Source organism: Equus przewalskii, chromosome 3 (assembly GCF_037783145.1).
Source record: "Equus przewalskii isolate Varuska chromosome 3, EquPr2, whole genome shotgun sequence".
NCBI classification, from domain to species: Eukaryota; Metazoa; Chordata; class Mammalia; order Perissodactyla; family Equidae; genus Equus; species Equus przewalskii.
Genome location: NC_091833.1, coordinates 25,774,587 through 25,846,675, shown reverse-complemented (window position 1 = coordinate 25,846,675; position 72,089 = coordinate 25,774,587). Strand labels below are relative to the sequence as shown.

General features: G+C 42.7%; 1 long non-coding RNA gene across 2 annotated transcripts; it reads right to left on the bottom strand.

Moving 5' to 3' along the window:
- Positions 1-32,165: 32,165 nt before the first annotated feature.
- LOC139082215 (uncharacterized) lies at positions 32,166-36,121 on the bottom strand. 2 transcript variants are annotated; one of them, XR_011537994.1, is made up of 5 exons: positions 35,839-36,121; positions 35,475-35,586; positions 35,279-35,375; positions 33,242-33,398; positions 32,166-32,503 (listed from the first exon to the last, which is right to left on the bottom strand). It is a non-coding gene; the product is annotated as an uncharacterized lncRNA (long non-coding RNA). The 2 variants fall into 2 exon arrangements; XR_011537993.1 differs by lacking the exon at positions 32,166-32,503 and having other exon boundaries at positions 32,859-33,398.
- Positions 36,122-72,089: the final 35,968 nt, after the last annotated feature.

Here is a 72,089-nt window from a genome sequence, read left to right as displayed (position 1 = left end):
CTCCCCAGGACTCACTCATCGGCTTGTACACTCTCTGTAGCATCAGGCCCAGGTCACTATCCTTCCTTCCCGAACTTCTGTTCTCACTCAGATTTCCAGGCAGCATAAGGAGCATTGTTAATGATTAAGAGCTAACAGACTAGAAATCAGAGATGTGGAAGGATATAATATAATAAGGATATAATAATTTTATCTAAGTGGCATAAATATGAGTGGGTTAGCAAAATGTTGACTCTTTCTCACAAATTGGTTAGTCTTAGATGATATACACAACTCTAAGGTTGTTATTAAGAGGACAGCTAGCTTTCCAAATATCAGTGTATATTATTGGGAGGTATCTCGAAAGAATTCTTTAAATTACCAAAACTAAATGGAAAGCAATTATCATAAGAAAAAGTGGGTGAATAGCTGTGTAAAGTGTGATATATACACACCATAGAACATTGTATTATTAAATCAATGAAAATTATTAAATCACATTGCATTTTTAATAACATGGATGCATCAGTTGGCTTTTTGCTAGGTAATACAGCTTTTCCATCATTGTAGAATGGTGCATTTGATGGTGCTGATCTAGAAAATTATTTAAAAGAAATCTGGAAGAAAACAATTCTTTTTCACAAAAATTATGCCATGTATTCTTCCCCATTTATATGTGACATCAGTAAGGAAAATAACAAATCTGCACCATGCCCATGTTCAGTACTCAGAAGCTTGGACTATATAGAGACACTGGCTATTTCTTTTATCGCTCTGCTATTTCTGGAACAGTTATCGTCGATGAAAGTATTCTTACACTGTGCTAAATGCCTTTGGCAGGTGTGGCTCGTCTCAAGTGCATACACGGTATCACAAAACTAACAGTTTAAATTTTCCCATAGAATGGATAATGGCAATTCTTCACCCAACATACCCCATCACCCTAGACCTAGAGGTGTCCAATGCAGCAGGACTTTTGAGGCCCATGGCAGAAGAAAACAAGCATTTTATTTTCATTGCTGACTGAAGTTTCCAGTGAAAATTAGAGATTAGTGATGCAAATATGTAAAAGTCAATAAGAAGAAAAGGGTCCAGGACTCTCAAACATTTGTAAACAGTATCAAATGACTTTTTACTGATCAAATGACTGCAGACAGGGAAAGCTAATACCAGTGCAATAAAAACTGAGGGCTAACCTTTCCTTGTGTGTCTGAGGCTGAGCTTCCAGCATTTGATGAATGACTACCTTGTGCCAGTAGGTCACTGGGGAGGAGGGCCTGGGTCTTTCATGTGGTTGGGACAGCTGTGGGCAATCTGTGCATGTGGATTACCCTGCCGAGAGAAACATCCACGTGTGAAGGCAGCAGAGTGTACTTAGGAGGAGTCAGAAAAGAGATGACTATCAAGAGCCAGTTGACATCCTGGATGGAATCTTTGTGGAATTTTCATCTCAACAGAATCAACTTCTTGGCTTTGATGTCTCTTTGAAATGAGATCGTCTTGTCTCGGATTTGATATTTACATGATGATAGTTAGGTTTCGCTGTACATCATTCCTGTCTTCCTCATAAGTCATATGAGATGGGTACACTGCTTTTGCTGCCTCATCCCTTTACAGACAGGCTCAGAGAAGCTCAGTAACTTGTCCAAGGTGGCAGAGCTGGTAAGTGGCTGGGCTGGGACTTGAACCCAGGTCATTCTGATTCCAAAGCTTGTCTTATCATGCAGTGGAAAGCGAACCATGGCTTTTGATGAATGTAAAACTTCTTGCTTTTGTACATTAAGAGCTATGACTTTATTAGGGAGGCTGTGGGGGAAGAGTAGGGTGTCTCTTGACTCTGAAATCCAAAAAGGACCTCAAAATTAACCTCTATTTCCCTTCTACTTTTGGCTTAATATCCCCACTTGGATCAGAAATCAATGGAATGAGCTTCCCTTCATTGTTTTTGAGAAGGAAATGCCTGCTGAACTCTGACAACAGCGTTAACAAATGCCAGAGACCCTCCATGTATTCTTCTTCTCTCAGGAGTCCTTTATGAGTTTCCTTTGAAAACTGTCTCCTCATCAATGTTAGTAATGCCTTGATGTTGTACCCACTTGTGTTGGTCAAAATATCTTCATGTACATACGAGCTCATTTCACCCTTACATTATTCTTGGAAGCCTTCTACGTGTTAAGCACTGTGTTAAGTGTAGAGGGTATCAAAAGTCTTACAGCACAATTCCTTCCTCAAGAGTTCAGTCTCTTTTCCTAACCTGGTCTTAGGAAGTAGGCCAGATACTGTCACAATTTTATACCAGTTAGTAGCCTCAGTGTAACCTTCTCTCCTCACCTTCCATGACTTCCTTGTCATCCTTTCTCCTCTATCCATGTTCTCATTTTCATATTCTCTTAAACATTCCTTGCTCATTTTCATCTCCAAACTTCTGCTCATGCTTTATTTCTTCTTCATCTGCTTGTCTGCCACTTTTCTATGTGTCCAAATTAGACCCACCGCTTCAAATCCAAGGTAAAGTCTCCGTTCCTCCATGACAGCTATTCAAGAATTGGGTGACCCCTCCCTCCTCCAAACTTTTATTGTACTTATTGTCAACATCTTATATTTCTTACTTGGGGTATAATGCTATTTGATAGAAAGACATTTTTCCCTTCTCTATGTAGTTGGTTTCATGGCATATCTATATAAATATGGAAAGGAAAAGACCATTGATAGGTATTCTAAATAAACATATTAAAATATTGTTCAACATGCACGATAGTTGCTGAAAAGAATACTTGGAGTAACACAGAGTTTATAAACTGGAGACCTGTGCCAGATTTAACACCTAAATATGTATTGGGGGTGGCCAGCAAAATGTTGGTATACATACGTAAAATTTTTTTAAAAATTTGATTGCCAATATTTAAATATTGGGAGATTTGACGTAGCAATGCAGATTTCTGGCTTTACTTGAAAAATCAAAAGTTCTGGCAACAATTGACCTACTTTTTGCCCAGTGGCCATCAGCTGAGGTTGAGAAGAAATTGCCCCTTAGACAAGCGTCTTATGTACCCCATTTCCCCACAGGCCCCAACAGGGCCCATTGCATCTTCAACACAGAGTTGATGAGAGCCAGTTTGCCATACATCTTCATGGCCATTTTGATTATTTTTTACAACAATGATAAAAAGAAAGCAAAGTATTTCTTAACTCTGACTCTGTCTAAAGGGGGAAAAATAGCCTGAAAGAGCTGTGTGCTTGGAGAAAAATGAGAGGGAGCATTTTTATTGTTATTATTATCTTGGCAGGAATGGAAAATATAACTATTCAATAGTTTATAGTCAAAGTTTGATAGTCGAAGTTTGTCCACGTAAACACAAAAACAAACATAGTCGCTCTTATGGTATAAACCTGGCCCACTACACTCCTTGCCAGCTGGCCCTTGTACGTGTTTGGGTTTGTAACTGACCCCTGGTGTAGAGGAAGGAGGAAAGATCTGAAAGGGAGACAGGCCCAAGTCCTGGCCCTGGCCACGTCACTGGTGTGTGCCCTTGAGTAGGTTATGTCTAATCTCACTCTTCTTCTCCATAAAAGTGGAATAATCTGCAGAGTGGTGCTATATTGACTTGCAATGAGATGCATGAAGACAAGATTTTTGTCTGTTCAATGTAACCCTAGTGCCTAGAACAGTGTCTTGTATATGCTCGGGGCTCAGTAAATACTTATTGAACGGATGAATGCCATTTATGAAGCACCTAGCATAGAGCTTGGTTCATAGGAGGCCATTAGCAAATTTTAACATGTTTCTAAGGAGTTAATCATACTTGTTTTTAAGGGCAGAGACTGGTCTTTTTCTTTGTAGCACCTAGGTCTGACACAGCAGCTGATTAATAGTCATTTGTGGGATGAATAGATAATGTCTAACAATCCATCATTCAGCCATCCTTCCTAAAGAGTGAGGCATCAGTTACGTTAGGCTGCCATTTTGGTTTAGCTTTTTTCCTCCTGGGGTGAAAGGATTGCTCCGATGTGCAATGTGATACAGGTCTAATTTTTTTTTCTTTCTCTTTTATGGTTCTGGGAGATAGCTAGTGGAGGGTGTTATCTTCTTAAGAATGTTTGTTTCACTTTCTGAAGGTCTTTTTCGTTTTCCCAGCTGCCCTTCACTTCCTCCTGCACCGTTGGAACCACTTACCAGCAGGCAGAGGTAATACAGCTCATGGTGCAGCTGTCACGGGCATCTTTAATAATGAGGGCTCAGAGTGGGCAGGTTAACCCACAGAGCTGCGGGTTTCTTATTACATCCAAGCTCCACTCTCGTTTTACTGGAGAGCCAGACTTGAGCAACGCAGTCAGGCCAGCCATTATTTTGCAATCTTGGCTATTCACTGGGCATCTTTTCTTACTTAACATTAACGAGTGATCTTTAAAATAAGGGTTTTATTACTATATTTGTGAAAGGGAAAAACAAACAAGTCAATATCTGTCTCAACACCTCGTGCTTAATACTCAGCATGTATTAACTCATGTCATTCTCAGACAGTTTGTAGTTACCTTTCCAACTCTCTCGAGTTTATTTTGGGCTTTGACTTTGATCTTCAGAGTTTGGGGCTCCGTGGCGGCTAGTGGAATGAGGCATGGTGAATGCTAGGCTTTATGTTGAAACTTTCGTAAATGCTGACTTGTTGGTTCACAGAAGTTGCTGGCCTCGTAATGGCTCATGATAACGTATTCAAAACAACTTTGGGTTCTTTCCTGCACTGTGGTTACGAGTCAATTTTATTATCTCCCAGGAAAATGCATTCCAGCCTCTCAGGGATTGTGGTGATGGGCTCATTGGAACATTTAATCTCTCAAAGATGAGTAGTTATTCTATTGTTTTTATACATCATTCTCAAAGTAGGTGGTAACTGCGGGGGTGGTGGTTTTCACAGTTTGGGTGGTCAGGAATATTCGTGAGGCATTAATTGAATATTGGCTGTGAATTTTGTACCATGCGAGACCTCCTAGGGTGAAGGGAAATGGTAATCTGGACACATAGTAGGTAGTCAATAAACATTTGTTAAAGACGACATTAGTTTCCATTCTTTGACTTAGTGATACATATTTTTAAATAATGTGATTTTAAAAAGTTCTAAGAGCAATGTATGTTCCTTGTGGATCATCTGGTGTATATAAAACAGAACCATTTATTCAATCAACAACTTTTTTCTTCTTTTGAGGAAGATTAGCCCTGAGCTAACATCTGCTGCCAATCCTCCTCTTTTTGCTGAGGAAGACTGGTCCTGAGCAACATTGTGCCCATCTTCCTCTGCCAAGCAGTGCCATGTCTGCACCTGGGATCTGAATTGGAGAACCCCAGGCTGCCAAAGCGGAATGTGCGCACTTAACCACTGCACCACTGGGCCGGCCCCTCAATCAACAACTATTAATTGAACACTAACTACATTCTAGGCTGTGTTCTGGGCACCAGGGATACGATAGTGAACAGCAAACAGTCTCTTGTGGAGTTTACATTCTTAGAGGGAGAAACAAAATAATTCTAAGCTACAATTTTATCTGTCTTTTTTTTCCTCTCCTCTTTGTCTAAGTGCCATGAAAGAAAAACAAAACAAAAACAAGCGGTTGAGATTGAGACAAGGAGGTGACCCCACACTCCTCAAATAACTACTGCTAATGTTTTGGTGCATTTCCATTTGGTGATTTGTCTCTGGCTTTTATGGGAGTGAATATGTACTAACATCTGGTTTCCATTTTGTTTCATTTTATTTCAATTAATGACCCATGTTAGGTTGTCGTACAAGGTAGATGTGTGAACGCCAGCTCGTGTTTTCATGCTTTTCTAGATCAGAGGAGGCAACGTTTCCAGCGGGGCGCCTTTTCCCCTCTCGACTTCCCCTTTTGCCTCAAACCCACTATCCCAGAAGAAAGGCTGGCCCGGGCCCAGTGCACCTGGGACAGACAACCTGGGGCACGGGAGGCTGAGCCCGCCTGCACAAACACACCCTCCCCCACCTCCCCGATCTCCAGATTGTGGTCCTGCCATGGCTGTTTTCAGCTGAAATAGCATGAAAAATGAGTTCTTGTGGTGTTTTCAATATAAATAGTAGAGAGGCCACAGGAATTCGAGCGCTCAAGGGATGTGCTTTCTTGCAGGGCTTTCTACGTCCTGAGAAGACCCTTGAGTTCTGTCTCACCACCAGCTCTGCCCCATCAGAGGAGGGAGTGGCTGGCAGTGCCCAAGGGCTGGGAAGTTGCCCCCAGGCAGAGGGCTCCCTCCGGTGCTGCCAGCCCAGAACTCGCTGGGCCACCCAAGCCGAGAGAGTGAGCTCTGCAGCTGCAGCCGGCAGACTTTTTCTATAAAGGGCCAGGTAGCAAATACTTTAGGCTTTGCAGACTATATGGTCACTGTCATACTACTCAACTCTGCTGTCTAGCGTGGAAGCAGCCACAGACAACACGCAAGGGAATGGGTATGTCTGTGTTCCAATAAAACTTTATTTATAAAAACGGGTGACATGCCAGAGCCAAACAGGTCACCTGCTCTGAGCCAAAGGGCCTGGGATCCACCTGGGCTTCACTGCCTACCTGCTGGGATTGCAGGTGGGTGTTCCAGCTTTCTCATCTGTTAAATGGGTTTAATAAAAGCACCTACCTTGTGTTTTTTGTGAGTCCTAGTGGGACAGTATAACAAGGGCTCCGGATAGTCACGCCTGTGATTGGTACCTGAACTATCCTTGCTGTATCCCATTTCTGTCTTCCCAGGTGCCTCTGCCCTCTGGATAAACTACTCCTTCCAGGCGGAGAAGGCATCTTTCCAGAGCCTGGACTAATTCTGCTCTTCCAGGATGCACGTCTTCTCATACCCACACGTCTGAATCTGGTTAATATGAAAGGCCGGCCCGTCACTAGATTTTTCCTGATTTCTCTCCTACAGGTCATATTTGACTTGCTTCTGTACCTTCCTTTTCCCAGCACGTGAGCTGCACTTTTGAATGGAACTTGTTTCTTTTTTAGACTAATGCATTCATTCAGCGTCATTCATTCGTCCAACGTTTGCCGGACGTGGCGTGGGCTATCCATTCTCCACCTAGCTCAATGCTGCTCTCAGCACGCATCTTAATTAGCACTTTCATTTATAAAGTAGCACATTTAGACAGTAGGCCCTTTGAGGTCAGGGATCCTCTTTTATCTTTCCTGGTGTCTCAGGCCTCGCACTCGGCTTAGCATAAAACAGATGCTTGATAAGCGTTTTCTAATTGACAAAAGGAATCTGAATCCTGTTTCTTACTCAACTTCCAGTCCTCACTATTCTTAGCATGGGGCCTTGCCTACAGCAGGCGTCAAGTCAACACACGTTGCTTGAGTTTTGCCTCCCTGTCATTCACTCAGCCCGTAATAGTGTTTCTTTGCTGGAGGAACTTGGTTGCCATGTGATGTCTCTACCTGTCACTGTTTTCCTGATGAAAGGGCTGGACTTCTGGTTGAGAAGTCACCTCTGAACCCTGGAAGGGCGAGAATCTGAGAGGAGACAGGTTGTGGGGAGTGGGGTGTGTACAGGGTGTGGGTGGAGGGAGGGGGTTCGGAGTTCCGCCTGGGTGGCCTGTGAAACCAGACAGGCAGATGGTCCCTTCTGCTCCGCGCTTTAAATTATTTACATTTCCCAGGCGAGACACCAGACTCTTACGAGTGGGCTTGACCGCTCTGTGTCCCCTAGCTCAGCGGATACGTTTGATGGAATTCGGGAAAGCACGCCCCGCTTGGCATTAGGGAGCCTTGCGTTTGAATCCCAGCTCTGTGACTTTTTAATAAAAGATCTCTTTATCCAGAAGGATCTATTTCCCCTTCTGTAGTGTGGGAGTAATAAAAGTACCCATCTTCTAGAGATCTGTTGTAAAAAACAAACAATAAAAAACCCCAAACACATAGGAAATGAGTTAACACATGTAAAGGGCAGCGGCCTGCAGACAGTAGGAGATCAATAAACGCATGCCGTTTTCCTTTCTCTCCCTTGTTTACAAGGGTTTGAATTCTTCCTTATCGTGCCTCTTGGGGAACTACTTTGGGAGACGCTGACTTTGTAAGAGAAGAAATAAAAGTTGGATGAGCCTCTAATCTGGGGCTTCTCAACCTTGGCACTGTTGACCTTTAAGTCCAGAGAATTCTTTGTTGTGGGAACTGTTGTATATATTGTAGGATGTTCAGCAGCATCCCTGGCCTGACCCAGTAGATGGCAGTAGCACCTACCTCCCACTTGTCACAACCCAAAATGTCAGCAGACGTCACCAGAGGTCCCCTGGGGGTACACTCATCCCCCTTGAGAACTACTGGACTAATTAACCAAATGTCCCAAGCCTGGCGTGGGGGGCAGGGGAGCCTGTGAGGGGAGTGGCTGCTGGAAGTGACCTCTTTCCTCCTTCTCGAGGGAAATGTGGTCAATAGGAGCCAAGTGCTGAAGGGGACAGAGGCTGCCCTGCAGTCAGTTGGCCTGGAGAAGGCAGAGAGAAACAAGATCTTCAGACTCGGGGTCTGTCACGGCCACAGGTGCTCTGTTTCAGGTCCCCATGAGGGCGATTGCCACAAAGGTGACCAGGAGCCCAGGAGCAATGACTGGGCTGAGCCCAGCATTACTGCCCCATGGCAGCCTCCCTCCTCTGAGATACTTCACTGGTCTCTCCTGCTTCTACTCTGTCCCCTGCAATCCATTCTCCACACAGTGGCCAGAGTGGTTATTTTAGGAGGGAGGTCTGGTCTTATTTCTCTCCTATTCACAAGCTTCCAATGGTTGCACCACTCCACTTGGAATAAAATTCAAACTCCTGACCAGGGCCCCTGGGGCCTTGTGTGATCCCTGCCCTCTCTCCAACCTTGCCTCACATCCCTCTGCCCTGGCTTTCCACAGCTGGCTCACAGGGCTTCCCTCTCTCCCGTGATCCCTCCTTCCTGCCTCAGGGCCTTTGCACTCACTGTTCCCTCTGCCTTTTCATGCACCTGAGCCCTTTCTACCTTCAGTTCTCAGCTTAAATGTCCATTCTTCAGAAAGAACATTCTATCCCACACTGCATGACCCCCAACAGTTCTGTCACAGCACCCTGATTTTTTCTCTCATAGCACTTATCATATGCTGGAATTATTTGATTTACTTGTTTGTCTGTTTCCCCAACAAGATAGACAAGTTCTGGGGCTGATTTCTGAATCCCTCACACTTATCCCAGTGCCTCACACAAAATAGATAAGCAACATGTTTGCTGAATGACTGAATGACTGAATTTCACTTTCCCCAATCTTTCATGTTATCAAAATAATCTCCCTAAAACCCGGAGACTCTTTGATTTAACAATTTTTATGGTCAAAATTATAGACTCAGCAAATGTGTTTTAACTCACCACGTTTATTAAAATATACACTTGCTCGGTCCATGGAGTTTTAGTAAGTTTACTCTCTGTCACCATTTGGAGTGAGCAGAATCAGATATGTTCTTTTTCCGTGTGTGTGGCTGTGTGTGCGTGTCTGTGTGTGTGCGCATATGCACGTACATGATTGTTTTTTTTCTTAATCTCTGAACAAGCTGTGCTGAACTTTCATCTTAATTATAAAAGTAAAAATTAATAGCAATATGGATACTACTACCACTTGTAATAATAATTCTACCTAATAACGCAAATAGTGTTCTACACTGAGAGAATTATGGGGTACTCTCCACAGATCACTTACATTAGAACCTGGGGCCCACCCTGGAGCTACTGGATCAGAACCTGGGATGAGGCCCTGGAATGTCCACTTTGAACAAGAGATTCTCCTAAGAGATTCTGATGCCCGCCAAAGATTTAAGATTCCTGGCCCAGAGGACCGGGCCTGAGCTGTGGGTTTACAGCTGAGTTTCAGGCCCCAACCAACCACAACCCTTCTGGATGTGTGATCTTGAAAAAATTACACTGAGCTACCTCCACAAAAGAGACTCGACAATATTTGCCTCCCTCAATAATCATAAGGACAATTTACCATTTTGGGGCGCACCCACGGAGTGCCAGGCACCGTGGGAAGCACTTTGCATAGGCGATTTCAGCGTGCATTCTTGTGAACTCCCAAAGGAAGGGAATAATTTTACGTTTCATCAGGGGATTCTGCTGTGGGCAATATTATGCCCATTTTATAGATTAAGAAACAGAGGCTTATTAAGGCAAGTCACTCGTTCAAGGGTCACACAGACCCGTAGCTGCCAGTTTTAGGTGCACCGCAGGGTTTTTGGCTGTGCCCTGAGGACTTTTTACCACCGATCTTCCCTGGGAGACTGCTGTGCTGGCCTCCCAGCCCTTATTCGGTATGAATGTCCAGGATTCTGTTCAAGGATAACACAGAAAAGAACCTAATCAGATTTCAACAAGAGGATCTCAGCTGTGAAACCGGTGCCAACTTTCCAACACGGCAAGCAGGAAATGAGTCTGCTGGAATCTTTCACCAACTCGGGAAACAAGGAAAGACACTTAGAATGATCAGTAAGTGAAGGGATCTTGGTGTGTGTCCTGTTCTGGGGATGGGGTGCAGTCCCATGATGATAAGCATCCTGATACCCCTGGCCCCCAAACCCAATTCACTTTTACCTAATGCCAGTGTGAGGGCTTTTGCCACGCACATAAATATCCTTCCAGCTCCCCTTTCGAAGCAGGAAATAACTGCTAGGGAGGGTGAAGGCGAAAGTGAGCCCACGTCACATGAACTCCACTCAAGGACCTCTTTTTGTCCTGGGCCAATTAGCTGAGAGGGTTTGCAGGTTTCCCCAAGTGGAGCTGGTCACAATCGCTAATTGGGATCTTTCAGGAAGCAGAGACAGAAATGAATTGATGGAAGTGGGCAGCGCTTTCCTTACATTATTGGCTTTGCTTGAAAATTCTGTTCAGGAAATTTGTGGGCATTATTTAATAAGTGCTTCTTTGACCCCAGACTTCCATGGACTCATTGTGAAAACACCCGATTGGTGAAATGGCGTGATTATCTGAGTAACGCGGGGCAACGTGACATGTAAGCACAAATGAAATCCAAACACTTGCACAAAGGCATGGTGTGGTTTACTCTTGAACATCAAGACTCTATCCCATATCATCGTGGCGGCGGTAGACTTGGGAACCGGAACCGGAAGTGGCCGTGTGGTGGTTACATGGAGGAAGGTTTATCACCTCACTTCATAGATGAGGAAATAAAGCCTTAGAAAGGCCGAATACTTTGTCCAAGATTACACAGTTGGGATTTGTACCCAGAGTCATCCGGCTTTTAAAGGGATGCTGTTTCCATTTTATCATAGATTCATTGAACGGGAGCCTAGGATTCCCCTCGTGTGCCGCCATTTAGAATTTCCTTTCTGCTCTATCAATATATCCACCGTCAGGAGAATCAGCTGTATGTTGCAAGTGTGTTTCCTTGAAAGTGACTTTATATCTTAGATCTCAGAATGCTCAGAGGTGTTCATTTTTCCAAGCAGCAGAGTCCAGATATTTCTATAGGGATTCCTGCTGACCAAGCCAACTATTAATGCTCTGAGAGCAACTCAGTATGGCCTTTGTCTTTTCCTTGTCACTGGCTTAGCTTAGGGTTACTTTTGTAGATGGTCAGTGTGCTCTGAAGTTTGAGAATTTCACCCGTAATTTGTAGGGCCAGTAAATGGGACAAGATGGAGTCTCCAAGCAAAGGATTAGAAGCAAGAAAATGCATTGATCTTTTTAGATCGTGAAGAAGTTGTTATTTTCCTTCTAAAGCACCCTTGCTGCTTCTTTGGAAACTCGTTGTTACTTATGAAGGCTCCCAGGAGCTGTAAATGGAAGCAGATAAAATTGTCAGATTTAAATGGCCCCAGGAACACACCAGTTCCAGAGGTGTGCTGTTTTGATCATTGTCCACAAGGTGGCGACCTCTCCAAGGAAACAGACCAAAATCCAGTTCTTGAGCAACTATTATTTAAATGTTTATTGAGCAACGCCAGCGGGCTTGGCGCTGTACTGAATACTTAAAAGATTTAGCTGCTGCCTTCGAGGAGCTTACCAAATACCTGACGTTAAAAGTCCCTTGAATTAGACCCTTTCTCAGCCTCTTAACTCAGTTAGTCCTATATTCCTTAGGTCTGAGTCCTCAAAAGAAAGACAAGAAGGTCTAGGACAAACAGGAAATGAACGTCACCGAGATCTACTATGTGCCAGGCACTGAGTGAGGCACTTTATATATATAATTCTCCTGCACACCTGTCAGGGGAGGTGTGGCTGACCCCTTTTACAGAAAGGGAAACTGGGCAAACAGTTAATATTGGGAACTCCAATGCCACAGAACTAGTAAGTGGTAGAGGCAGCATCTAGACCCACGTTCCTCTGTTGCCACAGTCTTCCCACTCCTCACTCTGTGTCACTGCAGGAAAGTCAGGGGACACGTTGCTCCCAAGAGGTCCCCATATAGAAATAGCCACAAAAGCCTTTCGGTATTTTCACGGGTGTCACGACCCTAGGAGTTGGTTACAATGGAAGACTCCGATGTTTTGAGCCATGCCCCGACCCTTTCAGGGTGATGCCAAGGGAGCAACACTGTTCTCCCACAAACTTTCCTTTGAGAGAAGGAATCATAAGATATTCTTTTTATGCTTCTGCAATAGATTGGCTGCAAGTTTAGCATTTAGGCATTTAATTCTCCCTGGTTAATTTTATCTATCTATATCCTACACTGTATATACATACATATAAGGACAGATTATGTGATGTATATAAATATAGATATAGATAGCATCCCCATTGGACTGTAAGCCAACTGAGGGTAGGATCTTGAATGTGTTTAATATACCACACAGTCTATTTTGGGCCTTTAAATGTCAGTGGTAATTCTTTGAATTGTGTCTTATGCCAATATGTCTATGCTTGCTTTCTTTTTTCAAATTGTATAGTGGTAAGAACACAACACGAGATAGATGCTCTTAACAAAGTTTAAGTGTCCAGTACGTTATTGTTGACTATAGGTAGAGTTCCTACAAGAAAACACAAGGGAAAAGCTTCACGACATTGGTCTTGGCAATGATTTGACAGATATGACACCAAAAGGCCAGGTAACAAAAATAAAAATAGACAAGTGGGACTACATCAAACTAAAAGGCTTCTGCACAGCCAAGGAAACAATCAACAGAGTGGAAAGGCAACCTATGGAACGGGAGAAAATATTTTCAAAGCGTGTATCTGATCAGGGGTTAATCTCCAAAATACGTCTAGTCTTTCTCGCCTTCACGTCTGAAAATGCTTCCGCGGGGTGAGTGGAATATCAGTGTTGATGAAGCTGAGATGACCTCAGAGCAGATCCCCGGATGAGGACTCAGGTACAAGGCAAGGCTCCCAGGGGAGAGCGTAAGCGGGTGGGGGAAGCAGGACAGGGCAGAGGAAGATGCTAAAGAAGATAGCAAGTTCGGGCAAAGTCCCACAGAGGGGAGCTTCAGCCTGATTTTATCAGGGAAAGTTCGGAAGGCAAGCTGTGCCTTAGAGCCTTAGAATCTGGGGCGAGGGAGACGGGGATTTCCTGCCACTGCTCCTGTCAGTCATTCGTTAAGAGCCTCCCCCAGGAGGAGGGGCAGGAGGTGGGCATAAACGCCATGAAACTGTGGCTTTCTATGCCTGTGAGCAAAGCCAAAGCCGGCTCCATGAGCCAAGGCCACCCTCCGCAGGAGCTCCCGTGGTGGCTGCTGTTGTGAGTACACAGAAGCCAGAGGTGTACCTGTAGTGCAAAGACGTCACTGCGCTCCAGGTTGAGGATCAGTATTGTCTCCGTACTTACTAGGCTCTTGGCATTGAGATTTTTACATCAATGCTTTCAAATCGTCATGAAAGCCAGTGATCTGTGGTATTCTACAGCTAGACCCTAGCTGCTAGCGGGAGTCACTTAGCGAGGCGCTAACTCTCTCCTGAAATTACTGAATTCAAACCCATTTCTTTTCTGACATGCTGTCGATTTGCTAAAGATTCAAAAACCTGAGAGGCACTATTCAGTATGCTGAGGTTAGCACACTTTCTCCCTCCCTGGCTGTGTCCGGATTGTGAGAGGAGACATCCCGCAGCTGCCCGACTACGACTGGGGTGATCTGGATTTGCCGTCAGACCATGCCTGGCACGGTGTGAGGACCATCACACCCAAAAGGAAGGGTGTGCTTGGGGAGCAGCCAGTAATGGCAAACACCCTAAAGTTCACAGTTATGAAGCACGTGAGAATCTTTGACTCCCCTTGAGCCACGGCCAGACCCCATTGTGCGCTGGTGTGTAGGCCAGAGGGTTTTGTTTAAGATGTTGTAGTTGGAGGTCAACTTTCCAAGTCATTGATGACCTCTAGGATTTAAAGCTTCTGGTCTCCACGTCTCAGGAATCCCTTTGGGTGCTTTCCGTTTTGGCCATCGTTGAGGCTGGGCATCACGTGGCTGGGGAGCTAGGCCAGAATCATAATGCTGAAAACCGCATACCTCTGCTGTTCTGAAGATCACTGGCATCACCACAGGGGGTGGGGGGCGGCAGGGGGAGTGGTGGCTGTAAATGATTTTTTTTTTAAAGATTTTATTTTATTTTTTAAAAAAGCTTTTACTTTTCTTTCTTCTCCCCAAAGCCCCCCAGTACATAGTTGTATATTTTAGTTGAGTCCTTCTAGTTGTGGCATGTGGGACACTGCCTCAGCATGGCTTGATGAGCGGTACTAGGTCTGTGCCCAGGATCCGAACTGGTGAAACTCTGGGCCCCAAAGCAGAGCGCGAACTTAACCACTCAGCCCCAGGGCCAGCCTCTGTAAATGATTTTTGAAGAATTTTCAGAGTTAAACTTCCTAGGGCAGCTGCTGCCCATCTTGTTGGGATTCCAAAGCATACAGGAGCGGCAGACCTTGGTATTTTTACACACCAAGCACAAGTGGTTCTTCCAATGTCCCAGTCAGCTCTACATTCTCAAGGTCACCCCTATGGGAAACACTCACGGATCCTAGGATCCCACAAAGGTGCTGATAACCTCCGGATAATCGCTTCAGGGAGGGTCATTACACCTCCCTGTTCTTGTTTGGGCATTTCCATCAGCTGAAGGCTTACATTCGGCTTAAATTGCTTAAAGATGTAGCAACCCCACGCCTGATGACAGCCCCGTCCAGGTGTGGACAGTTGGGGCAGCACTGTGTGCTGAAGGATCCTGGGCTATGTTTCTGAGCCTGTTTTCCCTGACCAGCTGTGCCGAAGTCTCCACTCAGCTGTCTTAAAACATGCTGATTGCCTCTAATTTACAAGCCCATGCTACCGTAGTGGAAAAGGCAGGCGTAAACTTCATAGAACGATTAGACAGTCAAGTATGTTCTGTAAACTTGGGGTCTCTGACAGTGTTTTTTCCTGATTTGGGAAGAAGATATCAGTCAAGAGTCTAGCACAATCCTGGACTTTGAAGAGTCTTTAAAGGAGGAAGCACTAACGGAAGTTAAGAAAATTAACAAAGATTTGAAGCATTTGAGGACCATTCACGGTGGAAAGCCATCAGCTCCTAGACCTTCCATGGAAATGCCCAAACAAGAACAGGACAGTTGAGAGATGAGGCCATAACAGAGGGGATGCTTGTTATGAGTAGAAATGCTTATCTGAAGAAGTGATGCTGGAGCTGAAATGTGTGGAGTAATGGGAGTTAACTGGATATAGAGGGGATAGGCAAGTATCAAGGGAGACTGATATTGCCAAGGCTGTGAGCTTGGAAACGGCTTGAGGTGTTTCATGGACTGAAAGGAAGCCAATGTGGCCGGAGGGAGATGCTTAAAGGGAGCATGGGGGGAACTGATGCAGGAGAGTTCAGAAGGCACAGCCCTGTTGCCCGTGGAAAGGAGTTTTATTTTTCTCTTATGGCCATGGGAAGCTATTGAAGAGTTTTATTGAAGAGAGTAACTCCCTTTCTGTCCATTGGCATTGCCCTCTGCTGGCAGAAGCCCCTGCTGGGACCACTCCTCGGGAGTCTACTTTGAGAGCTAATGCCTTCTCAGTGGTAGCAGCTAACTGGCTCTTCCAGCAAAGTTGCTCCTTCTTGATTCTCTCCTGTTCCAATGGAGGGACCTCTTCTCCCAACCACCTTCTCCTTGGCCAGCTCCATTGCGCATGAAAATCTGAGCCTCACCACTGCCAACGCATCCCAAGGTGGTGCTTCTTGTCCATCTGGCTGACCTTTCCTCTCCTGTAGGATTTCCTGCTCCCCAAGACTCCAGAGATTTGTGTGTCCTGGACTACCTTCTTAGTTCTTGAAGTCTTATCCCAGGCTGGGTATCCTGCCAGCAAGAATGTAACCATTCCCCAATGGAATATCTATGACTACTATTCTTGTTATTAATGTAATAGTTCACACAAGGACTGTGTTAAATATTTGCATAAATTATTTCATTTAATTCTCACAGTGACTCTATTTAAGTCTACTATTATCCTCCCAGGTGAGCTGTGAAACAAACCCTGAAAGTTTGAGTAAATCACTCAAGGGCAAGGGGCTACTACGTGACAGAGCAGAATTCAAACCCAGATCCAGGTTCTTAGCTCTTTACCGCTCAGCTGTATCATCTCATCTAGAGATCGATGCCGAGGCTCAAGCTTTCTTACATCATGCACAAATATTTAGCATCCCCCAGGCCTGTTGCTAGCTCCACATGGGTCAAATCCTTCAGTCTCCGTGTTCCAGATCTCCAAGTTCTGAGCCCCATGGGGATAGCCTGTTAATAATCGCCTCTAGCTATTTGGGATCACAACCATCATTCTCTTTCAAAGAAGTAGAAGTTGAGTCCTAGAAACAAATGGGACCCTCTGGCTTGGAACTATTTGCTCACTTTCAGGGTGATAATCTGTCAGGGTCAAGAGCAAGAAGAAAAGGGAAAATCAGAGGAATTAGCAAATCGGTGTTTTAAGTCCAACTGGAGGTGCGCCATCATTTGTGAATTAAGTTTACAACACTTAGATCACTTTACGGGCTCCATATTAGAAACTGCCAGTGTTTATTTACACAGATGCAGTGGAGAAAAACATATTTCTACAGGGTCATGTTAGCCCTGCTGTTGGACTGATAAGGGAAGCTGCACCATCTGCTGACAGCCAAGCCTCTGAGTACTTTCGGGAGCATCATTAACCACATTTATGATAATATGAAAGGAAATGGAGCATTTTGGTTTCCCCCCCATTCAAGCTCTATATTTATATTTTAAACCAAACATGGGCCCCCTTTTCTGCCTGGTGCCCCCCGTATGTCCCTTCCCTTCCAGTTTATATTTACTTCCAAGAGCGTTTGCTGATTTGCGTTGTTTATGTCTCCTGAGACACTGGGCTTACGTCACGGTGTATGATATCCCATCTGATGAAGATGGCGTGTGAGGCTCCCTGTGCAACTGAGCAAAGAGGAAGTATTAGCAAATGTGTAACAGAGATGCTGAGAAGCAATTAGCCAAATGCTAATTTCATCAGAAATAGATGTCAGACCCATCATTCCCACATTCTTTGAAAAACAAGGAAAGGAAGCCATGTGGTCCCTGAGGAATCCATGCAGTCCCTCTTGTACTTACACTTTGGTGTCTGTATCTCTGTGGGGTGGGTAAGGTGTTAGGCCCTGGGGAGTATCGTGGCATGCTTCCCTCTGAGCCAGCCAAGGAGGAATTCCATTGCACTGGGACCTGGCTTCTCATCCTGACGCTTCTTTCTCCTGGCTGGGTCACTTGGGCCAGTCTCCTATCATCTCTGAGCCTCAGTTAGTATGTAAGACAAGGGGATAGTCTCTTGAGTCAGCATTATTTGCCCGCTACCAGTGCGCCAGAGACTGACTGCCTTTTGTACTTGGGCATGATGAAAAGACATGGTCCTTGCACTCAAGGAACACATTGTCAATTGGAGGGACTGCTGGGTGTCATTAACCAGTGAGCAAGACCATCAAGTAAAGAGATGATTTCAATGTCTGTATTAACTGACTACATGGGAGGGAGAGGAAAGGCAGCTCACAAGCCTGAGGGACAAAGGAGGAATGAAGCTATAAACATGGAAATAATAGATAAGAAAGTGCTTTCAACATCTAAATAGAGTTTAAATTTGGACTACTTCAGGTTTTAAAAACACATTGGCCAGAATGGGCTACATGATGGTGTAACACAAAAACCATGCAATTCAGTAGTTTTACATAATAAAAGTTTGATTTTTTTTCTCTAGCACTCCATGTCCAGTTGGTAGGCAAGGGAGAGAGCTGGTCTCTGTCCGTTGGAGTCACTCAGAGACCCAGCTTGGTGAAGGCTCCGTACCAACATGGGAGTCCATGGTCTCCATGGCAGGAGGTGAAGCTGTATACTGGCTCTTAAAACTTTGGTCTGTTGGACACCTCCTCACTTCCATTTACACTTCGTTGGCCAAAGCAAGTCATATGGCATGCCTAACTTCAAAGGGATCAGAGAGGGTCATCCCACCACGTGCCTGGGAGGCAGAGAGGGACAAGAAATCTGGGGACAGCAGTAGTATTCTTCCTCAGCTATTTTCTATAGAAATACTGCTAGCTTGCTTGAGAGTCAGAAAGTGATTGTTTTTTTCTGAAATCGTATAGTATCATAACTATAATTATTATTTCAGATTCAGTCATACCATCTCTAGGTATATATATCCCAGAGAAATTCTCTCATAGATCCTCTGGGATGAACATTGAGGCACTGTTTGTTTTAAGGAACTGGTGTCTTTCATTTCTTTGGAGATGGAAACCTGGGTTAATGAAAATATGGTGGACATAGACTATGGAATGCTGTGGTAGGCGGGATAATGCTCCCCCACACCCCAAAAAAGTTTGTGTCCTAGTCTCTTGAACCTGTGAATATGTGACCTTACGTGGCAAAAGGGAATTTGGTTGCAGATGGAAGTAAGGTTGCTAATCAGCTGATTTTAAAATAGATTATTTTGGATTATCCAGCTGGGCACAAGGATCCTTCAATGTGGAAGATAGAGACAGAAGAATCCCTATTAGGGTGATGTGCTCTGAGAGAGACTTGACCTGCCGTTGCTGGCTTTGAAGATGGAGGAATGACCACAAGCTAAGGAATTCAGTGGCCTCTAGAAGATGGAAAAGGCAAAGACACAGGTTCTCCCCTAGAGCCATGGAGCCTAGAGAACAGATTCATTCCTGAAAAGGAATACAGCTCTGCCAATTTCTTGACTTTAGCCTGGTGAGACCCATTTGAGACTCCTGATCACCAGAACTGTAAGACAATAAATTTGTATCATTTAAGCCCCTAAGTTTGTGGCGATATGTTGCAGCCGCCATAGGAAACTAACACAAATACTATGCAGCGTTCTAAACTAACTAGACATCCGAGATGTAGCAACCTGTACCAATTGTATAAAAATTCTATCTGAGAAAGGTAAGAAACAGGATATGATTTCGAACACAAAACCTTCAATGGGACTTAAACACAGATGCACATACATATACATAAAACATAATTTACAAGATCATATACATATCAGGTTTAGTAAGGTTTATGGGGGAGAGAATAGGAGTGGAAATCAGGGAAAAAAGGAAGAAAAAAAAAACCGACAGAGGCTCTGCCTGGACCAGGGAGGAGAGTGGGCTGAATGGGGAGTATGATTTAATGTAGACCTTTTCGTTTCGTATCTCAGGTGCAGAGAGCTGAGTTACATGGCTTTTTAGACACTGTGAATCCCAATTCTTTTTGTGACTTGGAGGGGTAGTCTGAATTAGTGAAAAGTCTGGATTTTGGAATTCCAAAGAGAGACGTGAGTCTGGGGCCGATGCCTCCACCATTATGGCTTTAGCACCTGGTACAGTGCCTGACAAACACGAGGCCTTCTGGAAATAACTGCAGAACGATTAAATGAGGGAGCCAGTGAATGAGAGACTGAGCTAGTGAGGGAGTGAATGCTCGGTGTTAGTTGTCAGATATCTTTGACTAACTTATCAGTTCGTGCCAAGCCCTCACCAAGCACCTGCTGGGCACCTGAAACAAAGTTCTGTGTTGTTGGGGATTGAAAAAAAAACATAAGCCTACAATCTGTTTTATGTCTTCAAGTGGTCCTTTAAAATGTGAATAGGCGACATCTTTCACACAGGAAACGACAGGGACAAAAGCTGCAGATTACGAACAAAGTGGTCAATGATGAAGTAGGGAGGATGAAGAATATTGTAGAAGTTAAGTACAGTACTTCACTGTACTGGCTGTTTAAAGTGCTCACCTCGAGTATTTGAATTAATGTTCAACTCAAGGAAACCCTTTCGGTTTTGCCCATGTGACTTTGAAGGCCACAACGTGGAAGAGGGAAGACAACAGAAGGCACTTTTGGTGTGTGAAGGGGTTGAGGGGAGGGGGGTATGGGGAGGAAGGAGAGATGGTTTGGCTTATGTGGCAGTGAAAAGGCAGGAGGCCTTTGAGGAAAGCTGGTACCCTTTCCCTGCCTCCTTGGGCCCGGCCGGAGGGTGATACAGGGGAGTTAGGGAGAAGGTGGCCAGCAAGCAGCCAGGCTGGCCTGCTTCTCTCTCGCCTCTTCACCAATTGGCCTTTGTCAGGCAGCTCAGATGAGCCCCACCGCCTGGTTAGCTTTCCTCTTGGAAAGAATTGGGGGAAGTTGACCGGCTCACAGATAAAGAGGCTGATCTGTTACCTTGGCCACAGCTCTTGGCAGGTCTTCTCCAGGATTTCCCTGGGCCATCTGAGCATCGAGGGGAGAGGAGAGGTCAGGCGTGGGCTGGGTGGGAAACTCTGGAATCTCAGAGGCAACCATGGTAACTGAAGGAAGAAAAAAGCCCTCTGGTGATCAGCCAAGATCTGTAGTTTTGGTTCATTATCAGGACCCAGACACTCTTTCCATCTGGGGGAAAACGTATTACTGTAAAGAAACCACTGGCTGCTCTCTTCAACTCACATTTATGGAGCAACTGGGAAAAGCAGGGCTTGTGGTAGACTGGTCTAAGACATTGAAATAGGCAAACCCACAAAAACAAATACCTGCCCTCCTGTTTCCTCCCACTTATTACAATCGGCTTTCCCTTTAAATCCTCTAGTTCTATATTTCTACCTCCTTCTCTTGAGAAATCTCTATTTTCACTACTCTAAATCGGTAGTTCTTAAATACTGGGGTGAGTTGGACCCCCAGGGGCTATTTAGCAATATTTGGAGTCTGGTTTTCTTTTGAGGAAGATTAGCCCTGAGCTAACATTCGCTGCCAATCCTCCTCTTTTTGCTTAGGAAGATTGACCCTGACCTAACATCTGTGCCAATCTTCCTCTACTTTATATGCCGGACGCCTGCCACAGCATGGGTTGAGGAGCCATGTGTAGTTCCACACCCCAGATCTGAACTGGCGAACCCTGGGCCACCGAAGTGGGACATGCGAACTTAACCACTGAGCCACTGGGCCAGCCCCTATGTGGATTCATTTTCGGTTGTCACAGCTGAGGAGATGCTATTGGCATCCAGTGGGGTCAGGCCAGGGATGCTGCCTACCTTCCCACAATGCACAGGACAGCCCCTGCCACAAAGAATTGCCCTCCCTTCGCCCCCTCTTTTTCTACCACCTTATTGATATTTCCTACCTCCTTTCCGCTTACCTGGAGAAACTTCTCCCCTATTTCTCTCCCAGTCTTCAAAGTTGAAGCCATTTCTCCTCCAGGAGCCTTCACTATCTCCTGCCATCTTCAGTGCTTCCTCTTTTCTCTGTTCCTCTCCAGTAGGTATATGTTCATGGTTTGAGAGAGTCTTGAAGCCAGAGAGGAACTTTGAAGTCATAGGCCGGGAGATTCTGCAGGAGAGCATGTCAGAATCTGGAGCTTTTATGAATGAACTGTCCTGGGGCCTCTCCCAGGAATGTACTGAATCAGACTTTGATTCATGGGTCCTGGGTAAGTGTGTGTTTTAAAAGCTACAAAGGTGATCAGGAGGTGGATGCCACTGACCTAGTAATCTGCTAGCAGAAGGAGTAACTGAGGCTCAGAGCCGGGAAGCGAGCTGGGACCAGTACCCAGGTTTCCTGATTGACATTCTAGCTCTTGATACCCAATATGAGGGCACTTTATTCCTGTGTCTGTCCCCTAGCCACAGATTGAAGAGAAGCTAAGTAAACATTTCCTGGCTGAGTGATACCAAAAAAAAAAAAAACCTTAACAAAAACATTTTTGTCATATTTGTCTCCTTTGGGTCCCACCCCCATCTTCAATCGTGCACGTTTCAGCATTCTTTCAGGTAATGTTATTCAGTTCATAGAGCATCCTTTTAAATGTCATTCTTCCCATTTTCTCCTGAATTTAAAGCAATGCATTTCTCTTGACACTCCTGAAAAATGTTTATTTTCAGTCCTTTTGAAATCTTGCACATTCCTGAGGCTAATTAGAATGCAAGAAAAAAAGTAACATTTATTGGTTGCCTTCTGCATGTCAGGAATTGTGCTTTGTTACTTTACGTGGACAATTTCTGATTTGTGCAATGACAGTGCAACACAGGTTTTTTGCACTCATGTAAATGAGACTCAGAGAAGCCAAAATGACTTGCCTAAAGTCATACAACAAGTAAATGCAAGTGATGGGCTGTAGCTCTGAGGACAAGCTCTGTGATGATCCCACACTGGTTCTCAGTGCAATACCAGATGCAGACTATTTAAATCATGCCAGTGACCACCAAGTCTTGCCTTTACCCTGTGCTTTGATTCTAAGCATAGTTTTAATATTGGTGGTGCATGCTCTGAGTAATGTTTGTTTGATTGTTTTCTGAAAGACGATATATGTATCAGCCAGAGGACAGACAGGAAAATGGAAACCAGCCTAGGTTTTTCAAACAGAGGTGATATAATACGGGGAATTGGTTATATGGATGATGGAAGAGCTAATGGACTAAACAGGAGATGAGACAACCCAGAGATTAGCAACAGCTCTACCACCCCTGTGGCTGGAGGAATAACAGAATAGGTGTTATCACCAGAGTTCAGAAGCCAGGGTGTGTCCCCCAGGAGCTGCAGCTGCGGGGGAGATTCTGCTGGAAACAGGGAAAGAGGGGGAGACGTACCCAGGCTTTTCTCTGTACTGCTTGTGCTTAATCTTCTGCCAGTGTCTCCAGCTGGTCAAACCCATCCAGGAGCCAGGAGGCAATGAAACACGGGGAATGTAGTTTCCTAAAACCCACAGGCAAGCGGAGGGCAGTGGGGAGTGGAGATAAGAGAAAAGAGGCAGATAACCGGGTAGGCAGGAACAGCTAAGCTTCTCCATTATCCCTCAGCTGAAGAGAAGCAAAGGCTACAGTCACTGGCATTAGGCAGACTTCTCTCTGAATCTTGATCCTGCCCTTTCTGTGGATGTCATTTGAACTTTGAGCCTTGATGGCCTCATCTTGAATGAAGGAGTAAAAATATTTGCTATATCCCTGCATTGTTGTCAAGATGAGAAAAACGTAAAGTGAAGAGCTCAGTTCCTAATGCAAAATGGACCCTCAATGGATAGGAACTATTTTTATTGCATTAAAAAAAATCTATAGAATTAGGATTTGATTGCAGTGTTTCCAGAGGACTGTGTGTTGTGGTGTGTCACAAGCAGTTAGCAGGCAGTGATGAAGTCCATTCTCTCCCCCTATAGACAAGCTCTGAAGACATTTTAAGTTAGGGATTCAAGACTTACTCAAGGAATGTTGCTGTCTCTTTCCCTGTGTTTCCTGCTACCTCCCCTCCCGGCTCACACACATGTGCGCACCCACTCATACATGCACACTTTTTCATTTAAACCCTGCTGGATGTTGAATCCTGTAGCATTCTCGGTACCTGAGTTCTTTCACAGACACCTTAAGTTGCCCACTTTTGCTTTTGAGACTTAGGGGAAGTCTAAATCCAAGCTCACAGAGAAGGGAACTTCCTGACGCTGTAATTCAAACTCTCATTCTGTCTGCCCCGGAGAGACACAGACAGTCTGACCTACTGGTGAGGTCACCCCGAGTGCGAGTTTCTCGAGGACGCGCATTCTCGTCCAAGAACAATACTCTCACTGGTGACCCCAGTTTATGGTAAAGATGGAAATCATTCATTAGCGCTTGAGCAGACATGCCTGGGACAGCTGAGGCAACCAGGGGCATTTCAAATTCAACTTGGTTCCCACAGAAAGACTCAACAAGGCTGTTTTTTCAGGCTCCCTGATTGCAAGTCATCTTTTGAACAGAGATGCTCTGTTTCTCAGTAAAAGATGAGATGTTGCTTCTGAAAAGTGACAAGTAAAGAAAATAGAGAGAGAGGTGGCCTGTTAACATTTGAGTTCACGGAGGCTCCTGAAGGTCAAATGGCATGCCAGATCCCCTGACAGAAAGCCCCTCAGATTTGGGACCCAGACCAGCAGGAAATAGCAGAACCTGTATTTGAATGCAAATTTGAAGCAATCATTCACTCATTTGTTAGTTCAATTAGTATTTAGTGTATACCATATGCTGACCCGTTTTAGGTGCTAGGAATGTAACAGTAAGAAAAAAGACAAAAATCTCACCTTCATGGAGCTTAGTCGGGGAGACCAATAACACACAAGGCGAACAGTTGAAGTATTTCATACGTTTGATGTTTTTAAGTGCTAAGGAAAAAACACACTAGAGCAGAGAAGGGAGTCGGGAAGCATTGTTGTAATTTTAGACGTGGTGGTCTCACTGAGAGGGTGACACAAAGCCATGGAATAGGTGAGCAGGATGTGGATCTCTTGGGGAAGAGCATATCTGGTAGACGAAACCCCGAGGGCATAAGTCCTGAGGGGGGACCGGGCCTGGGGTGAGGAGGCCAGCGTGCCCGAGTCCTGTCTCCTTCCTAAAATGCCATGTCTAAAAGAAAACTGTTGGCACATTGTCCAAAAATAGCAGTAAATAAAAATAGACAGTAAAACACAATTAACTAAAAACTAGAGTTAAAAAGTGTGTGTCTGTCCCTGAGTTCCTTTGGGAAAGCATCCTGAGGGTGGAAGTTTCTCAACTTGTAGGCCCTCAGGGCTGCCTGAATTTATAAGTGTTAAGCTGCATGAAGCTTCTGTACAGATTAACCTTGCCATTTTTTTTCTACTCTTTTATGTTCTTCCTGGGACATAAAAATATACTCACTCCTCCTGAATCCACAGGAATCCTGACCTGTCTCCAGTTCCAAGTGGGTGAAAGGATCACTAGAACGGAACAAGCCCTGAGAAGGGGCAGCCACCTGGGAGGTGACATCCTGCAGTGCCAGCCTGTTGGGAAGTACAAGGGGGAGCCCCATAGGATGGAGATGTCACTTGGGGTTTCCCTTTGGCAGTAGTGCTGTGGAGCCCCGCCTGGAGCCCCTTTATCAGACAAGTAGACCCATCCCCCAGCTTGGTGACAGTTGGCTGTTTATGGCTCTTATCTGTCCTCTTCTCTAGAGAATTTCCTTCCACTGGTGAGAGCTGCCTCACTCAGGAGGTTAACACCCAAAGGGGAACAACCCACAGCCAATGGCTGGTGGATGTAGGAGGACCACAGACTGATCCCCTTGCTTCAAGGAGGACAACCCAATGAGGCAATTTATGTCTCAGAGCCTCCCTGGACCAGGTCGATGCTGGAATTAGCAGAAACTGCATCCTTTTTCAGTCTTTCCATTTCCTTCCCTGTCTCACTCATTCCTTTTAGGTTTTTCCGGAAGAGAACTCCCTCAATGAATGACACGCACTTGAATCCCAGTCTTAGGGTCTCCTTATAGGAAACCCAACCTACATCATCAGCTGTATAGTTATATGGCTGTGTAACAGGTCACCCCAAAATTTAGCAGATTAAAACAACAATAGGCATTTATTACGTGACACAGTTTTTGTGAGTCAGGAATGTGAGAACAACTTAGAATCTCTCATGAGGTTGCGTTCAAGACACTGGCCGGGGCTGCTGTCACCTGAAGGTGTGACTGGGGCTGGAGGATCTGTTTCCAACATCGCTCATTCATCACTGGCAAGTCAGTGCCAGCTGTTGGTCAGAGGTTGCAGTACCTCACCCCCTGGACCTCTCCATTGGGCTGCTTGTGTGTCCTCACGGAGTGGTAGTTGGCTTCCTCCAGAAGGAAGTTGCCATGTTTTCTATGACCTCGCCTCGTGTATGCTGTCATTTCTGCAATATCCTCTTGATTACACAGGTCAACTTTATCTGTGATCAGAAGGAACAACACAAAGGCGTGAATACCAACCAAGAAGTAAGCTCTTTGGGAGCCATCTTGGAGTCTGGCTACTGTACTACCCAAGGTGGACTCTGTTTGAACTGTGATCATCCCCATGATCTCGTGTTGTTTGCCCCTTCTCTGGCTTCCTATGTATTTTCCAACAGTAAGCTTTGGTTTTTTTCTTCCAAAATGGACATCTTAAATCTTAGTCAGGATGACTCTGAAACTTTGGTCTTAACCACCACACATAACGGATTTCTCCATCTTTACTAAAAGAAGCAACAGCATGAACGAGACATTGCGTTTTGATGGCTCTGCAACTATGTCATTACTCTACAGTGATCTTATTGTGGCTTGTATGCGGGTTGGGAATGATGTTACCCACGTTAAAGGCGAAAACATTCTCCCCTCAAGCTGCTATGTTCAGGAACATTCCATGTAAGCAATATTAAATGACTGGGGGATAAGTCATGCAGGACTGAGAAGTAGGAAACGTGGGCCAGGAGCTGTATTTTTGTCTTACATACATTTCCAATGTACAGATTTAGAGGAATGCCTTTAACTTGTTGTGAAATAGATGTAACTCATTTTCATATTGCTTTATCATTTTATTGTTTCGGGAATCTAGGGAAAATGTAAGAAAATCATCTTAGAAATCTGGTGTGGGGGTGGTAATAGAGTCTCTAGCATTGTTGTTTGGCATGAATTATCAATTTCCAGCATATACAGTATATGTGTGTGGTTTGGTTCATACTTGTGGTTATCAATCTTTCATTTCCTCCCCCTCCTTCCCTCCTTAAGGTCAGTATCTCACAGCCCCCCTTGTCTGATTTGATAGGAAGAGTCATTGAGGAGAAGTAGAACCCAGGATTTGGTGTTAGGCATACCTATGTTTAAATCTCTTCTCCTGTTACCTATTTGCTGTGTGATCTTGAACAAATCAATCAACCTCTCTAAGCCTCTGTTTTCTCATCTGTGAAAAATTAACACCTACTTCCCAAAGCAGTTTTGAGGATTCCATGAGATTCTGCCCGTCAGCACTGCTCAGCACAGTGCCCCGTCATGGACATCACTCGCTAAGTGGAAACTGCTACATTTATTATCCATCCTCCATAATAGCTTCCCCAATCACTTCCTGTGGACCTGATAACAATTGCTGTGCATCACGGTAGAGCAGGGTCCCCCCAAGGCCCTGGGGCATTTTAACTTTGCCCCTAACTTGGGTCCTCTGTGCCTCAGGGACAGTAATATGCTAGCTCCTAGTGGCTCCTACTTGCTGGCAAGAGCTGATTATACTCCATTCACTCCAACTGTGTTCAGAGATGTCATGTTGATAGCTTGAAGTCAGCCATGCTGAGGGTATTTACACCATGGCAAGTGGCCATAGTGGGAGTATCTACAAGCAGAGCTCCTCCCATCTAGAGCCAGTTATTAAAGATTTACCAGCACATCTCTTCCCAGGGCTGTTTCTTCAAAAGAACAATCTGAATTACTGGTCTGCCTAGTCCTCCCCCACCCCCAAATGCCTCTTGATCTCTTCCCTTTCATTCTCTCTCCTGGACCACTGCAGTAGCTTATTATATTTTCCCAGGCTGCCACTCTCTTCCTCTCCATTTCTTTCCTTCACTATGGTGTCAGAGGAGTATTCCAAAAGCACTGATTTCATCACCCCCAGAGATTCCTGCTTATAATCCTTCCATAGCATCTGTTCTGTGGCGATGGTATGCCCTTGATTTCTCAGAAGTGGGATTTTAAGTACCCTGCTCCACTTTCTCCACTTGATAGATCCAGTGTCCAAATTGTGTGGGAATCTATTTGGAAAGAGCATGGCCTCTAATACAAGGAAGACAGTTTGAATCCAAGCTTGGCACCTTCTAGCTAGGTGACCTTGGGAAATTTACTTCCCACAGGGTTGCTGTGGGATTACAAGAGTTAATGCACGTGCAGTTCTAAGAACGGTGACTGGCACACAGTAAGTGCTCAATAAATGTCAGGTCTTGTTATTGTTGTTCTTCTCACCAATGTGCAGGCTCCTCTGGAAACTGCCCAAGTTCTTCCCTGTTCCATGAAAATGTCATGCTCAACAAGACCTGATGCTATTTCCCAAATTGGGGATGCCTTTCCTTTTCCCCTTTGCTCTGCAAATTCAACCCACCATTTAAAATCAGAGTCTAGCCTTATCTCACCCAAAAAGTCCTCCCTAACTTTCTGAGGCCTTCTTTACATCTCCCTACCTAAGGAAGCAATTGAAACTCTGAGCATTGTCAAATCATAGGGCCACGTTCATGGTGGGTCAGTGCTGTATGGGCAGGGGCATATGCAGCCCCTGCCTTCCTGAAGATTATGGATTTATGGTTGGAATATGGCTAAGTAAGTCCATCACAATAGAGCTCCAAAAGTGCTGTGATGGGGAAGAACAGGGTGGGGAGGCACAAAGGAGGGACATCTTGTCCATACTTGGGGATTTCAGGAAAGGTGTCCCTGAGGAAGTGACGTATAAATTGAGAGAACTGAAGGGTGTGGACATTGTCCAGATGGAAGTGGGAAGAGATGTGGTAGGAAGTGGATTGTTCCAGAGAGAGAAAAGAACATCTAGAGAGGCCCATTGCTTGGAAGAATCATGGTGATATAGAGGAGCTGGAGAGAGTTCATTGTGGCTGGAAGGGTGAGTCCTGAGGCTGAGAAGATGAAGGAAAATATACTGAGCCTGGTCGTTGGAGCCTTGGCTACATCTTAAGAAGCTGAGATGTTGTCTTGAGGACCACAGGTGCTAAGCAGAAGAATGACTCGATTAGATTTCCATACTGATGGATGGCTAGTTTGCTCAGTTTATTTCTGTTACCCATAGTTACCTCCTTAAATAAAACATCACTTCTCTGAGTCTCGATCTCTTCCTCTCTGAACTAGGGTAATGAGTTCACAATTTTGCTGAGAATACCATAAGAGATAATGTGTGGGAAAGCATATCGTAAACCCTTCAAGCTGTCTACACATGAGAGGGATAATCATTAATTTTGGGTGGAGGGTGTGGCCTCCTGCATCCTGGTGTACTGGGAACGGTTGAGTTCACATCCTAGCATTCCCACTACTTGGGAAAGTTGCTTAACTTTTAGATGCAGACATCATTACTTCCACTTCACAGGTGAGGATAACACCGAACGCAGAAGGCCTTAATGAAGAAATGTTTATAGTGTGCGATTTGAGGACACAGAATAGTGGTTAATGAACATTAACCTCTACACACATATGCACACACACGTATGCTCCAACTTACTTTCTTTATGTAAGGGCAAAACATATATCCACATCTTGAAAGACAAAACAAGGAATACCTAGCATAGGACTGGGCAAATAGTAGTAAATAAACTTATGTCATAATATTAAAATAGATGGTAGAATATTGATGGTCTCTCCTGCTGTGTTTGGCATTAGACCAACTAAGTCAACCCCCTATCCTCAATTTCTCTCACCTCCAGCACACACACACACATACACACACACACTCACACTCACACTCACTCACTCTCTCTCTCTGATTTCTTGATCCATTGGTCTTTGGAGTGATGGTTCTGATTCCTTAATATATGTAAGTTTCAGATTCCTTAATATACATAACTGTTCTGCTGAAAGCAAGCAGGCGCTCATGATGGCCTTCATCCCTGGCTCATTGATAATTAACACCACCAGATCTATGGGATAATTTCAGGCAGCAATAAGATTCAAGGGGGTTTTAAAGGAGGAGTTCTCAAGTTTGCAAAATGTTATCCAAGTTTTCCTGGGACTCAGGGAATTGTTGATAATTTTAGAGCTTCCTTCTTTATTGCTAGGGGTTTTCCACTGAGTTACACATACAATTTGGCACACGTATCGTAAGATATATGGCTTTCATTTTCTGGAACCAGATAAGCCTGAAGCACAAGAGATTAATTAAAAACAATAGGCTGGAGTGATTCCTTTTCCCACATCTAGTTCCAGAAGGAGCTTAGCATATCAGTCTGTGGTTTGTGTTCATTAACATAACTTGAAAACATGATTACCCTCTCCTTATATCTTTATAGAGATACTATAAAGAGGATGGAGTCGTGGATCTGCAGAGTCATGGATTTCTTATGTACCTGAGGATGTCAAGGGTCACTGGAAATAATAATCAGCTAGGTGAATCAATTTATGAGCTTCCAGTTTTGTTTCAAGTATGATATTTTCTTAACTATGGTTTTCCAGGGGATTGGCCTTTATGTTGGAAATCCAGCATTATTTAAAAGTTGGTTAATCTAAAGAGTACATTCTAAATTTTTATCAATTACTTAGCCCTGTCTCTGCAAAGCCTTCAATGTATTATACAGAGGCTGGCTACGTCCTATCTATAGTTCGTAGAGAGGCAGTGTTGATGCCATGATGGCCTGTGAGTTTGAGTGAAAATTTGGAACTGAAATCATTGAGGCAGAATTGTGGAGGGGAGGTGCTTACTCAGATTGCAGGCTGGGGTGTCCTTTTGTCTCTCTTCTGCTGTGATCCCCCAACCCCATGATGGGGAGATGGCATAAGAAGCTAGGCCTCCCCACCCTACCTCCCGTCGTCCCTCTTCCTCTCTCCCTTGGACGTCGATTGAATATGTGCTCTATCTGAGGAGCAAAGCTTAGTGCTCACTCTCTAGCTGGAGAGAGAAACTTATACCCAAGTGCTTTTATTACAGCTATGTGTAATTATTGCGATTAGATTGTGATCTTCTCAGAGTTCAGGACTGTAGAAAGGGAGGGTGACTTTGTGCTGAAGGGACAATGAAAGCCCCTAATGGGAGGATTGGGATTTAAGAAGGGCCTTGGAAAATGGAAGGACACAAGGAATATGAAGGTATTTCACCACAGAAGAAAGATAACTGGTTGGAGAACGTGGATGAAAGTTCAACTTCAGGGGCAAACAGAAGGTAAGTAAAATGTTATGTTTTACATATCAATTGGCAAGGAGTTTTTGTTTCTTCAGTGAAATTCCCCAAGGCTGGCAAGAATAAAATAAAATGACCACATTCAGACATTACAGGGAGTCTGATATGTCAGCTATTCCGTTTTCAGAAACCTATCTGAAAGGTTAGAATAAAAGAAGATGCTCATATTTATTCATTGTTACTCATTAGCAAAAAAAAGGAAAAATGATTTAAATTATCCACAGCCAGGGGATGATAAAGTGACTGTTAATGGGTGAAAATTGTGTAACTCTCCTAAGTAAAGAGTTCATAATAACATAATGAGGTTGTTAGGAAATACTACATGGAAAATTTAGGAGAAAGGTTTGTATACCCATGTAATCAAAATTATTTAAGAGGCACATAATAAAGCCTAGAGGAAATACACCAACATGACTCCAAGGGTTATCTTCAATATTTAATAATGAAAAGAAAAAGAATGGCTAGCATTTAAATTGGATGGTGATTCAGGTGGGAGGAAACTGTGTGAAAGTCAAGGAGCTCTGACCCTGGGCCTCCCAGGAGCCACAGATCGTATTTAGAATTATTTTGGATGATTCAGATTTCTACTACCAATGGCTGTTTCAAGATTTTTGTAGTAAAAGAGACAAAAGCTTCCACTCTGCCCAGCAAACCCACAGGCCTTGAGAAATGGCAGTTTTTGTTTGCATTCAGCCAGACCTGCCCTATGCTGCCCTTCCTCAGCACTTAGCAGGGACTGGAACAGAGACAGCCACGCTGTGGAGAAAAACACAGCTCACAGGATGAATCTACCTTCTCAGAGCTGCAGACCAAAAACCCAAGGATAGATCTGGAAAAAAAAAATTACTCTTGATTTAAAATAAAAGGAAACCAAAGCCACCACCACATTTTTGTCCTCCCTTAGCTCTTTCTTTCCTTCTTAATTGGGCTGGAAAAGGAGGCGGCCTGGTTGCAGGATTGGCCCTGAGATTTGCTCACTGTGTGACCTTGGTCAAGGGTCTCCTCCCACTGGGCCTCGGTTTTCCCATCTATAAAATGTGTTGGAGTCAACTTTGAACAGCTGGAGATGGAACTCAAGCCAGCTGAACTTAGGAGCGAAACTTCTTAAGGATAAACAAGAGACCACAAAAATCCATGTATGTTTGTGTTTATTCTAATCTAACATAACAACCTCCAAGGAAAATTCGCACAGCAGTAGGACGCAATATAATCAAATTTTGGCATGGGATGGACATATGTGTCTATGCCCATTCAAGAAACACAGGATATTTGATTGATCTCCAAGGGCCCGTCTGGTCTTAGCACCCTTGTGTCTCTGGGGTTTGAATTTACACTTATACCCCTCTGAGCTCTGTGCTTCTGAGATGGGCACACAAATTCAGTATTTTCTTCAGCATCCATTGTGGCAGGCAGCAAAACAGGCTAAGCTTTGGTCTTTCTCCTCTAGGCCAGGATCTTGGTAAGGTCTCCTGTGCATTTGAGACAAAGCACATGGTGTGTCTTCAACTCTGAAGAATCTAGGGAGGAAGTGTGCTGTCTGCTAATATGTGTAAAGTCCCATCCTATTTCCATCATCCTCAAGCCTAGGGCCCAGTTAAGATTTTTACTTCTAAGAAAGACGTGAACACCAATCGTAAGTGTAATAATTATAATAGTTCATATTAGGGATGCAAATGCTACTACTAATATTAATAATATGAACTGAATCAGTTAAGGTCTTTTAGAAGCAAGTTACTGAAACTTCTCTGGGTAATCAGCAGAGAGGGAATTACTAGAAGCATGTGGGCTAGCTGTAGGACTGCAGGAAGAACTGGACAGTCAGACTTCAGCAAGGACAGGAACAAGGGCTTTTTATGGGTCTAGATAGCAGGAGGTAATAAACAGCTTCTTTGGGGTAACACCACTAACATGAACGATCTTCATCCATTCAATTCAATTTAAATTGTCAAGAGAGAGAGTTGATAGTGTTGGCTGAGCTTTCAGACTCATTGCCCAGGAGAGGAAACAAAAATTTCTACCTTTTTTGACAAGTTGTGTGACCACCTACAAGAGAATCTATGCTAATACTTTATATACATTATTCCTAATCCTCAGCACAAACTTTCAAAGAAGTGTTCATATGTCTTTTCTACAGATCAAGCCTCTGAGGTTCAGAGAGGTTAAGTAATTTGCACAGGGTCACACAGTAGAGTTGCTGAGACTTAAACCTGGGTCTTTCTGATTCCAGTCAACAATCCCGGGCTGCTCTCCATGGTTCTCACTCATCAGAAAATGATCCCCTCATGGTCCAAACTCTACTTGGTTAATTCACAATTTGTCTTCTAAATAATCTGTTTCTCTTTCTCTTCTATTTTGCTTGATGTTCTGAATAAAAGGAAAAAATTCAGTGTGACAGCAAATCTCTCTGCATGCCTATCAGTCTCTTTACTCTGCTGCAGCCCAGCATTTATTCCCTTTCTTTCTAGAAACAGCTTGGCATTGTATTATATATTCAGTTATGTGGATAGTGTCTGATTCCTTACCTGAATCTATGTCCTACAAGAGCAGGGTTTTGTAACCTCAATTTCTAAGAAAGGCACCCGAGAGAGGCACTTGATACATATGTATTTTTCTTCTTCTTCTTCTTCTCCCCAAAGCCCCCAGTACATAGTTGTATATTCTAGTTGTAGGTCCTTCTAGTTGTGCTATGTGGGATGCCGCCTCAGCATGGCCTGATGAACGGTGCCATGTCTGCACCCAGGATCCAAACCGGTGAAACCCGGGGCCACCAAAGTGGATTGCACGAACTTAACCACTTAGCCACGGGCCGGCCCCTTGATACACTGTTTTAAAGGAATGAATGCAGCTAGTAGAAGCAGACCAGGTAACAAAGTTAACTCCTCTCTTTTCCTGGTAACTAATTCGAAATCTACTCCCCAATCCAGCTCTTCTGCCTACTTCCCTATTTCAAGTAATTTCTCCTCCATTCTCCCAGTCAATCAAGTTTAAATCTCCCAGTTGTTTCTGTGAGTCTGTGTCTGGCCCCTTCAGCCAAATGCCGGTGCCGGCAACACACCCCTCAGGATATCGATCGCAGAGAGTGGGGCTACAGGACACACTTATCACTCAGTCTCATGTCTTACTCTCTTTCCTTCATCTTACAACAGAGTGTGATCATCCTGGCCATAGACCTCACTCATCAGTTTTTGAATTCTGTATTCACTTCGCTCTTTAGACTTGAAACTCAGCACCACCATCCCAGCTTGAGGAGCTCTTTCAGTTCATCTGGACAGCTGTTCTGGCATCCCACCCTGGTCATATTACCCAAAGCATGAAGGCGAGCACCCCTTCTTGCTCAGCAGCCCTCCAGGACCCCAAAGCCTGAGTACAGCTCCATAGCACAAGAAGCCCCGCTCACCTCTGGTCCCTCTGAATGGAAGTAAGAAATGTTATCTCCCTCATTTCTCACGTCCACGCAAGTCCCGATTCCTGCCATCTTTATTCTGCCAAATCTCTCACCATCTTTCCATTCCCAGGGCAACTAGCTATATAACCCAGGTCTCCATATTCTGCCATCCTTCTTCCTCGTCTCCCTGCATCCAGTCTCAGATTCTCAGTCAGGGAGCTTGTAATGTACCAGGCATGTGGGGGGACAGGAAGGTTTTTGAGCAGGAAGGCCCCTGTTAATTGCAGGACAGCACCTAGCAGGACATTTGGGGGGCTCTCCTCTTCACTCTTTTCTCTGGCTGCCTCTCCCCCTCCCCCCCACAGTCCAGCCACGCTGGGCCACACCGTTCCTCTTCTCCTTTGCTCGGATATTTTTGTTTCAAAGGGAAAATATGAATGAGGAACTTCTCATACTGCCATTCTCCACCCTCTGAAATCTCACACGTATTTCAGGACCCAGCTCACTGCCACTTTTTCCATCGCTCCTTGCCTCATCTCTGTGGTCAAAATCAGTCTCCCGCCCTCTTTGGGCTCTGATTACATTTTCTGCTTTCCTTAGAAGACAAATAGCATCTGCTTTGTATCATGACTGGGGTCTGTCCGCCACACTAGACCAGTGACTCTCAAGGGGGATCTTCAGTCCCTTGACAAAGAGTCATAGGGGTAGGGGGTTGAGGGAGGGTTCCTGTTAAAATCCATATTCCTCAGCCCAGTTCCAGGTGTGGACGCCTCTTCCTCATGCTACCCAGTGTTGATTCCTATTCTTTCCAGAAACAGCATCCTAATTTCTCTGTAGGGAATTTCTTCCCCTAATTTACCTTCAGTCTCTATAGGATAATTATGGAAGGTGCTTTGCCCTCTCTCGTTGCGGGACAAACAGGTGACACATTCCATTCTCTTCCTGGCACTCCGAATCTGGGGCAACAAAAGGACAGAAGATTTGTCTATTAGTTCCTCCAACCTAAAACACTCGATGCCTTTCTGGCTAAATTAAATTAAAAGTATTGGCAGAACCTGTGATGTCTCGTCTCACGTGAACCTACGGGATCTCATCTAATAGAAGGAAAGCTGAACATCCGGGTCTCACAACGGACAGGTACCAGGGTCACGTTTTGTTGCTTCCAACCTAAGAAATAAAAGACAGGACTACTGAGTCCGAATATTCAGGATGAGGACCAAGAGGTATGAATTTTTATCGGAATTTCCCCAATTTTTTTTAAACTAAGGTTTTTGTTTTGGAATAATTTTAGATTTACAGGAGAGTTGTGAAGATTCCTTATACTCCACAGCGTTTCTCCGGTTAACAGTTTACTTCTCCATTAGTTCCTGCAACTTAAAACACCCTCTGGGGTACATTGGTCAAAACGAAGAAACTGACATTGGTCCGTTACTGTTAACTAAATTCCAGACGTGAATTTCACCAGTTTTTCCATGAATGTCCTCCTTCTGTTCCAGGATCCAATCCAGGGTACCATATTGCATTTAGTCATCACGTCTCCTTAATCTCCTTTGGTCTCTGACAGTCTCTCAGTCCTTGTACTGGCTGGATATCTTATCGAATGTCCCTTATCTCTCCCACTATTTTTGACACCCACATCATACTCTAAGCATCTTGAGGACAGGGCTCACGTCCACACCGTCACTATTACGTACTGCACGTTCAGTGTGTGCCTAGCATAGAGGAGGAGCTCAATGAATACGTGCTGACATAATAAACGCGGGCTGACGTAAGGAACGCTGTTGCCTATCTCGCAGCCCTGCGCTACCCTGCACCGGGACTAGCCTTGCTCATCCCTGCCCTCCACACCACGCCTGACCATGGCACATTTGGTGACAGGACTCAGAGAAGCTCCCAGCATCCAATGGAACTGAATGCGTTTGACTCGGGTTGGGTTTCCAGACAGAAATAATCACGTAATTACTAAGGAAAATTCTAATTGCGATCATCTGACCACGTTTTGACATCTCTCTTTCAGTTTATTCATGAATGTGTCACTCACAGCCCAATCAGAGGAAAAGAAAAGAAGGAAAAAGGGCCTGCTGGCGCTCTCTCATGGTGGGGGCGGGGGGGCGGGGTGGGGGCAGGCTCTTGCTTTAGGCATGTTTATAAATTTAAAAATATTTCAGATGCTTTTGCGATGCTGCTTATTCTGGTTCAGCGGTCAGGGGGAATGCGTTAGGGGGGAAGGTGCTTCATCTAATTGAGCTGCTGCTGGATTACGGGTGCTCTCCGCTCTGCCAAAGGGGAAAGCTGCCGTGCTTGGAGCTGCTCTTTCATAGAGTTAAGCTGAACAGACTCCATTCAAACGCAGACTGAAAACAGGAACAGTCAAAAGCATTTATCAAGTATAGCTTAGCGGCTCTTCATACCATACTAAGTGCATCCCATAGGTAGAAACGTCTAATGCTGATACCGTTCTAAAAAGCAGAGAATTTTCCTTCTACTTTACTAGCAAATAGTAAATGATGAAGGAATAAAGGTTTAGGAGGCCGGGGAGAATAGTCAAGACCAGGAGGCTCTGAGCGGCGAAGCTGGAGGTGGGCCTCCAAGCTCTAGGGTGCTCAAGCCAACACTTTTGTCATTAGTCTTCAGCCTGCCTTCTTCTCCAGGTATATATGCACACGTGCATTTGTCTATCATTCATTTCTTATTGTTACTATTCAATAAATAAAATCAATATCCTTGCTATTATTTTTGCAATTAAATGCACTTCTTATGCAGCATTATATAGTGCAGCATTCTTCAACATTTGGTTCATGAGACCACGGCATCCAAACCCACGGGGAGCTTGTCAAAAATGCCCATTCCTGAACGCCAACCCAGATCTTCTGAAGCAGAACGCTGGGCGTGGGACTGTAGCTTTAAAAACAAGCCCTGAGGTTGATGTGGTCTCAGGAAAGTTTGAGACCTCCAGCGTGGGGCTGTGCAGGCCTGGGAGTCGGGGCTGGGGAGTTTCAGTTCTGTGACTTTCTGGCTGATGAACCATGGGCAGGTCAGAGTGTCAGCTGTAATGGGTAGTTTCTCACTTCGTGTGGTTGCTGTTAGGATTATAAGAGAAGATGTGGAGATGAGCATGCTGTCCTTGAGAAAGAAACCATCCACAGTTCTAAATATATGGGAGAGAGATGTCCACGCCAGAGGACCATGATACTGTAATGTGTTTCTCATCTGATGGCAGAAAGGCTTTGAGGTGGCTTTACACAACCACATGGAGTACAAGGAGACAGAAAGCAACCCTAGAGGAGCTTGTGCTAAAAGGAAAGGATTGTTGTGAAAACAGAAAAGCCAGGAGGAAGGGCAATATTTAAGAGCACAGCCTCTAGACTGAGGTTTCTCAGCCTCAGCCCTGTTAATATTTTGGACTGGATAATTCTTTGTTGTTGGGGAGCTGTCTTGAGCGTGTTAGAATGTTTAGCAGCATCCTTGGCCTCTACCCATGAGATGCCAGCAGCATCCGCCCCCTGGTGTGACAATCAAAACTGTCTCCAGACGTTGCCAAATGTCCCCTGGGGGACAGAATTGGCCCTGATTGAGAACCGCTCCTCTAGTGGGAGATGGAACTGGTTCAGATCCTGACTCTACTACCTACCATCTGGGTGAGCTTGGGCAATGTATTCAATCTCCCGAAGCCCCAGATTTCTTAGCTATAAAGTGGAGGGGCAGGGATAATACCCTAAATCCTTACTCCACTGGTTGTCATAAGGATTACATGAGAGAACGTACATCAAGACTGTAGCAAAATTCTTGGCTCCATGCTGTGTGTGTGTGTGTGTGTGTGTGGTTTAATCTTGGAATTTTTCCAGACTTTAAAAATTTGAAGTACGTACTTCTCCTTTGCTTCCTTTTTGCAGAAAGAGGTTTTCAAAAATCTGACAATTCTTAACTTCAGGTTCAAAACCATGAACCGAGGACGTTATTACTGGGACAGGGATGCTGAAATTGTCTGAGCAGAATCAGAGATGTTATTCCACCCTAGAATCAGGTGACTGTCGACACCTCCTGTTCTATAGAGTACTGCCATTTTGGACCCAGCACACACCAAAACTTTTCCCGGGCTGCAAGTGAAATCATTCATCTCTTCTCAGTGAGTGTGCTGGTTGGACCCACAGGAGGAGCTGAGACCAAGGAGGTGTTTGGTTTAGCTCTCCCATGGTCTGGCTGTTTGAACACTGAATCTGTAGATGGCTGATCTTTCAAGAGAACGAGAGGGTTTTAACATTTGGGACAAATTAACCAGTTTGACAAAAGCAAAACAGTTCCCCTTTTAAGATGAAGTGCTCCTTAAGTGCTGTACTGTTTCCAGCCCAGACCGGACATTTCACCTCCCTTGTCTGGTGTGAAGGGGCATTGGAACCCAACGTGTGAGCAGATAACCAGACATGGTTCTCCTGTGGCCCCGGCTGCAGAGCTGAGAGATTAGGCCCCGATAACGATCTCAGTGGAGCCTGAACTCAGCCTGAACCCAGAGCTTTCCGCCTTCCCTGCCATTACCGTGGAAGACTTTGGTGGGTCCCCCTGCTTCCCCACCTCCAATCATTTGAATGCTTTCTCTTCTATTGTTTCTCGCTTCACAGGAACCATAATATACAGCTTGATACTTTCCTGGCATGGGCCCAGTTTTCATGAATACTAATCAATAACCCAAATCCCTTCTTCCAGACTCTCTCCTATGTCGCTGGGGGAATGTCATATCCTGCTGCAATTGGAGTGACCATCACAAGGAATCAGGTTGATGGACATCTGCTTCCCTCAACCTTTAGTAGCTTCCCATAGTGGCAGGATCACCTCTGGCTCACCCACCCTTTGATTAAATACTTCCAGGGACATGAAGCTCATTACCTTACAAAATGATGTGTCCCCTTGGGGGACAGTGTCAGCAGCTATTCTCCACTGTGGCAGTCTGGCTATGTCCTTCCTAACACTTATCAGCATCTGCAACTATTTAATGAATTTATTTATTCATTCGTTGACTGTCCTGGGTCCCTGACCCCCAATAGATGTAAGGCGGGCAGGGAACTACTCGATCTGGTGCACATGTGGATTCTCTGATGTTCTCATTGAATATTAGCTGAATCAACAGATGAAGAAGTGAATTAAATACTTCACCACTTGAGCCAGACAGATCTCCAGTGGGCAGAGTTTATGTCTATATTCATATTTTACCCCTAGCACTTAACCTGGGGGCTAAAACAGAGTAAGCAACGTGGTGTGGTGGGAAGAATAAAGCTTTGGGAGTCAGATAAGCCTATGTTAAAATCCCACCTTTTCCCCTTATAAAGGTCTAAGGCAGTTATCGTTTCTGAGCTGCGATTGCTTCAATTTGTTTGTAACGATAAGTTTAACTATCTATAAGGTATTACCCAACTCAAACGTTGTGAATATTTAAGAAGATTTTTCTAAAGTATTTAGCATTGCCTGGCACATAGTAGGTATTGGGCAAATATGATTTGACTTTCATTGAGAAGGCTGGGTGATTCTCACCAGCATGGTCAGGAGAGACCCAGGGCCCAAGGGGCAGGGGTGTGGTCCATCCATCTGTCTCCCCGAACTGGACTCTGTGTCTTTCCAGAGGTTAACAGACTGAAATGACCTGTTCATTCATTCTTGAAAGGCATTTTAATATATCAGGCATCTCTAGAAGCGTGTCCACAGATGTGGTAGCATCAGTATGGTGGGACCCCTGTTGCTTCGGCCAATTGCCCCACTTATTTCATAGCATAATTGATTTCAAATGTCCATTTATTTTCCTTTCTCTCCAACTTATGGCTGCCTGGATTTTTAAACTGTTTATTCCCCAAATTGTGCCTGGATCCTGGATGCTGTACAAATGGAACACACACACACACGTACACACACATGCACACACATTTCAGGCATTTGTCTGTCACTGCCCTACGTTAAGAACAAATCACAGTCAGTTCAAATCTCCTGATTTAATAAACACCAGATCCACCAAATGTCAGAGAGTCTAGTCTTTTGCAAAATCTTTAACTTGTGGCTCATACTTGAGACTAAGGAAAAAAGTGGTAAAGGACATGAAATAAAGAGGGAGGAGGAGTTGGGGAGCAGATGGCTTACTCACTAGGCCAAGAATGTGAGGACAAGTGGCTTGGGGCCGATCTCTACCATGCAGCTGGACCATGCACAGGCCTGCTGCTCTCTGTGGACCCTGCCAGGGGTCTTAAGCTCCTGTTAGGACGGCCTGGACTTCTGCGTTATGATGAGCGGTTGGCTGTTGAGCAACAGAGATTTTCTTTACTAAGATGTTTCCAGAGTGGAAGGCCTTCCAATTCAGAACAGGATGTCAACTTTCCAGGGCCCAAGGGAACCTCATCTGTGTCTTCATTTTGCAAAGTTACATGGCAATTTTGACCATGGCTTGTACTGTACCAAAACTGTGCTTCTTTTTATTGTTGTTGGTATTGTTCATGGAAAGACCTTTTAAAGTAGTGGCTTTAGGGGAAAGGGCATGGGACCAGGAGTTGATCATAGGCCCGGATCTTCCATAAACTTTTTATGGGTCCTAAAAGAAATTACTTCCTGCCTCTGGACCATTGTTTCTTCATCTATGGTCCAAGGAAGGCCTCAGATCAGATGCTTTAAAACTGTGGCCTATGCAGCATTGGGATGCTTCTAATATTAGGGTTCTTCACCTTCCAACCGCACTCCGACCAGAGCAACCTCACTGTGATAGGATGAATAATGGCCCCCCAAAGATGTCCGCATCCAGTCCCCGGGACCTGTGAATATGCTTCCTGACATGGCAAAAGCAACTTTGCAGATGTGATTAAGTTAAGGATCTTGAGGTGTGGAGATGATCCTGGATCACCCAAGTACATTCAGTCTAATCGCAAACATCCTTAGATCCAAAGAGAGGGAGTCTGGAGAGTCAGAGTGAGAGAAGGAGATGTGATGAAAGACGCAGAGTGAGAGAGAGATTTGAAGATGCTATGCTGCTGGCTTTGAGGATGGAGGAAGAGGCCATGAGACGAGGAATACAGGGGCCTTCAGAAGCTGGAAAAAGGGAAAGCAACATCGTCTGTCCTAGAGCCTTCAGCGAGGAACGCATCCTGCTGACACCTTGATTTTAGCACTCCTGACCTCCAGATAATAAATTTGTGTGGTTTCCAGCCACAAAGTTTGCCATGATTTGTTACGGCAGCAAGAGGAAAGGAACACACCCACCTTTGTTTGATTTACACGTTGGGATTCCACCTAAGGTTTCACCTGAGGAAGGATTTCCGTGATTAAAAATGTTTAAAAGCTACTGGGACTATGGATCCCTGAATTCATTTCAGTTTGAAACAGCCATGACTGACTCTTTAGTATCAAAGGACAACTCTGGGGACAATGAATGTGAACACTTGAAGTCCACATGAGGACTAACACGCCATTTTGTCGCATCCTTCTCCATCATCGAGCCAGCTGTGCCTCAGGATCAGCTCTTCTCCTCCCTTCAATCAATCAACCCTTTAGGGCGTGGGGAGGACGTTTTGCTCTTCCAGGAAGCCCTCCCTGAAAGGAGAGTATAGGGAGCTGCTTTCCTGTCCTTTCTCAGCCATTTCCTGAGGCAGCTCCAGGAAGCAACTCCTCTTTCAGGATGCCTTTTCTGATAACCCCTAGTCAGTTCTCTGTGAGAGTGCAAGCTCCAGGAGGGCCGGGCCACTTCTGTTTTGGTCACCATGGTATTCCCTATGCTGGGCCTGTTGTAGATGCTCAGTGACTGTTTTTGGAGTAAGTGAATAAAAGATCGCTGGCCCTGGTGGCAATGTGAAATGGTACAGCCACTTTGGAAGACAGCTTGGCAGTTTCATACAAAACTAAATCTAGCTTTACCATAAGATGCAGAAATCATGCTCCTTGGTATTGACCCAAATGTATTGAAAACTTATGTCCACAGATAAACCTGCACACAGATGTTTACAGCAGCTTTATTCATAATTGCTAAAACTTTGAAGCCACTAAGATATCCTTCAGTAGGTGAATGGATAAATAAACTATGGCACATCCAGACAATGGACTATTATTCAGTGCTAAGAAGAAATGAGCTATCAAGCCATGAAAAGACATGGAAGATCCTTAAATGCATATTACTAAGGGAACGAAACCAATCGGAAAAGGCTACATACTCTGATTCCAACTATATGACATTCTGGAAAAGGCAAAACTATGGAGATAGTAAAAAGATCAGTAGGTGCCAGGGGTTGGGGGGAGGGAGGGATAAACAGGTAGAGGACTTTTAGGGCAGTGAAACTATTCTGTGTGATACTATAATGGTGGGTATGCATCATTATACGTTTGTCCAGACCCACAGAATGTACAACACCAAAGATGAACCCTCACGTAAACTAGGGACTTTGGGTGATAATGATGTGGCAGTGTAGGTTCATCAGTTGCCGTTCTGTGCCACTCTGGTGGGGGATGTTGACGTGAGGGAGGCTGTGCATGTGTAGGACAGGGGGTATGTGGGAACTCTTTGAACTTTCCACCCAATTTTCTGCGAAGCTATAGCTGCTCTAAACAATAAAATCTATTTTAAAAAGCTAAAAAAATAAGACCTCTAAAGACTATGAGTCTGCTTGCAATTTCCTAAATAGGCCATGCTTTTTGTGCCACTGTGTCTTGTAAAAACTGTTACTCTGAGAGGGAATTCCCTTCTCTCATTCTCCAGCCTTCTCTGAACAAGTCCTTCTTGTGATGCAAGATTCTTCTGAAGATGTTTCTGAATCTCCCCATGCCCACCACCCAGCCTGAGTTCTGTGCCCTCTCTTTTCTCCCTAATACCCCTTGAGCCAGTTTCTACCCTGGCACTAACCATGTTGCCCTGTCATGGTAATGCTTATTCCTGTGACCTGTTGGGCTGTGAGTTCTTGAGGGGCTAAAAATGTCCTCTCTTTCTGCATTCCACAGATCCAGCATGGTTCCTCACACATGGCAGGGCTCAATAAACATTTGTTGACTGAATGATTGAGGTTAAAAGAACTGAACATGAATATTTTTATCCTCTATTTATATAGCAATTTAAATTCAGCTGACTGTCTTAATGGTTAGAGGTTTGTAAATAAATTATTTAAAAGAAACTCAGAAAAGGAAGTAATGATAACCTAGAGTCGACAGAATCAGTTATATTAAATTAATTCTGCCTTCCTTGTTTCAGAATAAAGCTATTAGAGAGAAATGCTAAGGCTATCACATCTGTGGTTTTCACCAAGGAATATGATAGTCATTGAGAAAATCAGAAAACTATGGCTGGACCATCATAGGTTGAGTGACAGAGTTGGCCTCCAAAATGAGGTTTATGGGCCACAAGTAACTGGAGGTGTTTTGTCAGAAAGAAAATAAAAACACTCAACTGGAGCATTGTGGAAGGAACTAGAACATCAGATAGGACATTGGACAAGTTAGGTTTACAATCTTCCCTTCGTTCCTAAGACTCTATGATTCTACAAAAATATATATTCAATCCAGGTACCAGAATTCTTAGATAGGAAAAAAAGAAGTACTTGACTCTTACAATGACAGCAGGTCTTCAGTCTTTTAGGACTTTATTAGCTTAATTCCAGCCAGTTATTTTTTTTTATAGCTTTCATGAATCTAATTCAAAACACATTGAGAAGCCAAACCTTTGCTGGGCTTGAGAATGTAACTAATAAAAAGGCAAACACATCAAGGTTGCCAAACAGTGCAAAAGAGAAGTATATGACACCAGCTCTAATGTGAGAAATTGTAGAGCCTTATTTTTCTTCTCCTTTTGATAGGAAACATAAGGGTTGTCTCATACTCTTGGAGAAAGGCCCTTGCAATACTTAGCAATGACTTTAAAAATATCATTATTATCAAATGAGAGGACCCTTCACATCATGGCAACGAACTAGGTACAATCCAGGCACTGCCCTTTTCTCCGGGGAGCTCCGTGCAAGGCTATGCCTCTCAAATTTAGTGTCCTTTGGCAGCCAGAGAAACCTCAAATCCTGTTGAAAAACCAGAACCTCACGTTGCAGTCCCCAAGGTGATGTTGAGGTCATGCAGGTGGCCACAGAAGAACAGTCACGAGGGCCAGTGTGGGCCTTGGGTTAAGGAACCTCATCTTCTCCTTCCTTGTCTGGTACCCCCTTCCTCCCTGTCTGCTGTGCCATCAATGCTCTTGTGGACAGCAAAACCAGCGCCCCCTTCTCGGAAGACCTCTGTGGAAGTCTAGCAGACAGAGAACCCATCTGCCCTTTCCTATTGCAAAGCGATGAATGGTTTTGCCAAGTGAGCAGTGGCTTGTCTCGTTGATCCTTCTAAGTGAGGTCCATTGAGCATATTCAAAGTATAGTTTATTTAAAAAATTCAGTCATGCATATTTCAGTGCCCTTCGCATGGCCGGTGCACAATGAGTGTATGTTGGGTCACATTTTCTTGTTGAATTTCATGGTGTTTTGGGAATAATCCTGGGCTACTTGGAGGGCAACTTTCAACTGCCCCTGGTATAAAGACAAAACTCCTTATTCTGGCTTCTGGGTCATTGTCTCCGCAGAGCATCTTTCAGCCTCACACCTGCCCTGCTCCTTCCACAGACAGAGCTTTCTGCACAGGAGGGTGGCTCCTCCACCTGGAATACCCTTCTCTCCCTCCTCACCTGGTCAACTCCAGTGCATTCTTCAGACCTCAGCCCAACCGTCAATTCTACAGGGAGCCTCTCCTCCCCTCCCTGTTGAATCCACGTTCTCTGTTCTAGGATCCCTACACCGCTGTCTTTTTAAGCACTTAGTGATGATCCAATTTTCCATTCACCTGGTGATTACTGATCAATGGCCATCACTTCAGCTACACAGTAATTGACATGAGGGCTTCTGTCTTTCTGCATATTTCCTCTCTACCATGTTGCATAGTGTTTAGCATATCCTGAAAGCTCAATAAATCTTTGTGGAGTGAATGAATGAACAAATAAATGAATTTTCTGTAGTCACTGCCATCAACTGGTTGGTGCGCACCTCTCTGGTGTTTTATTCTATAGCATCAGGATAAGAAAACTTATTCTTCCTTCCTCACAGGGTTTTTACTAGAATCATAGGAAACACTGCCCAGCATTTCACGTATTGTAGGAACTCAAATATTTGCTAAATAAATGGCTGAATTTAAAACATTTGGCAGCATCTCTCATGTGTGATGTATCTTACATTTTATATTTTCTCTTCACCCAGAAAGCATCTCATCCTGGATATTGCCTTTTCTTTTTCCGCTACAATTTCACTGCTTGATATTTCTTTTTCCAAGGCCTCCATGTCTGTTAGGCATGGCCTTACAGTAATGATAATAGTATATTTTACATTTGTATATTTCTTGTAAGTTTATCAATTCCTTATCAGCACTATTCATACATTCCCATCAACAGTGAATTTAAAAAAACCTTTAATACGTTCACATAATGGAGTGTCACACAACAATGAAAACAAATGGTTAAAGCCGCTCACAACCGTATGGTTGAACCTAGCAAACATAGTGTTGAGTAAAAAAGGACGTGTTGCATGATCCCATTCATAAAAGTGTAAATGTAGGCCCAATTAGTTTTTGATATTAGAATGGGGATAGTCTTACCCTTGATGCGAGAAGATAATTAGAAAGGGCAAAGGGAGCTTCTGGGTGATGCTCTGTTTCTTGATCTGGGTGCTGATTACTCAGGTGTACTCAGGGTGGGGAAACTCACCAAGCTGTACATTTCTGAAGGGTATGCTCTTCTATATGTATATTTTACCTCGATAAAATGTTTATGAATTGCTTTTCCATACGTGATTTTATTTCTACCTTAAGTCTCTGAGATTGACAAGATAAGTATTTTTAGTTCCATTTTAGAGAAAAAAATGACACTTGGAAAGTAAATGCTTTCACGAAACTCACATCGGTAGTACACTTTAAGGCTGAGATTGAAACCCAGGAGTTCTTAGCCCAGAACTCTTTCCATTAGACCATGTTATCCTCAGCAGGTAACAAAATACTATTTAAATATGCATGTCTCCCAAGGGCCCATAAGGAGTGGTGTGAATGGTGACAACCCTAGGTAATTGCTGAGGGTCTTGTCTTGAATTGGAGAGGCTTTCTGGTACACCCAGAGCCCATCACATTGGTGGCCACCTGCTTTGTTGTCCCCCATTTCTGGTTGAAATAGAGGAGAGGGAGGTTCATACAGGAGGGCTCTCCTCCTTGCTCCACTTCCCGCATCAGCTGCCAATGGCTATATGAGGAGATCCAAATGAGTCCCGAAGACTGAGGCAATGACATTGAAGACATATGCAGAATACGACACAGTTGAGCAGATGTTAAGCAGCTGGAAGTTTCTCTAGCACATGCAATCAGGTCCCAGATGAATTGATTCTCCATTAGTGTTCTTCTCTTCAGCACCCCATGTGATAATCCTTGCAATGGGAAGGCAGCGTGCTGGCTAGCACCTCATCACAGAATGCTTAATGGAGGAGAAGAAATTTTGCAGGGCTCTTTAAAGACACAAGGGGCTTGGTGGTTGACAGGAGAAAAAAGGCTCCAGATGTAAGTACACTACAAGAGTGATCCAAGTTCACGAGGAAACTGGCTACAGGATTCCATGGATGCAGAGGACACATAAAGGGATGAGGACAGATATGAGAAGTTTGCTTCTGAAGATAGAAAATGTACAAATCTCATGAGATTTTATTTTAAGGTGCAGAGCTTGATCCTATCAGCTCCAGGGCTAGAATCCAAGGCTCTTAACTTCTAGACCAGTGCCTTCTGTTTTAATCATCTGCTGTGTGACATAAGCAAGTCATTCCACCTCTCTGAGCATGAATATGGTGCTTGATACTAGAGCTTGTGGTTATGCCCCTGGTGGAGTTTGACAATGTATCCTAGCAACCAAAGCCTGTTTGTGGATAAGGAAAAGAAAAACAAGTTTGAAGAATTATAAAAACATGTTCCATTGAAGGAAAAATGAACATTCCACACTTTCCTTTGCAAAAACAACAGACATACCTCACAATATTTGACAGATCACATCTAAATATAATCTTTATTAAAGATAAATGCACAACATTCTTTTGACTCCCTCTTTTTAGGAATCGAGATGATTTTTATTTGCTTTTGTATTGTTTGATTTTCTTACTATTTTCTAAAGTTGCATTGTGTCATGGGACTCAACTTGGACTCGTTTTTGTGTTGGCTTTGTTGAGGAGCAATATTTTTTTAAAAAATTGAGGTTTCCTGAAATCTGGTTTTATTTTCCCAATAAAAGCACAAAAATCCATATTTTTATTTTCTTTTCTTATATATCTTTTGCTTCTTCACGGATGTTAATAAAAAGTTCCCTGTATAATAAAGAAAAATGTGCTTATGCCCCTCGCAAAAGTTCACTAATCAGAATTCGTATTCCTTTCACACAAATATTCCAACCTGCCAGGTTTTCAACATGTTTAGAGCAGTCCAGCACACATTTGTGGACATTCATCTTATATTTTGAGTAGGACGCCTTAGCTGTAGTCCTTAAGTCTCGCATATCTCAAGGCTCGTGTTTTTACCTCTGGATGGCTTCAATCAGCGTGATGGACATGGAGCACTGGCTGTTGAAAGTGGGTTCTACTCTAGTAGACTACTGCTTATTTTGGCTTTGTCTCTCTCTTGCAATCTCATATTTTATCGAGTGCATAATTTCCTATCAGCTTCAGACACCAGATCACCGGCTGAGGGAGAGCTGGGAGGCCAGTCTTGGACAGTGGTAAATTTGATTGTGCTTTAAAAAACCCCAACCAACACACACCATATGCTGCCATCCAAAGGAAGACTTATTTCATGGTTTAAACTTTATGGCCTTAGACTTCAACATGACATGAATGATGTGGAAGGGAAGTACATTTGGATGATAAGATGAGGATAATTTGTACTGGGAAATTATTTGCAATTGTGATAAATAATCCCTGGCACATAATAACAGAAAATCTCAACCCTTGAACTGAATTATATATGTTTGTGTCTCATAAACAAGGTAGAAAATACATTTTTTAAACTGCTGTGTTTGCAAAGTCCTTTCACTTCCAAGCTACCCTCGTTAATAATCATAAAGAAGCACATTTCCAAGCTCAGAATCACATTAATCTCCCCACACGTGACCTGATGATGCACTTTGGGGAGAATGGATGGGATGCAGTTGACTTCATGTGTGCTGTGTTTTCGTCTTGTTTTCCTGGTGGATAACTTGGAAATGCAGAGTAGGGGAGACTGATGGAGAAACCAGTAAAGTAAAAAAAAAAGAAGTGTTTCCAAAAAATTGGACTTTTTCTAGTTAATCACTGAAGTAAGGATGAAATGAAGAGATGAGCGGTTTTTTCTTCCTACACTCAGCGAAGGTGAGAAGGGAATAACGTTTCTGTTCTTACTCATGCACCTTACCATCGTATCTGGAAAAGTTGATGGGGAGACTTAACAAGACTTTCTTTTTAAAGCCCGTGCTTATAAATGTTATGGAGTTGGATTTTCCAAGAGAGAGAGGTTATCCAAGGGTTGGAGGACAGGGGAATGACTATATACAGGAAAGAACGTGAGAATTCTTCAAAAGGGGATAGGCATGACAGTGGGAAAAGGAAATGGTGAAATGAAGCAGAGGAAAGACAAGATAAACAAGCAAAGTTGGCTTGTACCTCCCTTCAAGGCAGCCTTCTGGAGAAGGATAAACCTTGGATGGTATGTGATGACTAAGTGATACCTGTGGAAGTTGGACACTAAGTTTGGGACCCTGAGAGAAGCGAGGGTTCCCTGTGATCAAACATGCAGCCCATGGAGAAGTCTGCTGAGAAGAATGTCTTTTTCTGTCAGGTACTGCCATGTTGGACTCCTTACAGATGACCAGTACCCAATGGTGGCATGGATGACCTAGCTGAAGGAGCAATCATAATAATGGAAACCACCATTATGGATCAAAATCAGGCCCCAAATCCGTCTTCTTAGCACATCCCTTCTACCATGTCAGCTCTGCTTCTATGTATTTATTATTTTAAGGTGCTGTATAAGATTGTGTCTGAAGAAGAGGTCCTTTTATAAAAAACAAAATTTGCGAACCATTGATGGAGTTCAAACTCTGCATTTATCAGAGGCAGAAAATGAGTCTTAGGAAGATTAATCCCCAACCATATAGCAGGAGAAGGGAATACAAGGCTGCTGAAGCAAGCTCGAAATAATGCAAAGAGGTGGGAAGGGAGACATGGGAGGGTCAGATCACAGTCTCTTGACTCCTCACAGATTATCGTGAGGATCAAATGAGATCAAGTATATGAAATCTCTTAATACAGAATCCAGCTTTATTACCTCTGTCGCTTACCTGTTGAGTAAGCTCCTCCAATTTGTATTTATTAAGCATTTATGGCTAGTGTATAAGCTGTTCTGAGTGACCCTAAAAACTGACAATAAAACTCCTACTTTAGGAAGTCTATGGTGAAATGCTTTCAGGTTGAATTCTACAATCTGATGAACAAGAGAGATTACCTGGAGCTTGGTACACAAAAGACTCTAGGGTTTCACAGAAAGAGCTAACCTGTGGCTTAGAGAGAAAGGAAAGTTTTAGGGAACCATGGGAGGAGAAAGGTGGTTTGAGTCAAGCCCTGAAGAATTGCTAAGATTTGGCTAGAATCCAGAATCTTAGAACTAGAAGAAAGCCTAAGGACCTCTAGCTCAACTCAACTTCCACTAACTGTAGGAAATTCCTAGGTGTAGCTGACCCAGGGGCTATCTGCTTGAGCGCTCTTATAAGGCAAAGAACTCTTGCCTTATATTATATATATATATACTTTATATGCCTTATATGTATAATATATGCCTTATATATATATAATATAAAGCAAAGAACTCTTGCCTTACATTATCTTCAACTCAGGCAACCTTATAAAGCTATGATTGTCTCCATTCCCTAGGAGGACTAAGTTCAGGGATATTCAGTGACCTGCTGGGTCTGCCCAGGCAGTCAAGTTAAGCTTTGCAAGTAGATTTAATCAGTTAGGAGGTGGTACTTTGAAATCACACAGACCTGGGTTTGAATCCTGGCTTTGCCACTTCACAGTTGGGCAATTTATGTAACTAATCTGAGCCTCAGTTTCCTAGTGTATAGAATAGGGGTCATAACCATACATCCCACATAGAGTTATCATGAAAATTAAGCTAGATTTACTAGACAGTGTTGTGAAGCACTTAGAAAAGTGTCCGGTGGGTTTCAGATTTGACAAATGATGTGTTTTCAGTATCAGGGGGAGAGGGGAAAGAAACAGACTGGAGGCTGAGAATATATGTGGCTTTGAGGAGGGAAGTGCCATTATAAGAAATATAGGATTCAGTATCAGGTGCTGCGTCTGAGTGTCAAATCTTGTCTGTTGCCCATCGTGACGAACTTGCATTTTTCCGTATGTTTTGCTCAGAGTTTCTCAATCTCAGCACTATTGATATTTGGGGCTGGATAAATTTTTTCTTGGGAGGGGAGGGTGCAGGTTGGCGACTATCCTGTCCATTATAGGATATTTAGCAGCTTTATTGGCTTCTACCTATTAGATGCCAGTAGCACCTCCCCCCGACTTGTGACAATCGAAATTCTCCAGACGTTGCCAAATGTCCTCTGGGGAACCAAACTGAGAACCATTGGTCTAGCCGTTGCCTGTGCTCCCTCCACGGCAGCAGTATATGCGGCTCCCCTGTGAGCATCTTGGCCCAGACCCTTGTAGCAACTCACAGCTGGAAAGTCCTTGCACGACTTCACCAGGAATATATAATCACTCAGCCCAAGACTTTTTTTTTCTTAATTCCCATGATTGTACAGTGTTTCTTTTCAGTTTTTCAGCTCTGGGAATTTGTCTTTTCTCCCTTGCCAAAGCCACAGCTCAGAGCAACCATCAGAAAATGATTAACACTGTCTGTCTGTGCCGAAGCTATTGAACAATGGCAAGGTATATATGTCCCGAGTACGGTTTGAACTCACGATACGACCCCAGTGAAAGACAACATGGCTTAGACTTTTTACTATAAGAATTTCACAGGGAATATTTTTCTTCATTTTGTTTTCTTTTCCAGCTGTTAGAAAAACTAACATTTTTTGTCTTCACATGCTGTCGTTCTTCTCTTTGTGTCATTTTAAATAATCACTGGGAATTTCAGTCAGGGGCTTAAAGAGGTCACTAGTTTAGATGTGTCTGTATGGCCATTGAGTATGGTCTAGCCCCCGTGGGGGAGGAGGGTGTACCCTTTAGGATCTAGGTTCCCCTTGGTGAGAAGGAAAAAACTTGGATGTACATTTGGGGAGGACCTGGAGGGCTCTGGCATTAATTAAGCACCAAGCTAAGCATCTCACTCCATTGTCTTATTGAACCCTTACAAAGACATTATGTGAAATGGGAATGATAGTAATTACACTACAGAGAAAAAGAATGAGGCTCAGATAGAGAGATTCACTTACTCTATGTCACACAATTTGCAATCCCAGCTGGGATTCAAGCGAGGCTCTCTGATGCCACAGCATGTATCCTTTGCAGCAATCTACACAACCTCCACACAAGGATGGGGACTGATGTCTTGGGATTTTATACAGCCTGCTCGCATCATTCCTTTCCTTGAATATTAATACCATTAGAGCCTTAAATCTGTGAATAGACTCCTTGGTAAAAGCTGGCCAGGAGAACCAGGCAGTTTGGCTAAATCGCACCAAGCCTGTAGGTGACCAAGCAGGCAGGTCAAGCCTTGCCTCATCTTGACAGATGCTCCAGGATTTGCTGATAATGGGCAGCTGTGGGAAGTGCAGAGGCAGATAGGAAGTCCATGGACTAGGATTCACATCCAGGTCTGCATGACGCTGGACAAGTCATCTCTTGGTTTTCTCACCTTTGAAATGGGAACGATGATCCCAATTCATGGGCTGGGTGAGTACCTGGGACAAAGGAAATGCTCCATAAATGGTCCCCTGTCTCCTTCTACTCCATCTTATTATCAGGTATCAATGTAGGTTTCTCCACGCACCTCTCCACACCTGTGGCCTGGAACTCAGCCCTGAAGGCCAGGGATGATGCATCTCTCCCTCATTGCATTAGTATCATCTGAGGGCCTGCCGATTCCTAGAGATGCTTCCAAGAAGCAGGGCTTTTTTCCCACAACTCACTGGCCCTCCCAAACTTTATCCCCTTCCAACTTTCAGGGACCCTCTCTGCCCCCAGGTCAGCCACTCAGCCACTGCTTCTCCTCTCCTTCCCGTCTAGAACAGCCTCATCCACTCTACTAGATGGGCTCCAACTGTCACCAAGTTGTTTTGTCCTTCTTGGGACTTGGGATAGGCAAGGGATATTGACCACTGCTTGTTTTTTTCCCTTTAATTTATTCCTATTTGAATGAACAAACCAACTTTCTTTTTTGTTTTATGATGGTAGCTGCATAAAATTGTCTCCTAATGCAAACATGAGTAGGCATGGTCTGACCAAGAAATGTTTCCAACTTATTTTTATTTAATATAGAAAACATTTCCATAGGGCATATTTTTTTTTCTGGGTGCTGTTCTAAGCACCTGACACATTTTAATTCATATATTCCTCATAAGAAATCTGAGAGGTGAAATAACTTGTCCGAGGCCACAGAGCTGGGAAGGGGGTGGAAGTGACCACCTGGGTCTATGATCTTCACCACTGTGCATACTCCATCCTTGTGAAGATAGCTCTATGTAAAGTCTTACAATGGTATAAAATCTATTAATTTGTTACCAGATGTAAAATGTGATTTAACTGCTTATTAAAAAGGATAAAATTGCATGAAATTGAGACCTGACTGTATTACTCAGTTTCTAAAAAAGCCTACTTCTTGTTGTGTTTGAGCCAGCTGTGAGAGCTTCTACCAGGGGAGCAATTAGAACTGGCAGACCACCTTTAGCTCTCTGTGTCTGGGGGAGGAAACTCAGGCAGTGCATCCTGATGGCGTCCCTGAATTGTTCCCCTGATGCCTTTCTTTTCATCAAGCTTTGAATGGAAGCAGAGGACGCCCAGACTCATCCCCACACCTCCACAAACGTACAAAAACAGAAACAATCCCACACCCCTCTTTTATTCCCCTAACTCCTCCTTCTCTCACCTGCACAGACCTGGATAGACAGATCCAGGGGCTCTGTCAGTTGATTTCATTGGTTGTTCATTTAACAAAATCTCAAAATAAAGCTCCCAAATAAATTTCACAAGATTTAAACAGTTATGTATAAAAATGAAATTATAAAAAATTTATTTTTGTTTTAAAAGTTATGTATGCTTGTTATAAGTGGTTGGGAAAACAAAGTCAAAGAGGCCAAAAAAGGGAATAAAAATTAACCATAATCCAACCAATCAGAAATAATCACTGTTAACATTTGGGAGTCTTTTTCCCTGCAGGATCTCTCTTTCTCTCTCTCTTCCCCCCTGTGTATGTGTATCTTGTGTTTATAGAATTTAATTGGTATCCCATTGTATAAACTAGTTTGAATTTTGCTATTTTCCCATCCAACTTTTTATCAATAATAGTTTCCGATTTCATGAAACAGTCTCTTAAAACACCCTCTTAGACGGCTACCTGAATGGATGAGCCACAATTTTTAAATTATTGCTCTCCTTGTTCAATGTCTAGCTTATTTCCAATGTTTATGCCAAAATAATAAACATTTTCCTATATATGTCTCTGTCTGAGTTTTTTCCCTTTCTGTGTCTGTGTGAATATTTTTGTTACAAAGCACAGAGAGAGATCTAAGTTTAATTTTCTTAGGATAGAATTGGGAAAATCACTGGGGAAATGGGACATTTTTTTAAAAAAGATTTTCTGCATATTTTAAAATTATTTTCCAGATAATTTGTACCAATTTGCACTCCCATGAGAAGGGAACAAGAATATCTGTTTCCGTGCTCTTTGCCAAAAATGTTTGACTTTTAAAAGCTTAGTTTATTTGATAAGTAAAAAAGAAAATCTCATTTAAATTTGTATTTTCTAAAAATTCCTGGAGGCTGGACATTTATTCATGTCAGCAGTCTTTTTTTATTTATATTTTCGCTGCTATTTGAAGTTTTATTTCTTATTGGCCCCTGGTATGTCTTATGTGAAGTGTCCACATTTTTGATAAAAGTTTTCCATTGGGATTTTGAGGCTTTTCTTATAAATTTTTATGAATATATTTCCTAGTTTACTTACCTTTTATTTTTATTTATTCATTTTTAACACATTTCCAGATAGGAAGGCCTGCCAATGGTCTCTCATAGTGAATTAAAAAATACTTATGCCTAGGCACATCTTGGTGAAATTTAGAAATAGATAATGTCTTTGTCATCTTTTTTTAAAAAAGAATGTACATTGAATATCATAACTTCTGTGTTGATACTCCTACACATCTCAGGAAATAAATGTATCTTACATTGTTTTTTTCAGTTGGTTTTCTTGAAGATTTCTTTAACCTTTCTGCAGATTTTTCTGGGGTGCTCCTTTTTGGTGCATGTTTTATGGATATTATAAGTTTTCAAATCTCTTTGAAAGATTGATAAAAATTTGCCTTTAAAATTATCTTCTGTTTCCTGCATTATCTCTATTTCCTCCAGGGTCATTTCTTTTTCTATTCATCTTGTCTTCTCTAATTTTTATATTGGACACTTTTCTCATCTATCTAATGACTGATATTTAACATGGAACTAGGGTCTGTATCAAGGTGGGGTTAGTGGACAGGAGGGTTTCACATTTGGGCCATCAGAAGAGAACGAATGGCCATCACACTGGGGAGTATTACGTGCTATGAAGGGAACAAAGATAAGGTCTGCTGCATGAGGTGGATGACATCTCCATATAGAATTTAAGTAGATATCTCTTCACACCACCCACTCCTCCATTTTCATCCCGTATCTTACTCCAATTCTTGATGATAACTGGTATTTACAAGTCCCAAGATTCCATAAGATTCTGTTTGGCTAACAGTCTCCCTCCCCAACAAGAGCCCCATCCACACATCTAGGCTTTAACTTCTCTCACTCTGCATAGCAGATGTCCCTGGAGCCTGGATTCACAGCCTTTCAGCCTCACCACTGGTGTCCACTATGGCTGCAGTAGACAATTTGTGTGGGTCTGGACTCTCTTCACAGTGACAGTGACTCAACTCAAGCATATGTAATGTGACTTCACATTTTGCCCCAGAGCTTTTCATTCTTTGCAGATGTCAAAAGATGTCCTTCATCAAGCAAGTGTGAGAAGTTTATGAGTTTAAGGGAGTTAATGTCTCCATGGACAGCATCAGCCAATGAGATGATGGGAGTGAATAGATCAATACTTCTTTCAGTCAGTCCCTGGGTGGACAACTCATTCTATACCATCCTCAGAAGATCTGGGTGGAATTGAGTTGCAACTGCCCTTAGTGGTGACCTTGGTAACCTATATAATACACTCTTATGTTGGCTTTTCCTCTTTCTCTCCCTCTCCCTGGTCCCTCACTACCACTCTCTGAACTTCAACCCAGCTCAAGTCCTTGTCTCAGGCTTTACTTTCAGAAAAACTCGAGATTCCTCAATAATTACACATCCATCGTCTTCTTTCTTTGTTTTTCTGTTTTCTGAAGACCCCTCTCCCATTCTCTTCACTATTGTGTTGTGGAATTACATTGTTCTCTATGTTTATCAATTTGAAATTCCAATGGAATTCTATGGAATTACAATGTTCACTATCGTTTTGGTGTGAATGCAGTAAGGAAAGTTTTGAATATGTTATTAAATCTGTGGATATTTTCTCTCTACATTTTTAAAATTGCTCTTGAGTTTAGAATGTGTGTTGCTATACACCTTTTGGGGATAGGATTTATGTCAGTTTCTGCAGAGCATACAAAGATATGTCATTCACTGTGCCTGCTTCAGAAAGTTTGTTGAATAAATTAACATACAATGCCCTCCAGCCAAAGGCCACTAGAAATACACCTGTAGTTGAACAAAACAGGATTTATTAACTTGCTATAATGAGAGAGAATACACACCATTGGAAACTGTGGGTTTTCTCAGTAAGAGAGTGTTTGGAAGGACTTATTAAGGCTTGTGGTAGGTGATTGTGGGGAGGGTTCTAGAAAGTGGGGCTTTGCCCTAGATTGGATGCTGTCAGGATGTAAAGGTAATTCTCTGATTAGATAATTTCTATCTAGAAGGCAGGGGGAACAAAGCAAAGCTCAAGCTATAATTGGTAAATACATAACAGTTACTTGTAGGTGCCAGGAAAAGATGATGTTTGGTCTTTTTAATGAATGAATGAATGAATGAGTATTATTATTATCACTTTTTGTTTGGACAATGTACTTATTTTTGTGTTTCCCTGATTACGGAGTGGTCTTGTCTTTGCCTTGCTCCATCACAGTCATTTCTCCAATGCTGGTGTTCTGTGAAATTGTTTATGCTCAACAGGAATGTATCACAACCTGCTTTCAAGTGCCTGGATGCTCTGATTGACTCCAGGTGTGTCTGATAGTGCCAGCCCCATCCCCAGCTATCAGGAGCTGCCTTTATCTTTCTCAACCTTAATAAAAGTTCTTTGCAAACTCTAATGTGGTGTAATTTCCATGCAAGTTTGCTGGGGCAGTAGTATATTATTGATATGAACAGACTTTAGAGTCCATTACACTTGAGTTTGGAACTCCAGTTTTGTCACTGGCTAAATATGTCTTCTTAACTACGTTAAGCTCTCTCAGGCTGTTCCATCTCATGTAAATGGTGAAAATGATCCTCACAGAATCTTGTACAAGGTAGTAACTGATATAATAGAATATGTAAAGTACCTGGAAGACTATTTGACCTCTAGTAGGTACATACACAATGTAACTTCTTTCCATCCTTTCCTTTCCTAGTTTTGATAAGAACATTCACCCGAAAAACCATTGTCCATGAAGGACCTACATGTGCCTGAATAGCTATGAATACATCCCCCCGAGAAAACTCAAGTAAAGATACCCTCCTGCCCCCCTCCACCACCATTTTCCTCGTCTTCCTCGCACTCTTTCCCATGTGGCTAGTTTTCACTCTGACACATAGTTGGAAAGCTGAGATCTTTTTCTCCCTAACTCAGATTTGTATTACATATGAAATGTTTTGGATTTTTTCCCCTTTTTCTTTAGAAAGCTGGTAATAATTAATCCTGCTGTACTTGCAACAATGGAAAAGTTGATAGACGTTTTAGAAGCTGTAAAAACCCAAACACAATCTAAAGTGTTCTCTCAAAATAATGTACTTGATGATAATGCGTTATACTTAACTTTAAGCATCAACTTCTTGGGCATAATTTTAGCTAATTAAAAAAATACGAAAGGGCTTAGAAAAATGGGCGTGATCCTACAATTGTGTGATAAAATATGGAATTTATGAACAGAGTTCACATATAAACCATATTTGATCTGATGCTTTGGGGCTGCTCTAGAAGCAGTCCCAGAGCAAGGATTTGAGTGTAAGCCATTTCCATGGGAGAGGAAAGAGATGCCAGAGGGAAGACAGCTAATAAAGCACAAGTTATCGAGCCAGTAACTCCTATGACCGCTGGATCTTAAACTTGCTGGGAGTCAGTGTAGAGCAAATGGGTCCACGTAGCTCTCCTGAGATGAAGGCAGCTGGGGCTTTCATTCACTACCTCCCTCCAGCCATTGGTTGAAGGATGTTCCTGAGGGAATTCGTTCCCCAGCACCTACAGGTGGGCAGGTAAAGTGGGCTTCAGCAGCTAGAGAAGGTGCTCAGGCAGAAGACAGCGAGTACTGAAGTGGTGAGGGTGAGGAAACAGGGTTGGGTACCAATTGCTACCATGCTGACCACAAATTTAAATTTGAGTTAGATGTGACTTAGTGGAAGTGTCTTATTTTTAAAAGCAAATAGCTTTTTAAGGCACATTTTCAGCATAGATTAGTGAGAAAGACCTAGGATCTGAAGTCGAACAGGTTTGTGTCCAGTTTTCTCATGGTGGCTGCATTGCTTGACTTCTTTGGGCTCTGGTGCCCTTATTCCTTCTGAGGTCATCGCCAATGTCAAGTGTGGGTACCATACCCAGCATGGGATAAGATGCTCAGTAGGCATTCAAGGAACTGTAATTTATTTTTCATTTTCTTCTCAGTAAAGAAAGTGTATTTGGCTCCACTTGCTTTCAGAGATTGGTTGAGAGAAAACTAAAAGAGAAAATGGAGTTTGAAACAATAGTTTTCACCTTCCTTGGTTGTGATGATCTAGTACCTCACTGCTTCCCCAGACGATACAAAGAAGATATGCAGATTGCAGGAGTTTATATGCCCTGGACTGTTGTTTTTGCTGCCACTGCTTCCAACTGCCATGGCAGCCATGAATCCGGTAACTGTGTAGGACTTTTTATTCATTAGTGGTTTCTGATTATTGCAGTAAGAGATATTTTTTTCTTCCACTGAAATCTCTTCTGATCAGGTGGGCTCAGTGGCAATTTCAAACACATCAAACCGAGAGAAACTCTGATCTCTGATTAGTCTTTGCACGTGTTTATTGATGGACAATCACCCCTTCTTTCTTTCCATGTGACTTGATTGAGAGATCAAGTCTTACATAGCCACAGACACCTTCTATTACTTCTACTATTACTACTAATGTGACTATTATGACAATGATTATTACTACTACTATTACTATTGCTACAAAACAACTATTGCTACTATTTTACTATTACTATTTTAATGCTACTATTATTACTGCTGCTGCGGTCACTATTACTACTAGTACTACTACTACTGCCACTATTACTAATAGAACTACTACTACTAGTATTAGTCTACTACTACCAATGCTACTACTAGTAGTAGCACTAATAATGCTACTGGTAGTACTACTGCTACTAATGTTATTACTGCTAGTAGTACTACTGCTGCTACTAATGCTACTCCTGCTATTACTACTGCTGCTGCTGTTACTACTACTACTAGTACTAGTACTACTAGCTGCTGCTGCTCCCATACCACTTCCAGTTGCTGTTGTCCTTTAACATTGTTAGCACAGAGCCTGGCAGAAAGACACTGTAGATAATATATGCACAGTGTTTGCCTGCTTAAAATGTTTATCCTCATAACAACATCATGAAGCAGGCACTGTTTTTGCTCCGTTTTACAGACGAGGATTTTAAGACTGAGAGAAGTTAATTAACTTGTCCAACATTAAGAGTTGGTAAGTGCCAGAATCAGAATTGGGTTTTAGATCTGCTTGACACCCACGCTGAGCTCTTGTTCACCACCCTCTACTGCTCTTTTCAAACACTCCCTCTCATATTTTCCATTCTTTGCAGAAGATCAGGCTGCACAAGTGCAAGACAGGAGGACTGAGGGTGCAAAGATGCTGGTTGGTGGTGTGATTCTGTGCAATTTAATGTCCATTTAATGAAGGAACGTGGGAATGGGAGAACCACGCGATTTAAAAGTATGGTGAATGCACAACACTGCATTCTCTTGAACAAAGCTCTTAACCTCCCTGAACCTCAGGTTTCCAGATCTATCATACTGAAATAACAATAACACCTAACTTCCAGAGCACTTCTGAGGATCAAAAGGGTGATCTCTTTGTGAAAGCCTCTTGGAAATTATAAACGCATTCAGTTGTAAGCTGTTACTCTAATATTTTGAGGCTGCATGACGGTTACACAAAAAATGTTAAGTGATGCTCATAAATAAAGGCAATTAAGTAGTAGCTTTAATCAAATTATTTTTTCTACTTTGTTTATTGTTCTAAGGGCAATTGTCATATGAAAACTATGTAGGGAAACTGTCCTTTGATGTTCTGGTGGCCATGTGCAGTGGGAGGATGACTAAATGGGGCGGGAAAAGTGCTGCATCTTCTTTTCTAATTCCTGGCTTCTCTCATCCCTCATCTCACCCACTTCAATGCCTGAGGGATGAGGTGGTCTAGTTTCATCCAACACTCTGTCCTGTGGGCTTCTTGTCACCCTGGGGGCGGGAGGAAGGCTCAGGGCAGGGCTTCCGACTCTTTCCTTTCCCAGACCTCCTGTGTTGAAGAATTTTAGAGCTCAAGAAAGATGGGGGATGGGTAAGAGTGAGAGCTCCCAGTGTTTCCGGCGCTTTTCACAAATTAATCATTGTTTGTTGAATGAACGAATGAATGAATGAATAGCTCTTGGGTTTTTATTTTAAGAAAGGATTTAATTACCTCTGTCCTCCATTATTAAACAGCCTTATATTAGCTAATTAAGTCCATATATGGCATCTAAAGAATGCATAATGTAGCCATTATTTCAAGTTCAGATTCTATCTTCCAATCTACCCAGAATCTATGATGCCAATGGCTCCTATAGTGTCTTCAACTTGTCCCAACCCCACCCCACCCTTCAATGGGCATGAGTCATATGGTGTGGACTCTCAGGGCCTCCTCACCTGGACACTTCTTTCCCCATGGTCAGTAGAGGAGTTCTTCTTCTGGAATATTCCAACTTCTTTCTTCCCTTTCCATCCACGCCACTTGGATCATTTAGTTCTTTTGTTCCTCTTCTCAGAGTCCCACTCCGAGATTGGTTGTTCATCATTTTGTTCCACTTTGGATAGCACTGAGTTGGGATGGGAAGTGAGGCCTATGATCTTCTTCATCATATGCAGGATCCAATGGAAATGCTAAGACTGACCTCGATGGAGCATGCCTAAACCTCCTTTAGCTTTTTGGGCTAAGGAATCTTTTGTTTACTTCCATCTTAGTTATTTGCATTCCCTTCTCCTTCTCTACTCCTAGAATCTAGATTTTGTCTAATGAAAGATGCATATTGAAGCTTGAAGAAGTTTAATGACTAGTTCATAGTAAATATTGGAAAATTATTTGCTCAATGAAGAAATAATAGTATAGATGAAGCCTTAGTAGTGAAGGTTCAGGACATTCAGCGATTCCCATAAAGAGGAGGCTTTCTATCCTGTGTTTCCATCATCTGGAACAGTCTTTCTTGATCAGTCTGTTATTTCAGAAATATTTGAGTGATTTCCTATTTTGCTGAATTCAGATTATGAGTGAACAAAACGAAGAAGTGATTTAAACTTTCTTAGAAGGATTGAACATATCATTCTTTTCACAACAGATGTAATTTCTGTTAGATGTGAACGGTGTTTGGTCATGGGGCATTTGGAGATTTAAATTCAATTTCCTGATTCTCATCCAAAGAAAGTGACCCATCACTAGGTGGAGTTTGCTAACCACCAAAATGCTGTTTATAGAGTTCAGAGGCTGAAGCTACATCTCAGAGTGAATTGACAATGACCTGATATGGCCAAGGTGGACCAAAGTGTCTACCATACCTGGCTCTGAGATCCCTCTCATATGCCTTTCCTTTGTTGTAGGAAGATAGGCCTAGATTTTTCACCGTTAAGTTTTGTTTCATGTGTTTTCAACAAAGCAAGTATTTAACCATAAAAGTAAAATTATACACTATATTGTTGGGCCTCTAACTATTTTATTTTAACCTGAGATTTAACATGCCTCAGTGTAATTAGGAAAAATCGATAATATTAAGGAAAGCATGTTTTTTACTTGCATTTATTTGGACAAACAATTTATGGCTTAATTAAAAAATACATCATCTTCTCAGCTAAGATACAATTATGTCCTTAAATCTTCTGGTTAAAAAGAAGTTAAATCTTTTTATGGAGAAAGCTAAGAAGATACATGAGTGCCTTTAGAATAATGATTAACGAACAAAACATTTAACAAAATGTTTCTTGAAAGCATCAAAATTGCTACCTTATTCCCAAATTTTTACATCTGGGTGATTCCAGTTTTGAAACGAAATGTATAAACTTGACATTTGAAGGGAAGTGTCTAACTCCTACAAAAATATCTATTGAGTTTTTTTTTTTTCATCAGAATTAGTTTCACTGATGAACAAGCTAAATTTTGCATGGGGTCCAGACAGTTCCCAGCATGATTTTAGGGCTAACAGGCGAAACTGGCCATGCACTTTGGCGATTTCTCCCAGTCTATTTATGTATGGACAGTCACATGACAGACTATGTCCCATGTTGCATCCCCTTTGTTTTCTTAGCTTCTGCTTCCTGCAAACAAAATAGCCAAGTATCTTTAGTGTGTGCAGCTGCCATGTAATGCTTCTAATTTCATTCTCTACATTTTACTCACCCACTTCCTCACCCCTGAGTTATAGCCCTCCCCCTCTGTTGAGCTGTAAATCACAGATGGACTAGTTAAAAGAGCACAAAATGTAACACAAGACACCCTTCTCCCCCGGCTACCAATTTGTCTTGCACTTTATTAGGAGGTACCATGATGGGAAATACTCTTAAGATGTTGCCGAGGCTTGGGGAGTAGTCACAGGATGCTAAAAGGCCTTCCTGCCAAGAAATGGACCAGAGAAATAAGTGCAATTTTATGACTTGGCTCTGCTGAGAACTTAAAGTGGGAGGCCCTTCTGAAAGCCCTGCATATTTCAGCAGGTAAGAATTTGGCTTCCATTATGACGAGAATCAAGGGATGCTTAGGGTCTTTGCAAACTTCTGGCCAAGGCATGGCTTTCTGAAATGGTGATTTTCCAAGTTCTGGTTAAATGTGAACAAGGATGAGAGCTCACTATCTACTCAAACATCCCGAATGAGTATAGTGTTGGCTAGTCCTCGCTAATAATAATTATAGTAATAACACCATAATAACTAACAGTTACTAAGTGCTTTTTTATGCGCTATCCTAAGCATTTTACTTTATTAAGTTGTTTACACACTCAGGTACTAATGTTACTTGCAGTTTACAGACAAGGAAACTGAAGCTCAAGAATGTCAGGTTATTTACGCAAGGTCATGCAAGGTTAGATTTCTGAGTGTAGTCTCTAAACTCTTGCACATATTACCCAGATTCCTAACCATTCTTCAAGCTCACCTTCTTTTCGTGCTTGCACATCAGTTCTGTGTCTCTGTTCGGGGGCTACATGGAGCAGGCACATCGACCTCTTTTCCTACTTGTGTTCATTCTGAAAACATTTATAGAACACGTCTATGCCCCAGCCCCTTTACATACAGTGTCTAGTTTAACTGATATGGTTATCCTATAAAGTAGGTGTTAATGTTTTCATGTTGCAGAAAAATAACGTACAATACTTTTTGTGCTCCCACTTCTGTTCCGAGATGAGCAACAGCCCTTTTGACTCAAGCTTCAGTTAATCTAAGGGAAGGACTATCCTTGGCATAAAACATCCATTCCCATATCCCCATTTGTTAAGCATTTTATTCGCGGTCTGGACAACGTATGATAAAAACCTTGGCTAATCATCTCAGAGTTGATGAATTTTTTCATGCACTTTCTATATCATTCATTTGGCACTTAATATACAAAGATATGCTTTGCCAAGAACTGTATGTGGAAGACATAGGCAACACCTGATTTCTTTCTACACTATGGTTTGTGAAATCCTGGTCTGTCAAATAGTTGTATTTTTAAGAGTGCAAATTAGGTGTCTAGAGGTGTTTTCGATTAGGGGAAAAATGAAACACTGGCATCTGTTTACTTCTGTCTCCTCTTCATGACTCCTAGAAGTTCGTTTTGCATGTTGCTGCTGAATCACTCACATTCCGCCAGTTCCTCTCTCTAGCAATGAAGTATCTGTACAAGTTTCAGGTCAGCATTCAGAGGTAGTAAGTCATTTTTCCCACTGCTTTTCTTGGATTCCCCCAGTAAGCAAAGCAAGAGGAATTTCCCCTGAATGCGTAATTTACAGTCCTCTCGCATATGATGGATTTACACTTTCGTGGTGAAAATGGAGCGTACCTCCCAGCTACCATTGGTTTGGCAGTTCCACTTTGGAAAAAGACATGTATTTAAAATTATTTTAAGCTTACATTTAGCCTAGGTTTGAGTTTCAGGAATTACAAATTGTTTATATTACAATTATAATATTGGATTAACAAATTGTTAATATTTTAAATATTTTGATAACTCTTCTATTGTATTAAAAAGAAGCTATTCAAATATGGAGTGTCTACTGGAGATTCCCTTTCCATAGGACATGGCAATAAAAAAAAATTCCTGAGAATGGACTTTGATCTTAAAGTTTAAAAATTGAGTGTAGGCAATATTTTAGATGATTTTTCCCCTTTGATGTCTCCTGTCATTAACTGACTTATTGTTTATTTTCCTGTATTCTTCATGAGATCACGAGAACGTGCCATATACTCACTAGTGTATCATGGAGCCTACAAAGAGTGGATACTTTTTCATTTGACATTCAAAAAATATTAAGAGTAAGTGCATCTGAAAGAAAAGAGCTGCAGAGTGAATTTCTATGTGTCAAAGTTCATTTTTCTACTTATTCTCTGTGTAAAACAGGGAATACTTCCTAGAGAAATATTAGGAGATAGTTCTCCACCACCCACTGCCCAATCCTTGTAGGCAGAGCATCTCATGAGGTTAGATATAGAGCACCCTACATAGTGCTAAATTATCTTGTGCCAGTGGGAAAAATAAGCTGTATCCTTTCCTTTTCCTTGTCATCCTAAGGGCAATTATTCTAAGCCAGAATTTCTCAGCCTCAGCACTGCTGACATTTTGGGCCAGATAATTCTTTGTTGCAGAAGGCTGTCCTGTGTATAGCAGGATATTTAGCAGCATCCCTGGCTTCTACTCACTAGATGCCAGTGGCACTTCCTTCTCTAGTTGTGACAACAAAAATGTCCCCAGACACTACCACATGTTCCCTGGGGTGCAAAATTACCCTTGGTTGAGAACCACTAGTCTAAGCTCTTGTTTCCTCCACCATTATGAATTAGTGGGGGCAGATTAAGAACCCTTGGGATTACTAGTAAGCTGGACTTCCATGGTTAAAGTCGGTGTGTCAATTATTTCTCTTGGGCAATGGTTGATCTGAGAAGGCAGAGTGGTACAGTGGAAACAATACTGTCTTTGGAGTGGGTACAACCATCTTTTAATTGCACAGTTTCTAGCAGTTTTCTTGACCTTTCTGAGACTAAGTGTCCTTTTCTGTAACCTGGAGATAATAATCACTGAATTGGTATGCCTGGCTCATAGTCCACTGTAAATATGAAATAAAGTAATGCATATGAAAGGCCTTTGCAAACTCTACGGGATTGCACCAGTGGGTCCCTTGTCCAGTAATATAAGGTTAGGTTGTTAAAGCAAAAGAAATGGTGACAGTACATTCATTAAGTTGAACCCTGTCTTATCTATTCTGGCAAAGCCACGTAGAAATTAGTCACATGCCCAAATTATTCTATAGTTTCGCCGTAGCTCAGAAACAAATGTGTATGTGTGGGTGCCTATAACTTGATGAATATATAATTTGGGTGACTTTTTAGAAAATTGGGGAAAAATTGGTAGAGCCTGAATTTGGCCATTTCTAGCAACACTTCAGAAGGTCCACACATGGCTTTTATACGTCCAGAGGCGAAGAAATTGAGCTGGGAGTGTATACACCAGAACGCCCTCACAGAATTGGAAAGCACACCTGCAGTGTGACACAGGATTCTGGATGAGTGATTTGCACACCCCTTTAGATCAAGGAAAGTGCTGAGATTACTGCTAAAAGCCAGGAGAGTGAAATAAGCTGGAGGAGCTATATGAAGACAGAGATTCTTGCTGGCTATGTTTAGAATCTCATCAATTCAAATGCTAATGAACATTCACTTGTTCCTTCTTTCAGCACATACTTAGTCAGCATCTATTGTGTCCCAGGTACGGTTCCAGGCACTGAGATTATGAGGCTGAATGAAAAAAATAAGGTCTTTTGACTTTCATGGGGCTTATATTTCAGTAGGTTGATAAGACCAAACCAGCAAACCAATAAATACAGAGTGTGATTAGGATTATAAAGTGAATATGCAGGCTACACAGTAGGTGGGGAGAACTTGAGATGATGTTCAGGGAAAAGTCCTGTGAGGAAGAACATTTGTTTGATCTGGGGCTGAAGGAGACGAGTGAGCTAGCAAAGAAGATGAGGGAAAAAATATTCCAAATAGAGGGAAGGATAAGGGAAAAGGCTGGAGAGAGGAAAGAGCTTGGCCTGAGAGTCAGGGGCAGTCAATGTGACTGGAGCCCAGTGGTCAGGTGGGTCTTGGAGGCCACAGTTTGGAATTTCAATTTTATCTAAGAGCCATTTGGGAATCAAGAGCTTATTTCTTTGGTGACGTATGGAAAGTAGATGGGAGGGGGCAAATTATTATTCTCTGTTGTCTGGACAAAGCTAATTGTCTTGGCTTTGGACAGTGGTGGTGGAGATGGAAAGCAGCAGAGGGATTCAAGATATATGTTAGAGATTAAAAGTCACAAGATTTATGATGGATTGATTGAACTAGAGGTCAAGGGAAATTTAAGAATCAAGGATGACCATACAGGAAGGCTGGTGGATCAACAAGATAAACATGTCATTGCACCTCTAAGGTCAGAAAGAGTAGGCCTGTGAATCATTTAGAGAACACATGGTCATTGATGACTTGATTTGATTATTTTTCATTACAGTGACCAGCTTTTGTAAAGTTATGGAAGAGTTAAGGTGTCAAGAGCATGGTGTCCTTTGGATCTACTGCTGTTGTTCTGCATAGATGGACTCAAACACAGGATCACTGGCTCCTAGAAAGTCACCAATTGTTGAGCCAAAAGATTTTCCAACCCTGATCCACAGAGTCATGGGTATTAGAGAGGCTTCATAGCCAAGCATAGAGGATGGAACTATATCATTCACTGGGCTTCTATATAAGATTTTACTTGCAAGAAGACTTTTCCTGCTGAATAAGAAGTTTGAAAACCACCTAGTCCAAATCACTAACTTTCGAGATGAGGAAATCAAGGAACAGATATGGTTACTTGCCTCCAAGCAGGCTCCAGAATTCTTGTCATCTGTCTTCTTTTTTTCCCTACAAGGATAATAAAACCACTTGGTTGACTTAAAAGGCATGTATATGTACATCATCTCCTTTAGTTTTCACCTATATTTGTGAGTAAGATGATATTATTTCCTTCTCCTAGGTGAGGAAACTGATGCTTGGAGAAGCCAAATGTCATGCATCTTGAGATTCTCACACACAGTCGAGATTGATACCAAGGCTTCTTGCCCCAAACTTAGTCACCTCTTCTTTTCCTAAAGCTGCTAAAGGGAAGATGGCCTAGATTTTGCCATTCCTTGATTTATTTAAAATTGATGGAGAACTTATACAGAAGGAATTGTTAACATCACGAATCCACAGTTAATAAAAAGAAAACTCTCGTTTCAAATCTTATGTCTTTTAGTACTAGGTCTATGAAGTATGAACAAGTCACATAAACTGTACAGGCATCAGTTTTCTCTCCATTAAATGGAGATGATAATGGATATTTTGGAGGGTTGTTGGAAAGATGAAAGGAGAAAATATCTTGAAAAACAGATGACGAATAGAATAGTAGCTAGTGCTCAGGCACTGGACTATGGCTGTGAGAACATGATTCAGAACTGGACACTATTGTAAAGGCAAATATGAGTGGACTTTTTCCCCCCAACTTTTCTTCAGAGAACACAGTCTACTCTAGTTATCTGTCACTACTAGTGCAATTATCTGAAAAAATAATGACAACCCCCTCTTTCCCTCCATGTTCCATGGTAGCACAAAAGAAGAGAAGGATCATCTTAGATGGGAGGGTTCCAGAAGCTCTGGTGGAGGAGCTGTACTGGAGGGGAGAAGGGAGGCAGGGCACCTATGCCAAACACCTCCCATGCATCAGGTGCTGTGTGAAGCGCTTCCATATGTTGTTTCTTGTTTTTCAAACAAAGTAAGGCATTGGGTGGTCAACTGACATTCTTCAGAATTGAGATCTTGCCCCATGAAGAGTTTCCCTGACCTTTCTTCTGGAACAAATCTCTTTACCTGCTTGGTGGTGGTTACATTTTCTTTGTAGAGCTCTTTGATGCAGAGAACGTATTCAGTGTGGGAAAAATTATATGTGTCTATGCCTCATCTATCCCAATGCACCATGATGCCTTTGAAGAAAACACTTAAATATTTTTTGTGTGTGTTTATGTGTGTGTGTGTTTGCACCTAGTTGGTGTAATATACAGACCCTTCAGTCAGATAGCCCAGGTTCAGATCTTGACTTCACCTCTTATCAGCTCTGTGTCTTATTTTAGTTACTTCATCTTTTCTACCCTCCATTTCCTCATCTTTACAAATGATTAGCACCTACTTCAAAGTATTTTTGGTGAAGATTAAGTGAATTAGAATATGCAAAGCATATGGCACATGGCTCTTACTAAATATTTGTTGTTATTATTATTTCACATAGCTTTGTTTTCCATGTCTCTTGAAACACCCTTCTTACTCATATAAACTTACCAAATTCCTATTCATTCTCCCAAATCAACCTTGGATGTCACTTCCTGAGAGAGGTCATGTCCATCTCTTCTCTTCTCTTTTGGCTCCTGTAACACCAGTGTTCATTCCTCTTTATGGCATCCCTTGTTGTATTGTGAATTTGAGGGCATTAAGCCCTCAAAAAGGCAATTGGCATGGAGTTGAGAGTCAACAAATAAAAGCATGGAAGAATAAATGAATATAGAAGAGGATCTCAGTAAATTTTGTTCAATTGATTTCATCAAATTGAAGTAAATGGGTTGAAGCTAATTGGTGGGCAGAAACTCCAGCTAAGTTGGAAAGAGTTTAAGAAGTTGGCTCAGAAAAGGCATGTAATTTTTCACGTTCATGTGCCTTTAAGACAACTAGTCAGCTAAACCCAAAGCAAAAAGGATGCTAATTGACTCTGATTAGAGAATTTATTCTCAGTACTTTGTGGAGGGATAGATAATTGTAATGTTTGTAGTGAACAAATTACTTATTATCTCTTTGAGGCATTCCCACTTGGCCAGGAGCCCTTTGATCATGGGGACATATACACACAGGCGATCATGTATTAGTTTTACATATGAAAGCCTTGGGTTCCTTTAATCCTTATGGGACAGAAAGATTTATCAGTGGAAAACAGATCTGAACCCTCCTGACCTCACCTCGACACAGAAATCCTTAATTCGGGTATAACGACAGGCTGGAAAGAGCAAATGCTTTTAACTAACGTCAACACACTCTGGCACTCTTTGTAATTAATCAGGGCAGAAAATTTGCAGACAAGAGAGTAACATAGGCCTCTGCAAGTCATATTCCTGTCTAATCAGCAATAGCACACACTTTTTCTTCACTCCACTTGGCGTTTCAAAAGGACCATCATTTGAACATGACAACTGCTATTGTTGGGAACCACTGGAAACTTGGTCAGCCTTTGAAGACCGAGTGTTTATTGTTGCAGGCAAGGAATGGTAATGCACTTTGGTTTCAATTAGTGATCCCAAATAATTCCCCCCTAGAAACCACTAAATCCAGCCCTCTTACTGTGACAAAGCCTGTCTCTATTAAATCTATGTATTATTTTATAACAAGAGAGTGTAAAAGCATGAAAAAATGATGGCTGAGAATATAAATAAACACCAGTGTAAGAGTTGCAGTGCAAAAGTGAATGATTTTATTTATGCGGAGCTTAAAGGACGTGGCTTCACATTCCCAGCACGTGTGACTACAGTCCCCGCTGTAGCAGAAAGTGGTCGGGCTATTGCTGGAGCGGAATCTGGATGCTTTCATATTTTTATCATGAGTTGGTGAACACATTAAAGATGACATCTTAAAATGAGAGTTGGTTAGTATTTTGAAATCAATTGGAGCAGTTGAGAATGATTCTCATAGTTTCAATTGAGAATTTATTTTTAAATAGCTTTCATTACTCAAATCAGGAAAAACAATGATGCATGGTGGACCAACTCAGACTGAAAGAGGCCCAGATGCTGGCTTTGAGGAAGTTCTGGAACCACCCTGGGCCCCAGTTTCTTATAAAATGAGAACAAAAATGCCTATTCTGTAGGTTTATTTGAGGATGAGCTGATATTATTCCCTTAAAGAGACAGAATGTAGTAGGTACTTAATGAGTGATAGTGGCTGTTATGTTTCTTATAACCATGAGGAGCACCCTTATATTCTAGGTTAAGAGGTAGTGTCTATGGGGTAGAAAGGAATACACAGGACAGAAATAGGAAGGAAGTGGGTATTGCAAAATCAAATATCTTCTAAACATTTCTGTAGAAAGGGGTGATATTTAAAATATTTAACAACTGGTATGACGTGGACACTCATCGGAATGGCTGAAGGACACATGCCTGGGGTCAGGAATGGGGGACCATCTGTTCCAAGCTTTAACCCTTCAGTTGCTCCATCATGTGCAGATGTTTGGGGCAGCTGGGCAGCTAGAGGCTCTATAGGGTGGGGAAAAGCCTTGGAGGAAATGACTGTTTATTAAGCCACTTGATTTCATCACATATAGAAGTGTTTCAATACGTAAAAAAACCAATACAGAAATACCAATGCCTACTGGCTATCAGCCTTGTTTGTACAGAAACTACTGCTACTTAGGTGCTATAAGGGTCATGTGACATGCTCTGTGTTACCTCTTTGTAAGCATATCTCCATGCAAGGGGTGAGGGCAGCGTGTGAAGGGCAGGGACTGGGTTCCATTCATCTGGGACCAACTTCTGTTCATAATGAGGCCAGGCTGGGACTCAGATCTGTCTCTGCTGTGTTTCGCTTTACTGTCAAGTAAAGCCAGACCTCTGCTGGGGTCTCTCTCTCTCATCTGTGTGGAGCCCTTACAGATTCAGAAGCTGGTATTGTTTAGTCTTGTGGCAGCTCCAGCTTCGGGACTCACAGTTCACCAGGCACAGGCATTACTGGCATTGGTTGGAGGACATGGAAGGAGACCCAAATACACAGCCCACAATTATACTTATTAATCCTATTTCCTCTTCCCGTCACTTTCCTTGTACACTTTAGCATCTTTCTCTTAACTCCCCTGGTTGGGGTCTGTGCATGTGTGTGTGTGTGTGTGCATATGTGTGTGTACACTGTAAGGAAACAATCTTCTTCTACTTCAAGTATATTCAGCATTTTCTTTCTTTCTCTCTCTTTCCTTTCAGCATTTTATCATTTAATTCAAATGAACTTCTGATGAGCAAGAAAAAAGGGGAGAGGATACTGGACTGATAATCAAAACATTTTCTTTGGCTAGTTGGGTGAAAAAGGAAGACTGGGCACTCATATGAAAAAATTCATGGTTTATTGCATATGGAGTGAAGCCTTTGGGTTCAATCATCACTTAGATATCTTTAAGACCTGAGTCTGAGTCAGAATATGATCCATATTCTTAAAAAGACAATTGAATAAATAAATAGAAAGATATAATATGTTCATGAATTGGAAAATTCAATATTTTAGGATCTCTCCCCAACTTCATCTATAGATTCAATGCAATTAAAATCAAAATCACAGTAGTTTTTTTTTTTTGAGAAATTGACAAGCCAACTTTATAATTTTATGGTACAGAAATATAAAGCACCCATAATGGCCAAAGCAATTTTGAAAAAGAAGAACAAAGTTGGATGGTTGACATTACATTATTTCAAGAACTACTAAAAAGCTACAGTGATCAAGACAATGTAGTATTAGCATAAGGGTAGACATATATAGATCAATCAAATATAATGCCAAATCCAGAAATAGATCCACACAATTAAAGGTACTAGGGTAATTCAATGGAGAAAAGATATTCTTTTAAAAAAGTGATGAGGGCACAACATTGTTGGAT